Source organism: Pelecanus crispus, chromosome W (genome assembly GCF_030463565.1).
Source record: "Pelecanus crispus isolate bPelCri1 chromosome W, bPelCri1.pri, whole genome shotgun sequence".
Classification (NCBI taxonomy): domain Eukaryota; kingdom Metazoa; phylum Chordata; class Aves; order Pelecaniformes; family Pelecanidae; genus Pelecanus; species Pelecanus crispus.
In genome coordinates this window covers 10,231,080-10,303,168 of record NC_134675.1, presented here as the reverse complement: position 1 = coordinate 10,303,168, position 72,089 = coordinate 10,231,080, and the positions used below count along the sequence as shown (strand labels likewise).

General features: G+C 42.8%; 1 protein-coding gene across 1 annotated transcript; it reads right to left on the bottom strand.

Annotated features, from left to right (window-relative positions):
- Positions 1 to 13,075: 13,075 nt before the first annotated feature.
- Positions 13,076 to 33,691, bottom strand: LOC142596465 (prolactin receptor-like). Its single transcript, XM_075725584.1, is given in 15 exon segments — positions 13,076 to 13,447; positions 13,450 to 13,562; positions 13,565 to 13,917; positions 13,919 to 14,100; positions 14,728 to 14,797; positions 16,785 to 16,884; positions 20,139 to 20,283; positions 21,283 to 21,452; positions 22,699 to 22,868; positions 24,441 to 24,573; positions 26,667 to 26,808; positions 28,399 to 28,565; positions 29,381 to 29,550; positions 32,512 to 32,644; positions 33,622 to 33,691. Coding segments are annotated over 15 exon segments (2,490 nt in total).
- Between the last annotated feature and the right edge of the window lie 38,398 nt (positions 33,692 to 72,089).

Sequence of the window (72,089 nt, the reverse complement as noted above, 5' to 3'; positions counted from 1 at the left end):
CAACCTTAATATAAGTGATACATGACAATTCAGTGAATTATATTCTGATTTTAGGCTCACAGTGCCACAGATTAACAAAGAACAAAACCAACATTAGCATCTCTTCCTGTATTTTATAGTATAAATCAAATAGTAACAAACTTACTGGTGACAGTGACCAACACTGACAGTGACAATCCCAGCAAAGAGGTCAAGGAATCTTCATCCTTCATAATCAAACCACCACTGCGTATGTCCTTGATGCAGTAACAATGGCTTCTTGTAATACATTCGCAGTGAAGGAGAAATATTTTGTTCGCGAGTCTTCTGCATACATTCATACTGATAGGACTGAGAGAAATAAAAAAAGTCAGTATCCATTTATGCTTTATAAAGATCCAGACTAATAGAGCTGTAGTGGATTTCATAGATTACACAGCTGTCTACAGAAGTTGTTCACAGAATTAAGATTTTAACAAATTCTGGCACATAGAGGGCTCTACAAACCTCTGAAACTCAGCTTTTGAAATAAGACCGCTGTTCTGCACTTATCTCTTCCTTGAAGTTTTTCAAATCAACAATTTAGCCATATGTAATAGAAATGTCACACAGGTACATCTATAGGTTATATCCTGGTTGTAACATAGTTGTCTTTTTCCCAAACAAGCAAATTTTATAATCATATTTAATGCACAGATTATTTATAGCAGATGAGCCTTTCACTCCGATCTAGTAGTCCAGTCTTAGTTAAATTCAGTGTAGTATGTATGATTTACTCAGTATTTTTCAGGTACAAATTCACAAGGATGCATTTTTGCTTGTATGGAGACAGAGCTTTTCCATTTCTGCTGCCTAAAGGCAACTACAAAATAGTAAGAAAATTATCAAACACATATCAAAGCACACATCTGAAAGAGTTTCCCCAATAAGCTTGTTCACAGAACACACAAGCTATGGTAAAGGCAAGTTGGGGGTTTTTGGGGTTTGGTTTTTCTGGGGTGTTTTGGTTTTTTTTTTTTTTTTGTCCGAGAGATTTCCTTTGGGGAAAAAAAATAATTAAGTACCATATCTTTGTAAAGGCAAAACATATGTCAATTAAAAAAAAAAAAGTGCTTCTCTCTTATTCACTAAAACTCAGTTTTCAGTTTCACATGGACTTTTATTTTGTCAGAAAAAAGGACTTTTTAAAAAAAAAAAAAATCCGTTTCTGATACAAATTTTTATCAGAGAGCAACAAGCACAGGAATCCTCTACAAGGACATGAGCCAGGAGCCCAGGGTGACCGCAACACAGGCAGTGCTCTCAGGGACCAACAGACCTGAACAAGGCAGGCAAAGCAGGGTCCACTGACAGTGCCACATAAGTGGAGGAGATTAATCAGGTCCAGGGTCCACCCAGGGAGCACAGTCAGGAGCAGCAGCAGATGGGGCCAGAGACAGGGCTGGAGACAAGGCTACAACATAGGTCCAAGGTCCATCCAGGAGATGGGGCCAGAGACAGGACTAGTGGCAAGGCTATACCCGTGGCACAGCTGAGGCAGGAACTGAAGGCTCAGGGCTGAGCTGAAACAGGGCTCCTGGGCCCCAGGTAGTCAAGGTACGCTCAGGGCCCTGACAACTCTCACTGCCATCTTCCATCCTCTTTCCAAAATCCTGAAAACATCAAATTGTCCTACCTTTCATTTATGGAACTATAATTAAGCAGGTATCAGAAAAAGTTATCATTTAAATACATTCTCTTTTTGCATGCCTAACATTATCCAATGAGAACTCCATATTTATTTTTAAATGTCTAAGGTTTAAACAATTTCTAAAACACGTTAAAAAGTAAATTAATGAATAAAGTTTCCTGAAATAAATTAGATACTATCGTGGTTTAGCCCCAGCCAGCAACTAAGCACCACGCAGCCGCTCGCTCACTCCCCCTACCCTGATGGGATGGGGGAGAGAATCGGAGGAGTAAGAGTGAGAAACACTCCTGGGTTGAGATAAGAACAGTTTAATAATTGAAGGAAAAAAGTAATGATAATAACAATATAATAATGATAATAATAATAATAATATACAAAGCAAGTGATGCACAATGCAATTGCTCACCACCCGCCGACCGATACCCAGACAGTTCCCGAGCAGCGATCGCTGTCCCCCGGCCAACCCCCCCCAGTTTATATACTGAGCATGACATCATATGGTATGGAATAGCCCTTTGGTCAGTTTGGATCAACTATTCTGGCTGTGCCCCCTCCCAGCTTCTTGTGCACCTGGCAGAGCATGGGAAGCTGAAAAGTCCTTGACTAGCATAAGCAGTACTGAGCAACAACTAAAACATCAGTGTGTTATCAGCATTCTTCTCCTACTAAATCCAAAACACAGCACTGTGCCTGCTACTAGGAAGAAAATTAACTCTATCCCAGCCGAAACCAGGACAGATACACTATCACTTCACTTACAACCACTTACAGCACTAATTAACTTATCATCCACAAGAGTCCAGACCCAAAAATATTAATTAAAACCCATAAGTTAGAGAAGTTCTACCTTTGGACCTCTTTCAAAGGAATCTACAGCTACACTGGAAGTGCTTCCCCCCCCCCCCCCCCCCCCCATGTACAAGCATCATGCTGCAATCAAAAATCCCCATAACAGCAGGCTTTCAGGGAGAAACGCTGACCCCTCCAGGCCTCCCCGGTCCCCAGTCAGCCCAGGCTTTGGGACTTTGGGCTCCGCGCACAGCAGCTGCTCCAGCAGACCCAGGCGGGGCGAGCCCCCACCGCGGGAAGAGCCGCCTCAGCCCCTCACAGCCCTGGGGACCGGGCAGGATCCGTCCCCCGCGCCTGCCCGAGCTACCGCCACTGCCCTGTCCGCCGGAGGCGCTTCCCTTTATCGCGCCAATCCCTTATCGCTGCCGAGCTGACAACTACACCCCCACAGCAACGGCCCAAGCCCCCTCGCCATGTCGGCCAGGTCTAGGGCAGCGCCGGGCGGGCCCCACCCCTCGCACCGCCCCTCGCACCGCCCCCACGGCCGGCGGGAGAGGCCGTTACTGCAGCCTCGCGGGCAGCGGCCGTTGGCTCCAACAGCGCCGAATACTAATTGTTATTTTCCTAGGGCTCGCAGCTTAATTTTGGTGTCATCCAATTCTATCCCATCTTTAGTCGCTTTCTGGTAAAATTCGAATGTGCGTTAATTAAAAAAGTGGTTGTGAGGAGTGTGTTTTATCCTTATAAAACAGTGATAATTTTTGTGAGTATTGGCCATCCTCACACAGCAGCTCTCGTGCTCGGCAGAGAGAGCACTTCTAAGGTTGAGCGTGGCAGACTGTGCTTGGCATAGGCAACAACGAGTATGAGGGCAGATCAGCAAAATGAAGTCACATCAGGGAAAAAAACAGAAGGAGATGTTATCTTTAAATATAGCCAGGTGATAAGGAGAAACTGAAAGATGATGTTATAAGGAGAGGGATAACTGATGACCAATTTCTTCCTTTTTGTTTTCTTCCTCAGTAAAGAATACCAGCACAACCTCCTACAAGGATGGGAAAAGCAGGAAGCTCTCTGTTGCCTTCCTCCATTACCTTCCAGTTCCTCATAATACTAAAATAAATAGATTTGTGATGGTGTTCTCTAGAATAGTAATTAGCATACACTGTAACTAGACCTACCCTGAAGGGCAGCCTCAGATTTGCAGGAAAACTGCCTGATCTTGCTGCAATGGGTCAGAGATTTGTACTTTCAACTAACCTGGGCAGTGCTTATATACCTTAGGACTCCCAGATTCTCAACCTTTCTCAATCAAACTTCAGTTTTGATAACTCGAAATGCCTGAATTTCAGTGATAAAGATAATTTTTCCCAAAACAAAGAGACATAAAGAAGCATGAGTATAAAAGTTGTAGCCTAGTGCATGAGCTATCTGCATTAACTAGCTCAATTGCTCGGTGCATACACATAGAAGTCCTAGAGCAATGAAGAGGGACTTCAGGGCACTGGGGCGATTGGTCACAGGATCGGGAGCGCAGGTAGTGTTTTCCTCAATCCCGTCAGTGGCAGCTAAGAGTGCTGAAAGGAATGGGAAAACTCACATGATTAACAGGTGGCTCAGAGGCTGGTGCCATCGGTGGAATTTTGGGTTTTTTGATCACGGGGAGGTTTACACGGCACCGGGCCTGCTGGCAGCAGATGGAGATCAGCTGTCTCCAAAGGGGAAAAGGATTCTGGCCCATGAGTTGGTGGGACTCATTGAGAGGGCTTTAAACTAGGCTTGAAGGGGGAAGGGGAAGGGGAAGGGGATATAAACGGGCCCGTTAGTGAGGAGCCCAGGGGCAGCATGGCAACGTTGGGGGTGAAATCGATAGCCCGGCTCAAGTGCATGTACACCAATGCACGTAGCATGGGCAACAAACAGGAGGAGCTGGAAGCCCTTGTGCAGCAGGATGACTATGACATAGTCGCCATCACAGAAACGTGGTGGGATGACTCATGACTGGAGTGCTGCACTGGCTGGCTATAAGCTCTTCAGAAGGGATAGGCAGGGAAGGAGAGGCGGTGGGGTGGCTCTGTATGTTAGGGAGTGTTTTGACTGTATAGAGCTCAACAGTGGTGATGACAAGGTCGAGTGCTTATGGGTAAGGATGAGGGGGAAGGCCAGCAAGGCAGACGTCCTGCTGGGAGTCTGCTATAGACCACCCAAGCAGGATGTAGAGGTAGATGAGGCGTTCTATAAGCGTCTGGCAGAAGTCTCGCAATCGCTACCCCTTGTTCTCGTGGGCGACTTCAACTTGCCAGACATCTGCTGGAAATACCTTACAGCAGAGAGGCAGCAGTCTCAAAAGTTCCTAGAGCATGTGGGGGATAACTTCCTGACACAGCTGGTAAGTGAGCCTACCAGGGGAGGTGCCTCGCTTGACCTGCTGTTTACTAACAGAGAAGGGCTTGTGGGAAATGTCATGGTCGGAGGCCGTCTTGGGCTTAGCGACCACGATATGATAAAGTTCTCGATTCTGGGTGATGCCAATCGGAGGGGCAGCAAAACTGTTACTATGGACTTCCGGAGGGCAGACTTTGGCCTGTTCAGGACCCTGGTTGGGAAAGTCCCTTGGGAGGCAGTCCTGAAAGGCAAAGGGGTCCAGGAAGGCTGGGCCTTCTTCAAGAAGGAAGTCTTAAGGGCACAGGAGTGGGCTGTCCCCGTGTGCCGTAAGACCAACCGGCGGGGAAGATGACCGGCCTGGCTGAATAGAGAGCTTTTGTGGGGACTCGGGGAAAAAAGGATAGTCTACCACTTTTGGAAGAAGGGGCGGACAACTCAGGAAGAATACAGGGATCTGTTAGGTCCTGCAGGGAGGAAATTAGAAAGGCAAAAGCCCAGCTAGAACTCAATCTGGCCAGTGCTGTAAAAAATAATAAAAAATGCTTTTACAAGTACATTAGCAATAAAAGGAGAGCCAAGGAGGATCTCCATCCTTTGCTGGATGTGGGGGGGAACATTGTCACTAAGGATGAGGAAAAGGCTGAGGTACTTAACGCCTTCTTTGCCTCTTTCTTTAATAGCCAGACCGGTCATCCCCAGGGTACTCAGGCCCCTGAGCTAGAGGATAGGGATGGGGACCGGAATGGAGGCCTCATAGTCCAGGAGGAAGCAGTTAATGACCTGCTATGCCACCTGGACGCTCACAAGTCTATGGGGCAGGATGGGATCCACCTGAGAGTACTGAGGGAGCTGGCAGAAGAGCTTACCAAGCCACTTTCCATCATCTATCAGCAGTCCTGGTTAACAGGGGAGGTCCCTGATGACTGGAGGCTTGCCAATGTGACGCCCATCTACAAGAAGGGCCGGAAGGAGGACCCGGGAAACTACAGGCCTGTCAGCCTGACCTCAGTGCCAGGAAAGATTATGGAGAGGTTCATCTTGAGTGAACTCAACAGGCAAGTGCAGGTCAACCAGGGGATCAGGCCCAGCCAGCATGGGTTCATGAAAGGCAGGTCCCACTTGACCAACCTGATCTCCTTTTATGACCTGGTGACCCGCCTGGTAGATGATGGAAAGGCTGTGGATGTCATTTACCTGGACTTTAGCAAAGCTTTTGACACCGTCTCCCACAATATTCTCCTTGGGAAGCTGGCAGCTCATGGCTTGGATGGGCGTACTCTTCGCTGGGTAAAAAACTGGTTGGGTGGCTGACCCCAGAGAGTAGTGGTGAATGGAGTTAAGTCCAGTTGGCAGCCGGTCACGAGCGGTGTTCCCCAGGGCTCTCTTTTGGGGCCAGCCTTGTTTAATATCTTTATCGATGATCTGGATGAGGGGATCGAGTGCACCCTCAGTAAGTCTGCAGATGACACCAAATTGGGTGGGAGTGTTGATCTGCTCAAGGGTAGGATGGCCCTGCAGAGGGACCTGGACAGGCTGGACCGATGGGCCGAGGCCAACTGTATGAGGTTCAACAAGGCCAAGTGCCGGGTCCTGCACTTGGGTCACAACAACCCCATGCAACGCTACAGGCTTGGGGAAGAGTGGCTGGAAAGCTGCCTGGACAAAAAGGACCTGGGGGTGCTGGTTGACAGCCGGCTGAACATGAGCCAGCAGTGTGCCCAGGTGGCCAAGAAGGCCAACAGCATCCTGGCTTGTATCAGGAATAGTGTGGCCAGCAGGAGCAGGGAGGTGATTGTTCCCCTGTACTTGGCGCTGGTGAGGCCGCACCTGGAATACTGTGTCCAGTTTTGGGCCCCTCAATACAAGAAGGACATTGAGGTGCTGGAGCGTGTTCAGAGAAGGGCAACAAGGCTGGTGAAGGGTCTGGAGCACAGGCCTTATGAGGAGCGGCTGAGGGAACTGGGACTGATTAGCTTAGAGAAGAGGAGGCTGAGGGGAGACCTTATTGCTCTCTACAACTACCTGAAAGGAGGTTGTAGTGAGGTGGGTGTTGGTCTCTTCTCCCAAGTAGCTAGCGATAGGACGAGAGGAAATGGGCTTAAGCTGCACCAGGGGAGGTTTAGGTTGGAAATTAGGAAAAATTTCTTTACGGAAAGGGTGGTCAAGAATTGGAACAGGCTGCCCAGAGAGGTGGTGGAGTCACCATCCCTGGAAGTGTTCAAAAAACGGGTAGATGTGGCACTTGGGACATGGTTTAGTCTAGTCTACCCTTGATTGGTTTAGTGTGGACTTGGCAGTGTAGGTTAATGGTTGGACTGGATGATCTTAAAGGCCTTTTCCAACCTAAACAATTCTATGATTCTGTGATTCTATACAAAGTAGATTAAACGCATCTATTGCTGATCCTTCCACACGCAGAACAGTGGGAACCTGTCATACAAACTGTGATGGATGTCTGGCTTTTTGTTTTTCTTGTTATATATTATATACGGGAATTGCTAAATTTCATGAAGAAAGCTAGAAGATTTTGTGAATTTTATTCAAGAACTTTTACTAAATTGAAATGCGAACGCCATTGCAAAGAGATTTTACAATGACAAAAGATTGAAAAGTCCGTCAGAAAGCTACAGACTTCAGTAACAACATTGATCTTACGAATGAAATTGCTAACAGATTTTCTTAAAGCGAGTATTTTCAATATTAAGATTTTAAAAAATACATTTTAAAGCATTTTCCTTCAAATACACTTAAAAACAATGAAGAATTTCCAAGCAACTATATTTATACCAGTATTCTCCAACCAATATACATGCTGCATATGAAATCTACTTTCTATAATTGCTTAAATTTTAGAAATTTACAAGACATTTGGATCTGGTTCATAGAATAATTGTGCTTCAAGTCATTCTTTTGCTACAGTAATGACACTACGATAACTTGGATGTTCCAGATTGCGTACAAATTCTGAAATTGTAATGGAAAAAATGCCTAGCTTGTATTGCAAGGCTAGCAATGACATGGTTTATGCAAATGGAAATAAATTTGCTTTAAATATTAGACCGTCTCTTTCTCTGTTGGAAAGTGTATAGTTTATTGTGCATGTTTGTCGTGGTTTAGCCCCAGCCAGCAACTAAGCACCACGCAGCTGCTCGCTCAATCCCCCTACCCCAATGGGATGGGGGAGAGAACTGGAGGAGTAAGGGTGAGAAACACTCCTGGGTTGAGATAAGAACAGTTTAATAATTGAAGGAAAAAAGTAATGATCATAACAATATAATAATGATAATAATAATAATAATATACAAAGCAAGTGATGCACAATGCAATTGCTCACCACCCGCTGACCAATACCCAGACAGTTCCCGAGCAGCGATCACTGCTCCCTGGCCAACCCCCCCCCCCAGTTTATATACTGAGCATGATGTCATATGGTATGGAATAGCCCTTTGGTCAGTTTGGATCAACTATTCTGGCTGTGCCCCCTCCCAGTTTCTTGTGCGCCTGGCAGAGCATGGGAAGCTGAAAAGTCCTTGACTAGCATAAGCAGTACTTAGCAACAACTAAAACACCAGTGTGTTATCAACATTCTTCTCCTACTAAATCCAAAACACAGCACTATGCCAGCTACTAGGAAGAAAATTAACTCTATTCCAGCTGAAACCAGGACAATATTATTCAGAACATTCAATTTAATTTATAAATATGTTTCTTTGAGAGACCTGCTGGCACAATTAAAGGCACAGAAGTTCCAGAGAAGTGATGATTACATGACAAGCAAAAATAATTTGAACATTACAGATAAGGTTTTTTAAATCTTGATAGAATGATTCACAATTTGACACACAAAGTAAAATGCCTTTTTAAAGGGATAGAAAAAAAAAAAATCTGAGGTAGCAATTGTTTGAGAATATGGTGCCTGATCTCAGGACACTTTTTCGTTTCATTTGTTTTTCTGGCTTTGCAGAAGATGTCTAATATCCATTAACTGGCTTAGATGACTGTGGTTTCTTGGCACAACACTTTCAAATTGTTTGCAGTTAATGAAAAATTATGAAATATATTTAGAGGTTTAATGATGTGAACTCCACATATACAATGCTTCAGAGAGCACAAAAAAAATCTGCTTATTCATTTTGAACACCTGCTGTTACTACACTTTAAATACTTAAATGACATTTAAAGCAACTGTATATTTTCCAGCCATCTAAACATAGACACATAAACAGATATACCACAAATTCACTGCTTTAACATAAATCAGTTATCATTACATATTTGTTTTTCAGTTTGTTCCATAAAAAATATATACTCTTACTAATATTATATAAGGTCAATTTACTGTATTTTTATTAAATAATCCTTTGTAGTTACATAGTATCAAGACCATTCTTCAAGCCTGCATTTTATGTGACAGTGAATTTTGGGAGCACATGTCCCACTTCAATAAATCATATTTCTTTAAAAGTCAGGAATATTACACTGAAATACTGAAATTGTATATCAAATATGTCTTTGCTAAAGAAAAAAATTTTAAGTTAACTAGTCATATTTGTCTATACTGAACAAAAACTGTTAATAAAATTATTCCGGATCCAAAGGAAAGGTAATTAATTTAAAAAAATATTCTGTTTTATGCCTTTTATAAAATTAATTACTTCTGAAGAGCCTTTATGCTTCCTTTTAGGGCTTTTATGCTACTAAAAGGTAATTTGCGCTTTAAGTGACAGATGCATAGATTTGACATTGAAAATATAATTCAAACTTTTCAAATAATTATTCCAAGTGAGAAATTTAACTAATGGTGCAAGAGCTAGAGGGCTAATCCCTGATCCTGGGCTAAATTCTGTTACATACTTCATCCCTCTGTGTATCAAATGAGGTGTCAAGAGCCTGCTATTCCCCACTGGTGTGTCATAACTTTACAAAAATCCACTGTATACAACTGCTACAAAATCTCATCTATTTCCTAATAAAAAGCTATTCCTTAAAGAGCTGTAAGCAAAAATATTGTTGCAAAGAGAAAGAATGAAATATTTGAATATCCAAAGGCCCGCACGCTTAGCTGAAGGTTATTCTGATTTTACAGAACACTAGTTTATTCTCTTCTTAATGTACTTTCAGATGTTAAAGGCCACTTTCAGAAGGTGTTACTCCCACCTTGGGAGTAACAAGGTGTTTTGGAAAATAAAAGCACATCCAAAGGAAAAATAATCAACCTGCACATTTTTTTAGCTTAAAGAATGAAATATGTTTATGAAAAATGTGTTCAAATTATATTTCGCTAGCAGATCCCTCAAAAAGCTTAGCTACTTCAGAGGAACCAGAAAATGCACCTTTTCCACTCTGGCTGAATTTCCCTTTTCACAGAAAGCCATGATGATTTGGCATCATGAGACATTCATTGGCAAAGGTGGGAGAGAATCTATGCCTCACAATGTAGTTTAGGCTACAGCTATTTTGCAGCTTCATTACCAGTTTATGGCAAAGCATAGAATCTCTCCCACTCAGTTCTCTCTCTCTGTGGATTACTGGAAGTACACATATATTTACAGTTAGGCATGATGAAACATACACTTAAAATCTGCTAAAAGTTGTGTCTGTTTGCCTCTGGTCCAAAGTAACTGGTATGACAGCAACAGCCTGCTGCTGACACCTTATCCTGTGCTTTCTTTGGTTTATAACATCTGTGTAGCTACCTGTGTATTTCCCTAAGAAATCCACTACATAAGGAAAATCTTTAGGCTGTGGCTTGATAAGTTTCTATAGCCTCTATGCATCAACAGATGCATCATGAAAGGCCTGCAGCAGCATGTCCTTATGCATGGCGTTAGGAGTAGAAAACAACTGCTTGGCTCAGATATGGCTATCTGTGTAAAGAAAGAGACTGTGTCTGATCCAGATCAGCTGCAGTCAGAAAACTGAAGTGTAAATGAAGCACTGTCAGAAAGAGCATGTTATCATCTTACATACATGCACACAAATCTTACAAATCTGTAAGATATACTACAAATGCTACAGTAAAATTGTCCTGTTACCTGTAACTAAACAAGATTTTATGCTTGGCTGCTCTCTGGAGTACCCACTTCACATCTTCAAGTGTTAAATTAAGTGGCTGAATTAAGAATCTAAGATACCTCCCCACACATTCAGCAGAGCATCCAGACTGCTCTGATCAACCTCTAGAAGTGGGCAGTACATTGCCTGTATAGAGGCCACAAGCTCTAAATTTGATGACTAAAGTAAATGGTACAGTATACACTAACACATATGTTTATAGATACACAGATAATTAGTTAAATTCTAAAGTCCTGCCAGCAGAAGGGCTAGATAGTTCAACTGATGTGTACTTGAGCAGTTCCATGACATGAAGATAAAAGGTGAGAATCTGATTTGCCAAATTATATGTGGCCTTCTGGGACCTTCAAAATCTGAAAGTCTCTTTTGGCTGGCTCTGCAGCAGGTTACCTGATACTGCAGGAAGGCTGGCTCAGTGCATAAAATCACGAAAAGCTGGAGAAATGTAAAGCTGTTCAGGAAGGACAAGAACAGAAGAGAGCTCACCTATAGTAAATATATTTTCCCTCATGTGTACAGTACAATTTTCCTTACCTTATGTTTCTAATTTCCCCTGAAGCTAGTGGTATTGGCTAAATACTTGACCCAGTTTTAATCAGTCATCACTTGGTCATACTTTCCTGGAGTAAATTAAACTTTTGTTTCAAGAAGGAAGGGCCACAGTAAGTTCACAGCCATTCCAGTATCATTTGATTCTGCCTTCGGTTACATAGGATTATGAAGAATCCTCACTGTTCCCACTGCTATTCTGGGGGCAGCTGTCCAGCCCAAGTACATGGACTCCTTTCCTCATTCCCATCACTATTTCAGCAGAGCGCTGACTCAGACTTTATGCCTCGTATCTTTGACTTTGGAGGCTGGATTCCAAAATTAATTTTGATCTGACTTCAAACTTTCCTTGCAGGCTCAGAGAAAAGTGAAGACGATGTCTAAGGATGCAGGAGAACACCATTCCATTCATGATTGGCATCAGAGTACAAATTCAGTGGGCAAGAAGCTTTGCTCTCAAAATCTAGATTCTATTCTAATTTTATAATAACAGCTGGTAAAAAATATGTGAAATAAATAATTTACAATTCAAATAGTAATACATCTACAATATATTAGAAATATAGTTTAAAAATTACTTTACTTCGTATTTTTAATTAGTATAAAGTTTAATTTTATGCTTTGTAAATAAATGGTAGCTTTACTTGTTACCTCTGTCTCAGCAGAAAGAAACAAAAGTTCCTAAGTAGCTAAATAACATTGGGAAATTAAAATATATTTTATTTTGCTTTTTTTTGGTAATAGAAAAATAGCCTTTAAAAATACATTGTTAAACATATGGGCTTGTACTAAAGTAGAATTGTATTTTATATACAGTAAGGCAGTATATCAAATAGTGTCCTGCTATTTTCTTCATGCTTGGTTTGATTGTACTAGGATATGAATGGGATGCAAAGTTTTCTGTCACACTGAAAGAAAGCAAAAATATATTTAGAAGAATTTGTTATTTTACTGTAATTAGTTGAATATATTCTCTTTTATATATGATTTTTCATATATAAGAGCTCCTTTTTCTTAAGGATTGAGAAAAAATATAAAGAAAACTTTATCTAGTGTCAGAATGCATTCAGAAAAAAATACATTGTAGATCGGAATGTTAATGTGTAATGATTTATCGGATTTAGGAACTGCTCAGATCACTGTGGTATACTGACTGACCCATAACAATTTTCATATTTGTTGAATCTGCAATATTCCGTCAGGTTTAATCAACTAATATATCTGCAAAGCTGAATAATTAGTTTACAATGTATTTTTCATGGCATATAACATCCATTTCCTCATTTCCCTGTGTCAGAAACATGTGTTAATAATCCAAGGTTTACTTCCATGATTATTACCTCAATCCACAGTTTATTTTATTCTCTGTATAATACACATAGGAGGCTAGGCGTTTTTAAGGAACTATTTGCTATCTGGTTTTGTTTTACTGTACATAACTACTAACAAATTCAGTATGTAAATCACAGAGTTGTCAGCTAGAAAAAGGTGTAAGCTACAACTCTGATGCAGCAGCATAATCGTAAACCACAAATCTTAGCATTATTATACTGATTGTATTTGACTCATTCTGTAGCATTACCAGATGAAGAGTGATCAAACTTTTAGTTATTTAAAGGAGGGCATAAAGGAAGATGGGTCCATGTACTCTGATCCACTGGTCTCTCTTTTGCACTCGCTTGGAGCTGTCAGACAGTAGCTCATATTTTTCTCAGCTTGAACTTGCTGAAAGTTCTGAGACATTTCCTTTGCAGGTTCTTGAGACACAGATGTGTGCTGGATGCATGAATCTGGCATTAATACTAGAATATTATGGTCCACGACTGTTGAGACCTTGGTATATTCTTTGCTGGTTCCTGGAACAGTGTATTTTTCAGTCTTTCCACCATTTTCTTTATGTTTCAGTAATACTGCTGGCTCTTCATCTTGTCTGACTTTGTGAACTTCTTCTACATAATCCATTAGTTTAGGATTCAAAAAAAAGGTAACTTGTCATTAGGTATGTTTTGTTTGACCTGCACCGTGGTTTGGTCAGTTTTGGAATGCAAATTCTCCATCGCTCTTTGCTTTTCCATGTTGTTATGGACAGTTTCAGTGAATATTGTGACTGATGCTTTTCTTCATTTCCCACCAAAACTGGTGCAATGTTCACATTTGTGGTACTCCATGTTATCTTATGTGCATCTACAGTACTGTGGTAGGCAAACATAGGAGGCTGATTATTAGGTAACTGAGCTGCAGGCCATGTGGACAATTTTGTACTCTCACTGTTAAAAAGGAGTGTTTTCCATTCTGAGGCTATACACCGAGTTTCCCAGCTCCTTTTTCCTCCTTTATTTTCTTGAACATCTCTTACATCTTGTGTTTGAAGTGTTGATGGAAGGGCACGGGACTCCCTGCACTTCTCAGAAAGCAGAGAAGGGCTATCACAGCTCCCTCGTCCTGAGTCACTCTTTTTCCTTGGGCATCATTTTTGCATTTTTACTGGAATGACCATTGTCATGGCTTGGCATGAATTACTGATCCTCACTGTCCTCTACCTCCAGATATTCTATCAGTAGTTCCTCACAGTCTGATGTTGGAGGGAAACCATGGCAACCAAGAGCACTCAATAATTCTTCAGATTTTCCTGTCTAAGGGTATAATAAATAAGATATATTTTTTCACTGTTAACCTTAGGGTTTATCTGATTGGAACAATCTACATATTTAATATGCAAATACTTTAACAGTTATATCACTAGACCTAAACTGAATTTCTACTGCTGCAGAAAATAGTGGAAGAACAGCAGAACATTTCTTGAGTTCCCTAGTGGGGAGACACAATCCCAGAATTCATGTTTCTAAAATGGGAGGACTAGGGAGCTTCTGGCAGGTAAGGGTCTCATGAGTTTAGCAAGAAGGAAATGGAGGACAATGATAGACCAGCCATGTCCTGTCTCCTCAGCATGGCAAGAGACTGTGGAGAGCAACTTCTGTAAGAAGTACTAGGAAGATCACACAGGAATTGGCTCTTGTGGTGTCCCAGGGAACAGCTTTGATTACGAACCCTGTTCTCAAATGCCCTCCTACTACTAGTACAAGGCAAGACTGTCTCACACATACCTTCCACATGATCAACCTGAAAGTGTTGCTTATTTTTAGCATTGATTAAATTAATTGAAGCTGGTTTATACTTTATTATGGTAATTGTTTTTGCTAGTATATAATTTGGAAAAGTAAGTAATGATGAATTCTTTTGTTGTTATCAGTGGTATTCACCTCTAACAGATGTGTATCTATGCCTTTTATCTTCGGTCCCAGAACGGGTGGTAGGATAAAGGCTATCATTCTGAAAAAAACAGAACAAACACAGAAGGTATAAGTACAGGCCCTATCTCTCTATTTGTTCTCCCATTTTCTCGGAATGTGACTGACATTTTAAACACTTCTCCCATATCAGATACCTCCCTGTTGGACCTCTGTTTCCTGTCTACCTCTCAAGCCAGGTAATTTATAAATCCAGTTATAGTTCATAAGTTATCCTTAGATGTACTTATAAGAAAGAGAACAGTACAAAAGCTATTCAACTGGAAAAGTAACAATGATAATGTCCTTTTACTGTCCTTTGTCCCTTAACCTCCAGTTCTCTGATATCACTGTAACTTCATCACTGGCCAAGAAACAGCTATGTGGGGCACAGTTCAGGAGGACTAGTGGGCCTGTATGTACATACTTGACTTTCAGCTGACTACTACTAAACAGGATTTATGATGAATGACTTCTGACGACTTTTCCAACAACATCCATTTAGTGAGCCTGCAGACTCTCATTTTGTTAGACCAATGCAGGATGTGATGGGTCTCCCCTGTGTACAGACTTCTGGGTACCGGGCAGCAGAACAGTTCAGCATGGATTTTCCACGATCGGGCTTGGGCTTGCACTCCCTGTCAAGGGCAATGATGGGGTCAGTAAGAGGTGGAGCTAGCAGCTTTCCTGGCTACCACCGCATAGCCCCCAAAATGCCTGTGGTGACCTCTGTCAGGAGCTCCCAGCTGCAAGATAACTCATCCGGCTCCCAGCTGATCATAAATGGGACCACTTCTTTTGAAAATGGGCATCCGTCACAACCTGGTCCACCACAGCTGACGAGGGCATCTGCAGATGTCCTTTCAAAGTGCAAGAAGGCCTTATCTGAGCACAATATCTTGGTTGTAGAAGGTGCCCGCAAGTATGCATGCAAGATCTGCTGCAAGACGTTTTTGACCTTGACAGACTGCAAGAAACACATCCATGTGCACACAGGAGAAAAGCCTTACGCCTGCCTGAAGTGTGGCAAGCGGTTCAGCCAGTCCAGCCACCTGTATAAACACTCCAAAACAACCTGCCTGAGATGGCAGAGCAGCAATCTGCCTAGCACTTTGCTTTAAGCTTCTCCACCCTGGGCCTGAAGGAGAATGCCAGTGCAGACATCTAGCTCCCTGTAGCACTGCAGGAACATGAACACTATTTTCTTCAAGGCTGCAGGCTCAGAGGCTGCTCTTGTTGGTCAGTGAACATTTATGTGTGATTGTGCCACACACACAAAAGTCTTGGTTCTGTCAATTGGGGATATTACTTTACCTACCTCACAGGGGTGTTGTGAGGCTTAAACAGCTGTAAGCAAAGAACTGGGAGATCCTCAGAAGTCGCACTGTATATGTGTGAAGTGTTACTATGATGTACGTTCAGGCCTTGGTCTGATGGGGATACAATCCCTAAAGCTAAGCAGTTCCTTTGCAGGGCAGAGGGGTGAGAGCGTAGTTATCTCATGAAGTAGCACGTTTCAAGAATGAGAAACAGTTTCTATCTTTCCTCTAATCAGCCAGTATTTTTTGCAAGACTTGTACAAAAGTGATAATCTTTGTGACACCTTTCTCTTTCAGATTTGACTGAAATTAGCCAGTGAATTAATACATTTGGGGAACTGACATACAGGTGGGCAGAAAGACAACCTCATAATATAACCTTGTTTCCTTTAGGAAATTAGGCTAAAACTAAAAGGCATGTCTTCTACAGAAGCAGGGATACTCCAAATGATGTTTGCTGAATACTTACATGGCTAACCAGGATGGTCAGATCTAACAGAGACATGTCTTTACCAACTGACAATTTAGCCTGGTTTCCCTAAAGAACAGAAATACCCCTTTATCAGTTGTGAATTTAAAGTCAAATACCTGTAACTTATAGTTTATAAGAGAACACAAAACCTATAGGAAATTAAATCAAATGTTAGAAGCCTATTTTGAAAAGTTTGCTGAGATTTTCAACTCCATACAATTGCAAAATTGGTGACTTACCTGTACCCTTTCAAAACCATTGTCCAGCTCATGATTAAACATATAAGAGATGACAAGACACCCACGATGATCCACACAATCATATCTTTTAGTCTAAAGTCTAGGAAACAAACAGAATTATTTAAGGACACACATTTGGCATATGCATAGTCAGCATGCAAAAAAAGTCTCAAATTACTTTTATTTTAAAAATTGGTCTAAACTGCTGTCACGACCCAAACTGGGCTACCCAGAGAGGATCGTGGAGGTTCTATGACTCCCTTGGGCTAAATTGAGGTGAAACGACACCAAACGACCGATTAAACACTTTATTGATAGCAAACACCAACCTGAACTTGGAAAGCATAACAGTAGGCAACCCAAACCAGGAAAGCACAACGACAGGCAACGTGGGTTCTAATTCAAATACTTATAAGAGGAAAGGAAAAGAAGAATAAAAGAAAACAAGAGAGAGAGAGAACACCACCCTTGGATCCTGCGATGTCGATGGTAAACGTGGCAGTCCTCTGGTGGTGGGCACGCTGCTCTTGGAGTGCAGGGCCTCTGGCTGCGCCAGCAGCACCAGCACCGGGCGGGACAGGCAGGTTCGGAGCAGCAGGCGCAGCAGCAGCAGCAGCAGCAGCAGCAGCAGCAGCAGCAGCAGCAGCAGCAGCAGCAGCAGCAGCAGCAGCAGCAGCAGCAGCAGCAGCAGCAGCAGCAGCAGCAGCAGCAGCAGCAGCAGCAGCAGCAGCACAGAGTCCTCCGGTGGTGGGGGCACGCACATGGCTCCTCGAAGTTGTGTCTTTTATAGGATAGTCCCCACCTCTAGTCTCACCCCCCTTGAGGCTTGTTCCAGAATGTTCTTCATCTTCTGCACAGGCGCCGCTGGGGGGGGGGGGGTTGTGAGGGGTCTTTTCGGGTGGTCGTGAGCCCCTTCCTCAAATGAACTCTGCATGACCTTCAGCCATCAGAAGGCAGAACTGCACATCCTCTGACAGGCCTCCCATCACACCCAGCTCCCTGCCAGTGGCTTCTCACCTGTGGTGCTATGAAGACCCCAATTTATCACTATGGAGACCTTAACTTGTCTCTTTGCAGACCTTAACTTGCCTCACCACAATGTTTGAGACATTAACTCTTTCAGTCTCTCACAACTGCCAAATTTGGTATTGAATCTAGAGGCCTTTACTAGCATAGATTTATCTCAATAATCATTGTAATATCTGATAATAAATATACTTTTTATTAATGGCACTGTGCAGGAAATAAACTCTCTTGGAAAAATGATATAAAAATGTATGAAGAGGTAAATTTTGTCACAGCCAGTTATAGAAATCGGGTTCAAATCCACTTATGCCAATACTGTAGTCATTTCATTATCAAATACATATCATATAATTAATTAAATGGTGGGTTAAATGATCTAGGACTAGATATTTTTAAGGATTTCTGTTGTAACATGACACTTTTTACATTGAGGTGTAAAAATGGGCTTAAGCTGCGCCAGGGGAGGTTTACATTGGATATTAGGAAAAATTTATTCACGGAAAGGGTAGTCAAGCATTGGAACAGGCTGCCCAGAGAGGTGGTGGAGTCCCCATCCCTGGAAGTGTTCAAAAAACGGGTAGATGTGGCACTTCGGGACATGGTTTAGTCTAGTCTACCCTTGATTGGTTTAGAGTGGACTTGGTAGTGTAGGTTAATGGTTGGACTGGATGATCTTAAAGGTCTTTTCCAACCTAAACGATTCTACGATTCTATGATTTCAAATTCGTTCCAGATAAAGAGTAATGAAGAGCTGTTACTGTCTGAAGGCAGTCACTCTTTGTTGTCTATGTAGCAGTTTTAATGCAGTTACCAGTATTCTTTTTATTAAAACCTACCATCATAAGAACAAATGAGGAAATAAACAGAAAGGACATGGTTTAAATAAGTAAGGAAATTGATTCACCTTCTTAACTCTGAAAAGTAATGAAGGGGAAAGCTAACTGAGTATGGTGTAGGGAGGCTGAGAATTCAGTTACCTTAGCAATGATGTTCTTACCTGTCCTAGGGAAACTATGGGATGTAAATCTGCATGGGTGCCACAAACAACTAACAAAAGTATTACATGAACTTCCATGTAATAACAATTACTGAAGGTGATACAAAAATTTGCGGATACTATTCTTCAAAGTCCGAACCTCTCCGTAAGAGGAAACTGAGTATTCAGAAAGTTCCCGAAATAAAACTCAATAGCAACAAAGTTACTATTAAGCAGGCATTCTTTATTGCAGCGCTGGGTAGCACTGGGGACCGTTCCACCATGAGTGCTCCAACGATTTGGCAAACTTCCAGAGATTTTATACTATAAAGTTATACATATTCATAGGATTTATAAGAATTCATCTACATAAACATGAGATCATTATTATATGCAAATGTGTCCTGGTTTCGGCTGGGATAGAGTTAATTTTCTTCCTAGTAGCAGGCATAGTGCTGTGTTTTGGATTTAGTAGGAGAAGAATGTTGATAACACACTGATGTTTTTAGTTGCTGCTCAGTACTGCTTATGCTAGTCAAGGACTTTTCAGCTTCCCATGCTCTGCCAGGTGCACAAGAAGCTGGGAGGGGGCACAGCCAGAATAGTTGATCCAAACTGACCAAAGGGCTATTCCATACCATATGACGTCATGCTCAGTATAGAAACTGGTTGGGGTTGGCTGGGGGGAGCAGCAATCGCTGCTCGGGAGCTGTCTGGGTATCGGTCGGTGGGTGGTGAGCAATTGCATTGTGCATCACTTGCTTTGTATTATTATTACTATTATTATTATATTGTTATTATTATCATTACTATTTTACTTTATTTCAGTTATTAAACTGTTCTTATCTCAACCCAGGAGTGTTTCTCACTCTTACTCCTCCGATTCTCTCCCCCATCCCATCGGGGTAGGGGGAGTGAGTGAGCGGCTGCGTGGTGCTTAGTTGCTGGCTGGGGCTAAACCACAGCAAAATGTCCAATCCGCATGCATAGTCGCCCTCTTTGGAGGTCTTCGGGGGTCCTCTGGTGGTCTCCAATAGTCTTCTTCACTTGTCTGCTAGTTGAACTTTTGGGCTTCCTTTGTCCATTTATGGTCATTGAATTAGCTCATCAGTCCTTTGGCCTTGGAATGCTATGAAACCAGTTCCTTGAGTGCTTATCTGGGCATGGGGGTCCTGAGTCTATGTTATCAGTGTTTTACACAGGAAGCCTAACGAGCTTGCTCAGGGTCTGTTTTCAGTCATGCTAGACAAGGAGTCACATTCTTCGAAATATGTGTCTCAGCAGATAACTAAAACTATGAGTCAGGTATTGTCAGAGGTTTAGCCCTTTCAAAGGGATGCCTGGCCACTCACCATTAGGGATCTGAATATACTTTTCTGAGCTCCATTCACTCCATGATCCATGGTGGTCTGGTTTGCAGTGAATCTGTACGACATACTTCTTTCCTGGATTTAAACCAAACATTTTATATTGTGTTTGCTGTCCAACAAAAATAGCCTGGAAATTAAATAAAAATCATAAAATGCATATAAAATTAAGACATTTTTCTATGAAAATCACAGCTAGGTTTAAGTCTTGATAACCAAGTTGGGAATATAGAACGAATCTGGATAGATTCCTAATAATTGTTATGCAGACATGGAATAACAGTACATTTATTTTATTTCTATAGTTCAGCTTTCTAACATAATGCAATGGGAATGAGATCTGGCCCTGGTATACTGTGCAAATTAAACTAAAAAAACCACATCATGAGCATATGGCAAATAGGGAGGAACTGTGGTAATGGTGGGAACTGCAATGGTGAGAGGAGGAGAAGGAGGCAAGAAACAGAGATGGAGAAAGAAAATGCAGAGAGAAAAGAAGGAATGTGGAGTTGGTGGAACTGCACAGGGTAGTAAAAAGTGGATCTTGCAATGGCCAGGGGGCTGAGAAAAGCAGTGGCAGGGGGAAGGAAGGAGGAGATACAGAGATGGCTGGGAAGTATTGCAGCAGACAAGAAGGGGATGCAGCCAAATACCAATAGCTGGAGTCTTTAATTTGTCACCCAGTTGTTTGAGTTGCAGATCTGGGGTACAGAAAATTATTATTATTATGTGGCCATGACAACTATCACCTAATGGCTATTTGTACAAATTTAAATGATTTTATATAATGTCACTGAGCTTTCTGTTACCTAAGAAGTGCTTGTGGTTAAGAACAAATTATCACAAAAGAAACCTGACTAAATGAGAACTAACAATTTAAACTGTAATGCCAATATAATTAATATATAATGGCCACAATTAAAAATAAGTACTTTATCACCTGCTAACACACAACAGCATCTGAGATACCAGTCTTTTCAGTAGGAAACCATAGATCACACAAGCACTGCTCTTGAAAAAGGATGAACTATGCAGCATGCCTGCTTCATTACATTCAGGCATGGGACCTAGCTGACAAAATCTAACTGATCATAAAACATCATCTAGCAAAAACTTGTAACATCCTTACCTCCCATTCCTCTCCTTCTTCAGGCTTTAGTCTCAACTCATATTCAAGGGTAAGCCATCCAGATCTGACATCAGCCAGCGGGGGTGGAGACCATGTCAAGACCAGATATGGTTTTCTATTTATTGGTTTTTTTAATTCTAGGGCTACATTCACAGGAGGATCTGGCTGCACTGTTAAAATAAGGGAACTGACAATAAGAGTCTAAATGATTTTTCCTTGCATCTTAGGAGGAAATATAAAAAGGTGTGAGTGATGAGTTGCCACCTCCATTGTGTCTAGTAACTTAGAACTGGTGCTGGAATACAGAGATCAAGAATTTCCTGATGAAGTAAGCCTGGATTTATGAATTTGAAGAAAATGAAGAACACTAAATATGTTGAGTTCATATTGAGATTTGCCTTAATCATTTGTCACCAGAAATAATTTTTTCTTACATTACTGTTTATTGTTGCTCTTCTCTACAGCTATGTTTCAAAGTTAACATCTTTAATGCTGTGTTATGAAAGTTGTGTTTTACCATCATTTTATCAAAGTTGGCATATACATTTAGGAATGCTGAAAACACAGATTTAGCTGATAAAACTCCCCCCCCATCTTTTACACTCAGAAAACACAACAGCATAATCCCTGCATGCATGTGTAGGGATATTTAAAAATTAAAAAAAAACCAACATTAATATTAAAGCCCTGTCTATACTTAAAAAATAAACCAAAATGAAATGCAGGCTTCCACCACAGTCAGGCGTGCAGCTACCTCACGTCAGAAGTAGAGCTTCTGCATATCATGCATGTATTCTACCACTGTCTGATGCAAAGCTTCATCAAGTAAGTAGTCAGGGCATGGAGGCAAAATGTAAAGCCTTTTCTCTGGGAGCCTTTTTCCAGTTGCCAGGCTCCTGGCAGCCACATCCTTGATAACAAAATGGTTATTGGTGATAATGTGCCATTCCCTTAGAAAAACCTAAACACTTGTCCACAGTCACTCTGTGGAAAAAGTCTGAGAAAAGAGATTATCAGTACACTGTTATAAAAAGCACTGATTCAGCTTCTCTTGGGTCTGGAAACTACTTTTAGGTAACCAAATTTAAGTATTAGTTAAAAGATCAATTTGATTTCAGTTGCTGATAGAGTGGAAAAGGATTTTAGCTGGATGGTGTTTCTTAGGGCTTGACTGAAAGAAATATGGAAACCCAATAAATGGTTATCTGAATGCAGTTTTAAAGCTTTTAGCATTTTTAGGCTTCCTTTGAAAATAAAATGCTGAAGGGATGAATATTGATAAGATCTTATTTGTTCTTACATGTTTTTAACTTGGATATAATACTATATATGAGAAGAGCTGGAATTAAACTTCTTGTGTCAAAACCCATAATTTTGAATTATTTGGTTCCACAGAAAATACTTTTTATTTCTTACCTATGTAAGTCACATCCACATAATGAGGATCAGAGATGTTACTTCCCATTTCATTAGTTGCCCTCACAGTAATATTGTATATGGTCCAGAAAGAGGTGTGTTTTTTATCGAAGTAGCATGAGTTGGGGCCCGCAGTTCTGTAATCTGGACATTCATAAACTTGTTCTTCTCTGAAATGAAAGAATCACAGTGATTAGGTTAGGCTGGATCATTTTTCATGCCTGGCAATGTGAAGAAAATCAGAAAACTGCTTTCAGGCTAAAGAGTCATTGGACAATTCCAGAGACTGTAGTAAGCATTTTCCCCCCAAAATAAAGACTACAAAGCCTGAAGAGTTCAGGCTGCTCTAGATGCAGCAGTGGGCTAGCAGAGTGCAGCTCTTACTTTTCTGAATGCCATTGTCCACTGCATAGCCCTTACAGGTTCCAGAGAGCCAGTGGAAGTGATTGCTCAAGTCTTCTAACCCATCTATTAAAAACTGAGTATTTTGAATGTTCATTTCACATTAATTCTGCGTATTATATTAATATGCTTTCAGAATCTATTTTGGTCTTACATCACCTGTTCCTCAAAAAAACCCTAATTTGTACCTGTCCTCCAAATCCATTCCCATGCTTCCCAAAGTGAGCATGGATAGGAGAGAAAGTTGATGGTGAGTACGTAGTACTTGTTTCCAGGTTCCTCTGAGATGCAGAATAACAAGAGAAAGGTGTGGATGTGGGACTCACACTCTGCCCTGGCTGGCTGGACCAGTATCTGTCTTTTTCCACTAAGACCTGGCTCTCAGCTGACAAGTACAGAGTTCAGCATTCAGTTAGGTCAGTGCAAGGCTGAGAAGTGCTGGGTGAACCAAAAATAGTTCACAGGACCCAAACAAAGTATTGACTACTCCTCTAAAATGAATGTTTGGCACTAAACCTCCACTTGGGAGGTTTGGACTGGATATTAGGAAAAATTTCTTCACGGAAAGGGTGGTCAAGCATTGGAACAGGCTGCCCAGAGAGGTGGTGGAGTCACCATCCCTGGAGGTGGTCAAAAAACGGGTAGACGTGGCACTTTGGGACATGGTTTAGTGGGCATGGTGGTGTTGGGTTGATGGTTGGACTGATGATCTTAGAGGTCTTTTCCAATCTTAATGATTCCTAGTTTTTACTTTCATTAAAAATAATCCAGCCACCAAGCCAGGAAACATGAAATTATGACTCTACCCTTAATTGGTTTAGTGGTGGACTTGGTAATGTTAGGTTAATGGTTGGACTGGATGATCTTAAAGGTCTTTTCCAACCTAAATGATTCTATGATTCTATGATCTACCTTCCAGGACTGAGATTACTGCAGAAGCCATGAGGCATTCATGGCCTATAAACACCTGTGCAAAATAAGCATTATCAGAAGATGAAAATTTTAATATCTGGTCATCTTGGAAAGCTTTATTTCTGGGGCTGTGTGGCCAAGGAGCTGTGCATTTGTTTTGCAAGCACTATTATGCAGTTGCTGTGCCATGGCAACTTTCAAGGCAGTCTACCCATGCTACAAGAATTCACAGAAATTTGAAAAACCTGACATTATAAAGAGATCCTCTTTCAACCTTAAATATGTTGCTGCTAGTGCTATTCCAGAATATGTCACTTGCACAAAAGCATGTGCTATGGAAAATGACATCTCCTAAATGCAAAACCAATCAGGCTTGATTTTCCAGGTCCTTCTGATAAAACACTGAATAATTATACACAGCTTATTACCCTTCTTTGCTGTAAAGCAAAGTGTAGTTAGTAGGATGCCCTCCATCTGAACCAGGTTTCCACCAACAAGTAAATGTTTCCTTTTCTGGAGAACGGCATTTTATTATTGTAGGCTTTTCAGGAGGTGACTCTCCTGCAAGAGATAAAGAAATGAACTAATGCATTAGGTCAACCCTGAATTTATAAAACAATGTCAAGCAGAGCACAGGAAAATACTTTTTTTCTACAAGGAAAGAAAGTTTTGCTTCATATTAGCATAGGAAAGGAAGGATGGTTCAGTGATTAGGGCAGCAGCCTGTTACTTTGACCTGGATTCAAAATCCTTTTCCACTGCACCTATGCTGAGGAATTATGTTTTAGTTCCCCTGTCTGTGGCTCTTCTCTGCCCCCAAATGTGATAAGGGGTGCTCAAATACTGTCATAGCAGGTTCTGTAAAATGATTTAAAATACACTCTGCTATTCAATCTAATTTCTACATAAACCAGTTTCTTCAAAAATGTGTTTTAAGATTGTGCTGGTTTTGGCTGGAATAGAGTTAATTTTCTTCATAGTAGCTAGTATGGGGCTATGTTTTGGATTTGTGCTGGAAACAGTGCTGATAATACAGGGATGTTTTCGTTACTGCTGAGCAGTGCTTACACAGAGTCAAGGCCTTTTCTGCTTCTCACCCCACCCCACCAGCAAGTAGGCTGAGGGTGCACAAGAAGTTGGGAGGGGACGCAGTTGGGACAGCTGACCCCAACTGACCAAAGGGATATTCCATACCATATGACATCATGCTCAGCATATAAAGCTGGGGGAAGAAGGAAGGGGGGACGTTGGGAGTTATGGTGTTTGCCTTCCCAAGTACCCATTATGTGTGATGGAGCCCTGCTTTCCTGGAGATGGCTGAACACCTGCCTGCCAATGGGAAGTAGTGAATGAATTCCTTGTTTTGCTTTGCTTGCGCACACAGCTTTTGCTTTACTTATTAAACTGTCTTTATCTCAACCCATGAGTTTTCTCACTTTTACTCTTCTGATTCTCTCCTGCATCCCACCGTGGGGGAGTGAGCAAGCAGCTGTGTTGCCGACTGGGGTTAAACCATGACAAAGATGCTTCTGAGTATTTAAAAAATATGCTGTCATTTGTTTTGGCTTTCACAGGAAAAAAATTAAGAACGTAAGTGTTTGCCCATTTGTTTATGCCATTGCCAGCAATTCTTTTCTGAAGTATCTATGCTGAGCTGACTCCTAAGATACAAAGAAGCAGCTCTCATATTTCCTTCTACAGTGACATTATGCTCAGTACTCAGGCTACTTCCCTGATTTTTGCCAAGCAATTTATAATTATTTGGATTCTTGATGATGTTGTTATAGACTCAGGCAAAGCACTTAGAATAGGGCAGAGGAAAATGCTTAAATTTTGAATAGGATGATGCTAGTCAAAACACGATTTGATTGAAACTTTTGCAGTTATGTATTTGTGGCAAAATATGGTCTTACCACATTAATAATATATATATTTTCTACTATTTAGAGTAGCAACATTGATTTTCCAAATTTCTAATTGCCTAAGGCAGATCTGAAAATGGGACATTTAAAAATATTTTTCTATTAACAGTACTTCAGCAATTTCCATGTCACATAATGAATAATACAAATAGTGACACCATGTCACATAATGAATAATACAAATAGTGACAGAAGAAGAATTGAGACAACCTGTCTAAAGTGTCTGACAACAAGATATGAAGTCATGCATATTTAATGTGTCCACTCAAACCCAACAGAACACAGTTTATTTCCATGTGATAGTAGCTGCAGTGTTATGCTCTGTTAGATATGGCAATGCTTTCAGTCCAGTTACTAATGAACAAATGAATGACTCTTACACAAGTACCACTACCTGGTATCTTTAGTTACAGACGAAATCAACGTGATTTTTAAAAAGAGGGACAGAAGCAAAAAATTATGTAGGCACACCTGTATCAGAAGTGACTTTCTAGTAAATCCCAGCCTGTTTGTCATAGCCAGTTTCAGCAGAGGCCAAGGCCAAGGTGGATCAAAAAGACTAAATACACAATTACACACAAAATAAGGTAAGATGAACTAAGCTGTTCCTCCAGCACTATGAAATATCTGTGTGAGGAACTGGGTTTTCAGGGCTGCCATTTAGGCACCTTTCACAACACTGAACTGGCTATAATTTAAACACAATTAACAGAACAGCAATCATCCACTCACCAATGGGGATCTGAATGCATCTTTCGGAGCTCCATTCACTCCATTCTCCAAGGTCTAACATGCAACGGACCTGAACCACATACTTTACCCCAGCATGTAACCTAATCACTTTGTATTGTGTCTGCACTCCAACAGATATTGTCTGGAAAAGAAAATGGAATGGAAAAATAATAAAGAATTGGGCCATTTTAAAAAGTAAACTATAAAGGAGTATGCTTGTGTCACTGACTTTTGAAAGGCAAGGGTTTCAGTCAGGTATTTTATAAGATGTTAATTACAAAGAAGCAAAGGTAGTGACTGACAACACAAAAACTCACTTCATTGACACTGAGATTCTGGTACTTGAGAATATATAGTTAATTGTAGACTTCTTATAAGTTAGTACTCCATCAGATCCGCAATGCAAGGAACACTATAGGTAGTCCAACTCACAGATAAACCCTCTGTGTAACGCTTCTTAGTGGCTAGTTTTAGTGATCATTATTAAGTGCCTTACTCAGGCCCTTTGAATGTCTCTTCAGAAGTCTTTCAAGACACATAGCTTTCTCCATTGACAAGGCAACAATAATTTAGGTAGCCTTGAGGCCATCTGACTATGACTTTAAGAATGACATTTTATCCTGGTATCTCAGCTGTGGGAGTACTGTGGCTCACTCGTAGCAATATGGCAACAGCTGGGAATGTCAATGTAAATAGTGTGCGTGAGTAGGACACCCCAAACTTTCTGAGAGACGGGTTGCCCCCAACTGATCATGTTGAAGAGGACGATGATTCCAGTCTAATTAAATAGTAATTAGGGAATGACTGAGAGACTTCTGAAACAAAAAAGGTCAGCTTGAAAAGCAGTATTAAAGCGTGAAAATTTGTAATAGTAGGTGTATATACACACACACACTGGAAACAGCAGTAGCTGAAGTTTAGTTTGATGCTATCAGAAGCTGCTCTGCTAGCATCATGACCTCTGCCTGGGCCAGACAGAGCAGCCTCCCTCTCTGATGCTGTGAGTAGCTGCGCTCCAGACAGTGTGGGCTGCAGCAGGCAGGGACTTACACCTGGGTGTATGCATGTGACTGTGGGTGCTTTTGCATTGGTCTGTGGCTTAGTAGACTGTAGGAAGGGGCATGGGTTCACATTAAGTTAAAGCATCCATGTCCCCTGCAGAAGGGGCTATAAACAGGGGATTTTGTACTCCTTGGAGAGTGGGGTGTGTTTGTAACTTACCCTTCCTGGGAGAGGGGAGTTTATGTATATAGCATGTTTCTGGGACTAGTTATAGGAATGTGTTTATAAATTTGTAGGTGTCTATTAACATTTTAAAGTGCCTAGTATTGTGATTTATCTGTTATATTGTTGATACTGACCTTGACTGCATAGTTAACTGATTGCTTATCAATTGCATCTTAATGAATTGATAAACTGCTTTGATCCTGATTTGGTTTAAGCTATGTGAACTGAACAGTCTCTTACTGTGATGCTTGGGAACAGAAACATTGATGAAAATTATAACTTTTTTTTTTTTTTTTTTTAGTATATGACATGAGGACAATTATACAAATACCTCAAATTTCACTGTCTCTACAAACCAATACAGTATTTCTCTTTCTTTAATCAGATTTGGTTACATTAATTTTGCTATCCTTATAGAAGCTAAAAAGTTTATAATATCAGTTAAATTCAGACAAGAGAACTCACTGAAAAGAGCATTTATACAATAAATATATTTTTCCATTACCTCCCACTCTTCCTTTTTCTCATATTTTAGTTGTAGCTCATAGTGATATACATGGGAATTAGAGCTGACATCAGCTAATGGAGGTGGAGACCATTTTGCCCAAAGATACATTATACTAGCAGATGTTTTTGTTTCTAGAAAGAGGTTCACAGGAGAATCTGGCTGAACTGTATAAATGAAAAATTTGCCATTAATGATTTAATTTTCTCTCAGAAAAGGTACCTCCGTTATGGTTTTGTATTTAATCACATTAATTTCAGATCATTCAGCACTTCTGTAAGGGAATAGTACAATAGCCTTTTTTCCTTTCTCCCTAATAATGTTTAACTGGCTACTGATTTACCACATTATCATCAAATCTTAGACTTTACTCTGAATTTGTCAGGCTAAGGAAATACAAATCATAATTTCATTAGGCCACTCTTGCAAAATGAAAATGCCAGATATTCGATAGCTAAAAAGACTAAGTACGTTCATCATTACAATATGTAGAGTATGTGTATGCAGAAAGCAGAATGGAGTTAGGAATATGAAATACTACAAAAAAACCCCACAGAGTGCTTAGGCAGTTATTTTTACCCCCCCAAGACTGCAATGCCAGTAGCCAGAAATATGTTTACTTTTGCAAATTTAGTCAGGTACATTTCAGGTAGCTTGACCTAATTTGAAAGTTTTATAATCTGCAGTGCTAGGAACCTATAAGCTGTCATTGAGTATAATTGAAATACTGGAGATAACTAGAAACTGGAGCCAATTTTTCAGCCAAAATTAAAATGGTAATAAAATATGTAGTTAATTTATAAGTAAAATGCAGTTTTCACATAAATTACAGATGCATATCTTAGATATCATCTCTAGATAAACATTCCTCCACAGCAAGTTTCACATCATGAGGAAAAAAATCTTTCACCACTACTTGTTCTGGGTGTAAAAATCACATATGTCTCCTAGCTTTTTTTCCATTTCATTCTTCCCTTTTTACCTATGGAGGTCACATCCACATACTGAGGATCTGAGCTGTTACTTCCAATCTCATTCATTGCCATTACAGTGATATTATATGTTGTCCAGGGATTAGTGTGTTTTTTATCAAAGTAGCAGGAACTGGGACCAGATGTTTGGTAGTCTGGACATTCATAGATTTTTTCTTCACTGAAATAAAATAATTTTAAAAGTTAAAAGTTTAGGAAATGAAGCAAAGCAGATAATTTTCTAGTAATGGCCTAAGTTCAGCAAATAAATTTAAAATGTTTAACTTTAAACCTATATATAAACCCACCTCTGGGAAACATTTCAGTGACTGTCAAATGCTATTACCATAAATGCTTCATTGCTATTTTTACTGCAGTTGTTCAGGATGAATGCTTTAATCCCCTTTTTTTATACATAGGAATATGTTGACAAAAGAATGGAAAGAGAAATTTCCAGAGACAGCACAAGGGAATTTTAAAAAAATGTTTAAAAGCAAGTTAAAAGGCAAATAAACACATTCACTTTGACTAAAGAAGAAAAGTTGCTAAATGTCTTCTTTACATATTTTCACTGGAAAGTAACCTGATGGGCCCTATTGCTCACCACCCGCCGACCGATACCCAGACAGTTCCCGAGCAGCGATCACTGCTCCCCGGCCAACCCCCCCCCAGTTTATATACTGAGCATGACGTCATATGGTATGGAATAGCCCTTTGGTCAGTTTAGATCAACTATTCTGGCTGTGCCCCCTCCCAGTTTCTTGTGCACCTGGCAGAGCATTGGAAGCTGAAAAGTCCTTGACTAGCATAAGCAGTACTTAGCAACAACTAAAAACATCAGTGTGTTATCAACATTCTTCTCCTACTAAATCCAAAACACAGCACTATGCCTGCTACTAGGAAGAAAATTAACTCTATTCCAGCCGAAACCAGGACAGTATAATCACCACCGCTCAAACACAAAACCCATGGGATCACGCATTATTAAGATATACTGGAAGTATAGGAACATCGAGGGAAAGGGCAGGTTTAAATCTTTCTAGTTTGGTTGTGCACGGAAATGAGATATACTTAAGAAATGGAGGTGGGACAGGAAAAATTTTGTTTCCCTACTCTGAGGCACTCCAGGTGAAGAAATTAAATAGGATGCCAAGTAATCAATGAATCTACCCATTGGAAACCGACAGAAATGACTGTTTATAATGCTGACTCCACTTGGACTAGGAAAGATGAAATTTTGCAATTATGGCAACCTAGATTGCTGGTATAACTTCACCTTTGTGCAACCTGTTTTTGTGATTTGCGGATGGGTCCACCATAGAGTGGGACTGATGATTAAATTTAAGATTGACATGCGCAAAATATGGAATTTGTGTATGACGGGGTGGCCGTAGGTTAATACTTATACAGGTTCTAATGAACTTGCACCTGACACTTACCCCGCTAAATCTCTAAATTTATCTGTAGTAGTACTACATAATAACATTACCTTTCATAGACAAGAGTGGATTGTAATAAATGAAGATGAGGATCAACAGATTCCATCTTTAAAGGGAACAATAGGAGACATCATTTCAGTAGGATGATGAATTGAAAACCACACTGAGTGCAAGACAGTTTCACGCATTATTGTGGACTATGCTGGAGAAAAACATGGACACGGTCCTGATAACACACATATCTGCCCTTTTGGACACAAATGTTGGTATAATTTTACTGTATCCCAATTCAACAATCATAATGTGCCTTTGGGCAAACTCCAAATTTCATTCCAGTTAGTTCTTCTCCTACTAAATCCAAAACACAGCACTATGCCTGCTACTAGGAAGAAAATTAACTCTATCCCAGCTGAAACCAGGACACACCCCTAAGCAGGACTGTTCTGGGCTGTGATAGGTATGACTTAAAATGCTCATAAAAAGTTTTATGCTGAGATTGAAACATCTGGATTTTCATAAAATAGATGCTCTACAGATCTGCTCACTACAGATAAGGGAAGCATCATCTCTCTCAGATAATTTCTGAGTGTGGTAACTTCATTAAAAGCTGCATCTTTCCTGATCAATTAATAACAAATAATTTAGAGTTTATTTAATTTAAGCAGGGAAGTCTGAGGCTTTACCTTATCTCTTGTGAACCTCACTGGATTTATTCAAAGAAATTTAATCTCTGAGCCTCCCTGCTTACTTGGTTCTGTTCTGAGGCCTCTTTTTTTCAGGAAGAAAGGGCAGTTATACGAAGCAGCACAGGTTAAGCAAAGTTGCTAAACATATACACATTTTATTCTTAAACAGGATGAAGGAGTCACAGACTTTACCAAAACAGTAACTTTTGAGATGCAATACCCACACCTGATTTTACTCCATTTTGTGAACCATGAGGTTGACTACAAATCCAAAAAGGGAAGGAAGAAAAGACTGTCTATAGATTTTTCTCCACATGGGGGTTTGCTGTACACCGTAATGGAAAAGCTCCTCAGCAAGGCCCTGAGGGCACCACCAGCCCTCACTGCCCCTGCCCAGACTCCCCAGGGCCTCCCCCCACCCTGCCTGTGGCCCACGTCCCCATTTCAGCCCGCCACAGCAAGGCTGGTCTCCAGCTCCCTGCAGCCCTGCCCTGCTTGGCCATGGGCCTCGGCCTTGGCCTGTCCCCATCCCCAAGGAGGTGCCCAATGCCTGGGGCTGGGGTGCTCCCAGCCTGCCCTGCTCCCTGGCTGGGGCAGTGGGACGGGCCCTGGGTGGAGGCCCTGCCCTGCCACCCTGGGGGAGCCCCCACAGCCCCTGGGGAGTCCCTGGCCCTCATGGTACCCTGATGCTCCTCTCCTCAGAGAAGCACGCCATTCAGATAAAAGCTGTGTGCCTCCTGGTAAGATGGACAAACTACATCTTTCCCAGTATGCATTTAGATCAGGGGGATTTTAGCTCAGATGAGTTTCAGTAGGAACAGGCTGAAGGTTTGGGACTGGTAGTATTAATGTTTTCTTCCAACAAGGGAAAGCCATTCATCTCATGTAGCCCTTGGTGGCTATCTGAGGTTTAACATGGATTCATAAAAAAGGCTTTATAAATGATTGTTATCATTCTCTCATTCTGTCATAATCATCACCTGATCACTTACAGAATACTTATGCACAGCTTGTTACCTGTCCTTGCTGTAGAACAGGGTGTAATTGGTAGGAAGTCCTCCATCTGAACCAGGCTTCCACCAACAAGAAAAGGTTTCCTTTTCTAGAGAACGACATCTTATTATCTTAGGTTTTCCAGGGTATGATTGACCTAGAGAAGTGCAGAAATCCAGCTAGTTATATTAGAGTTGTACAATGTTTTTTGTTGTTGTTGAATGATAAATTCACCAAGGAATGTTTTTTTGAGGAAAATAAAATTATTTGAAACTATGGACTGAATTTGGCAAATAAATCTGCCTGGAAAAAGGGTCAAAACTTTCAGAAAAGTAAATATATTTTACCTCAAACTTCTAAAATAGCTACTAATATTTTTTTACTTTCATTTTTACCTCAACTTAAAAAATGTACAGCTATCTCCAAATTAAATTAAAAAACTTGGAAGTAAATGTATGACTTTTTGTTTTTTTCCTAAAATATCCAAATTTTTTATCTTCAGATCATCTTAAAATTAAATTTCACCTTCAGCTTTGCAACAGAACCAAAATTCCACTATTTGCACATATTTGGGGTAAATTATAGGTAAGACAATTTATAAAAAGAAGGAATCAATGGGCTGAATGGAGTATTTTGTGTATTGGCAACCTGAACGTATCATTAATTATTTGAATATTACCTAATAATCCCATTTAAGAATATTTCCTATTAAGACTACTTGTCATTAACTTCTAACAAGAACATAGACCATAAATTTACATACATTTTGACATGAAAAGCATGTGGCTTTTCAACCTAAGCTGAGCTTTATTTCATTAAAGTTCCATACCATATCTCTAATAGTGTTACTATTCATATGATGCTAATTCCCAAGAAAGTGACAAGGATGGAGTGAGTGCAGGGATGGAGTGAGTGCCTTTCATCATCACCACCACATAACCATTAAATTAATACTATAAAAAGAAAAGAGGACTCAAGCCATTTTCAAAATCTCCATACAAAACTTTAAAAGAAAGTAATTTAAATATGTACAGGCTCCAGTGATGGTCAGGATAGATCAGGTAAAGCCTCAGACTTTTCTAAAGAAAGTGTTTTCTAAAGAAAAACAAGTGTTTCAGGAAGTGTTGTACTTACTAGTCAGACCCACTGCAGTCAGAGCAAGTAACAAAATAATTTGAACTGATGATATCAATTTCTGCTTCATGATGTCTGCTTCTCCTCAGAGGGTATATCAGATCAAGGGCTCACTGAAAAATACGCCATCATGCAACAGTCAATAAAAATGCTTAACATGTAATACATATCACTTGGCTTGATCAAAGTCCTTTTTGAATTGCAGCTATTTGATTCTTATTTCTCAAAAAGGTGCAGCAATAGCTACATTTCCACTTCAGAAGTAGAAAACCTGAATCAGAAAGTAGTAAGTAGGTCTTTCTGAAGGTCTTTGAACGGTTAGCAGTGTTAGGATTACAATTCCATAGCATTAACAAATCTTACATATTTATTTGCCATCTTGGGATACTGGGAGCTTTTCTTAAAGGTCTAACTTTTAAACTCATTAAATTACCTGAGAAATCAGCCTTTTAGTAACAAAACCCACACTTTTATCCCTGTTGATACAAAGAAGAGCTCAACATATTTGATCTCTGAAGGTCCTGAAAACAGAAGGCAAATAGAAAATATCCAAAATTTATTTATATGTTGTCCTGGTTTTGGCTGGGATAGAGTGAACTTTCTTCCTAGTAGCTGGCATAGTGCTGTGTTTTGGATTTAGTAGGAGAAGAATGTTGATAACACACTGATGTTTTAGTTGTTGCTAAGTACTGCTTATGTTAGTCAAGGACTGCCAGGTGCACAAGAAACTGGGAGGGAGCATAGCCAGAACAGCTGACCCAAACTGACCAAAGGGCTATTCCATACCATATGATGTCATGCTCAGTATATAAACTGGGGGGAGTTGGCTGGGGGGCAGCGATCGCTGCTCGGGAACTGTCTGGGTGTCGGTCGGTGGGTGGTGAGCGGTTGCATCACTTGGTTTTTTTCCTGGGTTTTGTTTTTCTCTCTCTCTCGTTGTTCTCCTTTTCATTACAATTATTATTATTATTATTACCATTTTATTTCAATTATTAAACTGTTCTTATCTCAACCCACGAGTTTTCTTACTTTTGCCCTTCCGATTCTCTCCCCATCCCACCGGGGGGGGAGGGTGAGCGAGCGGCTGCATGGTGCTTGGTTGCTGACAGGGGCTAAACCACAACATATGTTTATGATTTTTGAGCCAATCTCATGACTTCTGAATATTTGTGACTGGCAATGTTGAATTCAGGATCACCTGAGCTGAAGAACGCTACTTTTTCTGTGTGTTCAACTCATTTTTACTGCATTTAATTTTGCAGTAAAGTGGAAATGCCAAGATCAGAGAAAAGAAACCAAGGAAAAAGTAGCATAACTTCACAGTTAATTTATCAGGTGAAAATGCAAGATGGGATGCAATTATATTTTTTAATCTGTAAAGGCCAGAGGCAGTGTTGCAGAACTCAGCTGAAATACAGTGGTGCAAGTGGGAAGCCACCAGCTGTGAAGACCCAGTTCCTGCAGTGGGCTGACACCACTAGATGTCCTCAGAATTCAGGTTACAGCTCAGGGTGATCAGGAGTCCCTGTTCCTGCTAAATCTGCTTGGCCTGAAGAAAAGACAGAATGACTTAAAGCAAACCTCCTGCTTCTCCCACCAATGTGCTTCCTGCTTGGAGATGGTGACTGGAGTCAGCTATTAGATTCTCGTTAGCCAACCTCACTCTTTGAAACTAAAGAACAACAATTTATTATCTAAAAATGACACTCCTTACCTCAGCTTTCCACTCCTACCAAGCACATCTAACAGGTATTTGTATACTTGAAACCCATTCAGTGTAGCACAGCGTGGGAACAAGCTGTCTCTTTGCTGAGGAAAAGTTCTTTGTGGTTTATGATCAGATGACTCAATTTTCATTATGCAATTCATTTTCTGTATCAAGAAACTATAACCCGTCAGCACATAAAGGTTTTTCAAGCACAAAGGCAAATGAAGTATCAGTTAATTTAAATGAGTCTAAAATATGTTTACTGTGGACAATGTGGTGAAGAACAACAGTTGGCTACATTTCCATATACCACTTCTGAATATCCAGGCACATTTCACACATCCAACTGAGCTACATGCTGCAAAAATGCATCTGTGTTAGTTTTAAACTCACTTACAGCAAGCTGTGCATATACAGTCAGTGGAGAGCAGACCATTAAAATATAAATTACAGTTTTGTGTAAGCACATGCAAATTTTATGACTGTAAACAAATGGCAGGAACAAATGTTAGTGTTTAACTTCAGAAATGAGCTGAAAACTTGGTGTTATATAATGCGGAACACACTCCATTGAGCTCATGCAAGAAAGAGGCATATTTTTCTCAAGTGAAGGTGAAATAATGAACTATAAACAGTAACCATTTCATGTACATATGATTCCAGTTACAATATTTTATTATTTCCAAAAATAGTTGGAACATCTGCAAAATACAGCACTTTCAAACTGAGACTCATACTGTGCTTTCCTATAGGGAACTGGTACCATGGTTTTTTTTTTCTTGTTTTACAGACATATCTTTTCTGTGTAACGAAATGACAGATAAGAGAAAATGATTACAGTGAGTAAAAGAATGAAATTTGTCAATGCGACAAAATAGAGAGGCATCATCAAGAAAGAGCTGTATTAGATCACTCTGCAAGAAAAACAGAATAATTTTGGAAACTGAAGACCTAAAGAACCAAATTAATAGAAATAGGATGAAATTAATGCATTTAAAACCAAGTATTTTTCCTTGGGCGCATTTGTTTCTTAAAAATTAGATGATCATGAACCACTTCTGTAATGTGGCTGTGAAAAAGAACAGGAGAGATAAAGGGGAGGCATATGGACGTATTAGTGCCACAGACTAAACTCTATGTACGATTCTGGTCACCTATACTCGGGGAAAAAAACCCAACAGTTTAACCTGTTTAGAACGGATTTAGAATACAGCTACAAAGATAAGCAGGGGACATAGAGGCTGTCTCATTATGGCAATTTAAAGAATTGGCTTTTTACTCCATGCAAAGATGATTGTCTTCTATAAACATAGCAGGGGATTAGCATCAAAAGAGGGAAAATAAGACTGTGTAAACTCTAGCAAATACTGGAACAAGAATAGATGGCCATAATTAGCTCCAAAAATGAGCGAAAAATGTCATCATCACAGCAGTGAGTTTCTGGAATAGTCTTCCAAAAGCAAAAATCCCATGTAGTTTTCCCAGGTAGTCTGATCTATTATGAAATATATATGACATGGTTGTTTTTGATAGCTGAGGACTTGACTTCATGGTCCAATATATGCTTTCCAGACCAATGTTTCAATTCAAGTTAAATACCTTGAATTATTAACAGTTAGAAAACTGTGCAGAAGTATGAGATGGCCGGATGTCCTATTTTACATTCAGGATTTAATGCTTTCAAAATATTTTGTATTACAGAATTATCAGAACCTCTGTTTATTTGAAGATCATGCTTAAAAACATCTTAGAAAAGCTTCATTCTGATATTTGTATTGCTTTCTGAAGGAATGTAAGCAGCAGCAGAGCAGTGGCCAGGAGACTCCAGGCATATCCAGACCTTATCGCTCTCTACAACTACCTGAAAGGAGGTTGTAGTGAGGTGGGTGTTGGTCTCTTCTCCCAAGTAGCTAGCGATAGGACAAGAGGAAATGGGCTTAAGCTGCGCCAGGGGAGGTTTAGACTGGAAATTAGGAAAAATTTCTTTACGGAAAGGGTGGTCAGGCATTGGAACAGGCTGCCCAGAGGGGTGGTGGAGTCACCATCCCTGGAGGCGTTTAAAAAATGGGTAGATGTGGCACTTCGGGATATGGTTTAGTCTGGTCTACCCTTGATTAGTCTAGAGTGGGCTTGGTAGTGTAGGTTAATGGTTGGACTGGATGATCTTAAAGGTCTTTTCCAACCTAGATGATTCTATGATTCTATGATTCTATGATATTAACCATATTCCATTTGTTCCAGTGCCTGTGTTTCCATGGTTGCCTGGTATTTGGTATTTGTGGGTCATATGTCTTGTTTTTTACAAATACTTGCTTTAACAGAAAAAATAATGCCCGCTGTCATAGAATCATAGAATCATAGAATGCTTTGGGTTGGAAGGGACCTTTAGAAGTCATCTAGCCCAACCCCCCTGCAGTGAGCAGGAACAGCTTTAACTAGATCAGGTTGCTCAGAGCCCTGTCCAACCTGACCTTGAATGTTGCCAGGGATGGGGCCTCTACCACCTCTCTGGGCAACCTGTTCCAGTGCTTGACCACCCTCATTGTAAAAAACTTCTTTCTAATGTCTAGTCTAAATCTATTCTTCTTTAGTTTAAATCCGTTATTCCTTGTCCTGTCACAACAGGCCTTGTTAAAAAGATTCTCCCCATCTTTCCTGTAGGCCCCCTTTAAGTATTGGAAGGTCGCAATAAGGTCTCCTCGCAGCCTTCTCTTCTCTAGGCTGAACAATCCCAACTCTTTCAGCCTGGCCTCATAGGAGAGGTGTTCCAGCCCTTGGATCATTTTGGTGGCCCTCTTCTGGACCTGCTCCAACAGGTCCATGTCCTTCTTGTGCTGAGGGCCCCAGAGCTGGACGCAGTACTCCAGATGAGGTCTCACCAGAGCAGAGTAGAGGGGCAGAATCCCCTCCCTCGACCTGCTGGCCACGCTTCTTTTGATGCAGCCCAGGATAACTGTATCAAACTGTATCAAAACTGTATCAAACTGTATCATAACTGTATCAAAAGTCCTGCACAGATGGAAAAAATTTCTATCATCTGCAATGTTTTCAGGCTTGCAGGAAGAGTAACAACTGTATAGCATCCACTGGCAATGACATTTTGTCCATCACATGCTTTGCTTGTGCTGCCAAAGAAATCCAAAGCTCAAAGTACTTTACCAATCTGTACTGAACAAGATTCGCATTCGCACTAGTTATGATGATAAGCAACGTTTGTCTTTCAGGCCTGGGGGAAGGCAATTTAAGGAGTCTCAAAACACCACAGTTCATTACCATTTGAAAGGCTGAACTACAGCTGTATGAAACCAAGTACAAATAAAGAACAAAATAAAGCAAGAATGTGAGAGTCTGCTATACCATCCAGAATCCTACTGGCCATGCATTCAACTACACTGTGGGCGTTGCATGAATCTGCCTTCCCACACTGAGTTCTCAAATGCCAACACTGATATATGTCCCTAATCAAGACTTTGGCATCGCTATCACTAGATGTGTTTTTGAATGATAGTGATAGTTGGGATTATACTGAAAATTAAAGCTGTGGATGTGCAGTGTGTCCAGAGCTCTGCTTTCCCTCTCTGAATGAGACCTAATTGGAAGTCTCCAAATTCTGAATCTCTCAGGCACTCAGTACAGCCTTCATGGAGGTGTATAAGCTCCAGAGAAGACAGGGAGTTCAGACATGCCTCTGTTCTGAATTTCTTGTGACTGATTCCAGGTGGCTATTTTTAGCATGTAGGTTTTGTGGAGTGCTTTGTGGGGATGCTTAGTTCCTTCTGTTGGCTATGTAAGGGAACTTAGACACCCAATTAATTTCTTGGGACCAAGCAATTCATATTTCTGTGTTGCATAAACTGGAAGCACCTACAAGTTATTTTAGATTTCACCTGAAAAGCCTATATCACGGTTTCTAATACATTTTTTCCTAGATTACTCTCTTAAAAAAACCTTCTCCTAATGACCCTTTGTAGTCCTTCCTTTGATTAGCAGTCAATATGTGATGATGAATGGAACAATTTCTCTCACCCATGGAGATGCACTCCTCAGTCTGAAAGACTTAAGTCATTTTTGAAAAAGAAAAATCACGAAACTCCAGATTCTTGAAAATATTTTAGACACTTAATTCTCCATCAAAGTATTTATGCACCTAACTCATATTGATTTTAAAGAACTGAGCCTGAAACTCTTTTTAAAACTCTCAACATCTAAACTGACAAGAAAGGCCAAGACAACAGGAAGAAATAATAGAATCATAGAATTGTTTAGGTTGGAAAAGACCTTTAAGATCATCAAGTCCAACCATTAGCCTAACACTACCAAGTCCACCACTAAACCAATTAAGGGTAGAGTAACAATTAATTTCATGCTTCCTGGCTTGGTGGCTGGATTATTTTTTAATGAAAGTAAAACTGGAATAGAATCATTAAGGCTGGAAAGGACCTCTAAGATCATCAGTCCAAGGTTGGAAAGGACCTCTAAGATCATCAGTCCAACCATCAACCCAACACCACCATGCCTACTAAACCATGTCCAGAGTGCCACATCTACCCATTTTTTGAACACTTCCAGGGATGGGGACTCCACCACCTCTCTGGGCAGCCTGTTCCAATGCTTGACCACCCTTTCCGTGAAGAAATTTTTCCTAATATCCAATGTAAACCTCCCCTGGTGCAGCTTGAGCCCATTTCCTCTCGTCCTATCGCTAACTACTTGGGAGAAGAGACCAACACCCACCTCACTACTACCTCCTTTCAGGTAGTTGTAGAGAGCAATAAGGTCACCCCTCAGCCTCCTCTTCTCCAGGCTAAACAATCCCAGTGCCCTCAGCCACTCCTCATAAGATCTGTTCTCCAGACCCTTCACCAGCTTCGTTGCCCTTCTCTGAACATGCTCCAGCACCTCAATGTCCTTCTTGTATTGAGGGGCCCAAAACTGGACACAGTATTCCAGGTGTGGCCTCACCAGCGCCAAGTACAGGGGCACAATCACCTCCCTGCTCCTGCTGGCCTCACTATTCCTGATACAAGCCAGGATGCTGTTGGCCTTCTTGGCCACCTGGGCACAGTGCTGGCTCATGTTCAGCCGGCTGTCGACCAACACCCTTAGGTCCTTTTCCGCACCATTATGAAATGAAAGCACCATTATCCTGACTTTACAGATGGGGAACCAAGACAGAGAATGATGAAGTACTTTGCTCAGACTCATACTAGAAATGAAACAAAAGGTAAAAACTGATCCTTTCCTACTAGGTGTTTTTTTTTTTTTCTGAATACCACCTCTACTGCCTTTGTTTTCCAAATAAAACATGATTTAGCTAACAGTGACAATCTTCCTCTACCAGTCTCACAGCTCCTGAAGATTCTATTTTCTTCCCTGGTGTTCTGTACGTTTAGCTACAATTTCAGGATTATTCTTACAGCAGTCTTTTACAGACAAGTAAAGCATAAGTTGTAAAGAGTAAAATTTTAGAGTTTGAAAGTTAGAATTTAAATTAGAACTTGAAAATTGCCCTTGAAATATGGTGGAAGTTCATCTCTACCAACTACGAAGCCCAACTCCACAGTCATTATCTTACTATAATATAATAATATTTAAATATTATTTATATATAGCATAGTCATGAAATATAAAGTCCAGTTTCCTACCTAAAGGCTTCATGTGTGCGAGGAAGATTTTTGTTCCTCTCTTTCATGAATGTCAGATCACTTGCTAATTTGCAAGAGAAAAAAAGAGTAATTCCAGGATTAGTATTACTGGAAGTACCACTACTTTATTCCTAAAACATAAAGAGAAAAAAAAAAAATCACTCTTTCTATTAGCTGATTCAGATACTGACACTCTAAGTCAATATATTTAAACATTGAGAGCAATAGTGACTATGGAAAATACCATGTTACTGTACAATCTTGCCATTCTACATTTCAATAAAAGCACAAAATTTTGTAGCAATTTAGGATGCGGTTTAGAAATAGACTGTGGTAGGCTATGTGATTAAAGGCTAATCACCATCTACACAAAGGCCGGGACAGGATCAGATAAAAAATGATGGGGTTGCAGGAGGAATCCTAGCAACCTAATCAGTAAAAATGGGGAGCAGGGAATCGGCTATGCCTAAGACTACCAAAGAACAATCAGACCATTGTCCCTTTGTTCCCTGTGGAACCCACCAGGAGAAGCCAACCAACCAAACTCCCTTCCCCATATGCCTTGCAGATTGAAGAAGGTATAGCACTCATTAAGGGATGCAGGGGGAAAAGAATTTGGGGAGGAAAGGAAGGGATCAAAGTGGACTGGGGAGGAACAAGCATGGGAAAATAAGGAGAAAAGGGGAATAAAGGGGTCAGTCAAGTGTAAACTGGTGGCTTGTCTTACTGTCGTGGTTTAGTCCCAGCCAGCAACTCAGTACCACGCAGCCGCTCGCTCACTCCCCCTACCCCGATGGGATGGGGGAGAGAATCGGAGGAGTAAGAGTGAGAAACACTCCTGGGTTGAGATAAGAATAGTTTAATAATTAAAATAAAATAAAGTAAAATAATAATAACAACAATATAATAATAATAACAGTAATAATAATATACAAAGCAAGTGATGCACAATGCAATTGCTCACCACCCGACAACCGATACCCAGACAGTTCCCGAGCAGCGGTCGCTGCTCCCCGGCCAACCCCCCCCAGTTTATATACTGAGCATGACGTCATATGGTATGGAATAGCCCTTTGGTCAGTTTGGATCAACTATTCTGGCTGTGCCCCCTCCCAGTTTCTTGTGCGCCTGGCAGAGCATGGGAAGCTGAAAAAGTCCTTGACTAGCATAAGCAGTACTCAGCAACAACTACAAACATCAGCGTGTTATCAACATTCTTCTCCTACTAAATCCAAAACACAGCACTATGCCTGCTGCTAGGAAGAAAATTAACTCTATCCCAGCCGAAACCAGGACAGTATCCACCCCTTATTCTATACCATCTAAGTCATGCACAGGCCCTCCCCTTTCCAATGTGTTCCCATTAATCACCACCGCTTTCCCTATCTTGATATACACACAGATATAATTCCCTTCGTCTATGGCCCATCCCTCTAAAATGTCCATTGAGTTCATTTAGTCCATGACTTTGGGTTCCATCTGTCATCACAGTCTTTCAGAGCAGGAGAGGTGGTGTGCAGTGTTGGACTGTTGCATGCTGAAGTCAGTTCTCATTCCAAAATGGTTTCATCAAAGTTCATTTTCATTAAGCTGGGCAATTCTTACTGCAATACCATTGATGTGGCATATAACAATCATAATATACAGTATTATATACTTAATATTAACCTACTATATTATTATATTAACATGCAGTTAAGAGATAACATATAGTTAAGAGATAACATACAGTATTATAAAGCAATTAATATCATACAATTCAGTTCATTAGCTATTTTCACCCAAAATCAAATTCCCTTGAGGTACACATTGGGCTTCCCCATCCTTTCGCATCACCCACCAAGTGCACCCAGGTCCTTGAGCAAAAGCAATCCCACGAATGGGTTTGCCTTTGCCAGAGGGGGACGTAATCCAGACTGTCTTCCCCAGCATATTTTTCATGTGCACTACAGGAACTTTATCTCCTTCTATGGTACGTAAAAGTTTTGATTGGGCAGGGCCAGCTCGATTGGCAGATCCCCTGGTGTTGACTAACCAGGTGGCTTTTGCTAAATGCGTATCCCAATGTTTAAACGTCCCACCACCCATTGCTCTCAGGGTAGTCTTTAACAATCCATTGTATCGCTCAATCTTCCCGGAGGCTGGTGCATGGTAAGGGATGTGATACACCCACTCAATGCCGTGCTCTTTGGCCCAGGTGTCTATGAGGTTGTTTCGGAAATGAGTCCCGTTGTCTGACTCAATTCTTTCTGGGGTGCCATGTCGCCACAGGACTTGCTTTTCAAGGCCCAGGATGGTGTTCCGGGCGGTGGCATGGGGCACGGGATATGTTTCCAACCATCTGGTGGTTGCTTCCACCATGGTGAGCACATAGCGCTTGCCCTGGCGGGTCTGTGGGAGTGTGATAGAATCAATCTGCCAGGCCTCCCCATATTTATATTTCAGCCATCGTTCACTATACCCAAGGGGCTTGAACTGCTTGGCTTGCTTGATTGCAGCGCATGTTTCACACTCATGAATAACCTGTGCAATACTGTCCATAGTTAAGTCCACCCCTCGATCACGAGCCCATTTATATGTTGCATCCCTTCCTTGATGGCCTGAGGCGTCATGGGCCCACCGAGCTATAAATAATTCACCCTTATGTTGCCAGTCCAAATCCACCTGAGCCACTTCAATCTTAGCAGCCTGATCTACTTGCTGGTTGTTTTGATGTTCTTCAGTGGCCCGACTCTTAGGTACATGAGCATCTACATGACGAACTTTTACAACCAGGTTCTCTACCCGGGCAGCAATATCTTGCCACAATGCGGCAGCCCAGATTGGTTTGCCTCTGCGCTGCCAGTTGCTCTGCTTCCATTGCTGCAGCCACCCCCACAGGGCATTTGCCACCACCCATGAGTCAGTATAGAGATAAAGGACTGGCCACTTTTCTCTTTCAGCAATATCTAAAGCCAGCTGGATGGCTTTCACCTCTGCAAACTGACTCGACTCCCCTTCTCCTTCAGCAGTTTCTGCGACTTGTCGTATAGGACACCATACAGCAGCTTTCCACCTCCGATGCTTTCCCACAAGACGACAGGACCCATCAGTGAACAGGGCATATTGCTTTTCATTTTCTGGCAATTTATTATACAGTGGGGCCTCTTCAGCACGTGTCACCTCCTCCTCTGGTGATATTCTAAGGTTTTTTCCTTCTGGCCAGTCCATGATCACTTCCAAGATTCCTGGGCGACTGGGGTTTCCTATTCGAGCCCGTTGTGTGATCAATGCAACCCACTTACTCCATGTAGCATCAGTTGCATGATGTGTAGAGGGGACCCTCCCTTTGAACATCCAGCCCAACACCGGCAGTCGGGGTGCCAGCAGGAGCTGTGCTTCAGTACCAACCACTTCTGAAGCAGCTCGAACCCCTTCATATGCTGCCAGTATCTCTTTCTCAGTTGGAGTATAGCGGGCTTCGGATCCTCTGTATCCCCGACTCCAAAACCCTAGGGGTCGACCTCGAGTCTCCCCTGGTGCTTTCTGCCAGAGGCTCCAGGTAGGGCCATTCTCCCCGGCTGCAGTGTAGAGCACATTTTTAATATCCTGCCCTGCCCGGACTGGCCCAAGGGCTACTGCATGAACTCTCTCCCGTTTAATTTGTTCAAAGGCTTGTTGTTGCCCAGGGCCCCATTTGAAATCGTTCTTCTTCTGGGTCGCTTGACAGAGAGGGCTTACGATCTGGCTGTAATTTGGAATATGCATTCTCCAAAACCCCACAACGCCTAAGAAAGCTTGTGTTTCCTTTTTGCTAGTTGGTGGGGACATAGCTGTTATTTTGTTGATCACATCCATTGGGATCTGACGACGTCCATCTTGCCATTTTATTCCTAAAAACTGGATCTCCTGTGCAGGCCCCTTGACCTTACTCTGTTTTATGGCAAAACCAGCCTTCAGAAGGATTTGGACTATTTTCTTTCCCTTCTCAAAAACTTCTTCTGCTGTGTTGCCCCACACAATGATGTCATCAATGTACTGCAGATGTTCTGGAGCTTCACCCTGTTCCAGTGCTGTCTGGATCAGTCCATGGCAAATGGTGGGGCTGTGCTTCCACCCCTGGGGCAGTCGGTTCCAGGTGTACTGAACACCCCTCCAGGTAAAAGCAAACTGGGGTCTGCACTCTGCTGCCAAAGGGATGGAGAAAAATGCATTAGCAATATCAATTGTGGCATACCACTTAGCTGCCTTTGACTCCAGTTCATATTGAAGTTCTAGCATGTCTGGCACGGCAGCACTCAGCGGCGGTGTAACTTCGTTCAGGCCACGATAGTCCACTGTTAGTCTCCACTCCCCATTAGACTTTCGCACTGGCCATATGGGACTGTTAAAGGGTGAGCGAGTCTTGCTGATCACTCCCTGTCTCTCCAGTCGACGAATCAGCTTATGGATGGGAATCAGGGAGTCTCGGTTGGTGCGATATTGCCGCCTGTGCACAGTTGTGGTAGCAATTGGCACCTGTTGTTCCTCAACCTTCAGCAACCCTACAATCGAAGGGTCCTCTGAGAGACCGGGCAACGTGGACAACTGTTTAATTTCCTCTGTCTCCAAAGCAGCTATACCAAAAGCCCACCGGTACCCTTTTGGGTCCTTGAAATACCCTCTCCTGAGGTAGTCTATGCCAAGGATGCACGGAGCATCTGGGCCAGTCACAATGGGGTGCTTTTGCCACTCATTCCCAGTTAGGCTCACTTCAGCTTCCAGTACAGTTAGCTGTTGGGATCCCCCTGTCACTCCAGAAATACAAATGGGTTCTGCCCCTCTATAGTTTGATGGCATTAGCGTGCACTGTGCACCAGTGTCCACTAGAGCCTTATACTCCTGTGGGTCTGACGTTCCAGGCCATCGAATCCACACAGTCCAGTAAACCCGGTTGTCCCTTTCCTCCACCTGGCTGGAGGCAGGGCCCCTCTAACACTGGTCACAGTATTCGCTGTTCACTTCCTGTAAATGTGAATCAAAAGTCCCCTGATCAAGGTCGGAAGTAAAATTAGCCCTCTTACTCTGTCTAGGGAACTGCTCACTGGAAACTGGAGCTGCAATCTTCCTGGGAGAACCGCCTTTCCTAATAGTTTTTCCTTGCAACTCACGCACCCGTGCCTCTAAGGTTGAGGTGGGTTTTCCATCCCACTTTCTCATGTCCTCTCCATAATCACGCAGGTAAAACCACAGGGTGCCCCGTGGTGTGTATCCTCTATATCCTCTCTCTTGAGCATAGGGACGTTGACTCCTAATGGCTGAGACACTGGTCCGTGCAGGTGGGGAGTAGGACAGATCCTCTCTGAGTTGTTGGAACTCTTGGCATATTTTTTCAGACAGTTTTTCCACAGCCGAGACACAGGCCCGTAGGGAGGAAGAGAGCTTTTCTTCGTAGTCCCGGAGTTGTCTAGCCACTTCATCCACCGTTGGTGCCTCGTCATCTTTCCAGGCTAGTATTGCCAACGAGTTGGAATACGATGCTGGTGCGCTCCGTACCACCTTCCGCCACATGGATTGTGTGCACCTGACTTCATCTGGGTCTTTGGTTAACTGTTCATCATTCAGGTCACTGTAAATCACCTCCAGCACGCCTAATTCCCTCAGGTACTGGATACCCTTCTCTACGGTGGTCCATTTGCTTGGGCGGTATAAAACATCCTCCTTGAAGGGATACCTTTCCTTCACGCTTGACAGAAGTCGCCTCCAGAGGCTGAGCGGTTTTGCCCCTTTTCCAATTGCTTTGTCAATGCCCCCTTCCCTGGAAAGGGATCCCAGCTGCTTGGCTTCCCTACCCTCTAAATCCAGGCTACTGGCCCCGTTATCCCAGCATCGGAGCAGCCAGGTGATGATGTGCTCGCCTGGATGACGACCAAAATCTTTTCGCATATCTCGCAGCTCACTCAGGGATAGGGATCGGGTGGTCACCATCTCATTTATGGGTTCTTCCTCCTCTGGTTCTCGTGATGGCCCTGGTTCATCTTCATCCCTTACTAAACGAACTGATTTCCTTGTGTATTTTTTTCTTCTGTATAGGGGCAACTGATACCGGCGCAGGTTGGTTCTCTGGTTTAGCTGCAGTGCCTGCCACTGGGGTTGGAGTGGCTGCAGTACCTGTGGTGGGTGTTGGAGTAGCCGCAGTGCCTGTGGTGGGTGTTGGAGTAGCCGCAGTGCTTGTGGCTGTGGTTGGAGTAGCCACAGTGCCTGTTGTTTTGTCATCAGATCCAGAGACCCTCTCTTTCCCTTGAGGGTACTGAATAGTGTTGAACAGGGCTCTATAAGCATGGGCCAGTCCCCAGCATGTTGCAATGAGTTGTGTCTCTTTGGAGTTGCCAGGGTGAGAACATACTTCTTCCAAATACTTTACTAGTTCTTCAGGATTCTGCACTTGTTCAGGGGTGAAGTTCCAAAACACTGGAGGTCCCCACTGCCCTAGGTACTTGCGCATACGTTCCCACACACCCTGCCACTCATAACTCTCCAGCCTTGGGGCAGATCTCTGGATGATATTCTTAAATTGCTTACTAACCTTTGTCAAAACCAAAACAATATTCCCAAGAAGTATCAATAGAAGTATCTTAACTGCCCAGGGATGTTCAAAATACTGAAAACTTTCTGTAATGAGGGAGGAAGCATTATAGAATAAGGTAATGAAGGTGCCATTCTGTAGTTCCTCCACAACAGACGTCTCCGAGGGAAAGGTATAATTGCTAACTCTCTCCATGAGGTGGTACCCGAAGTACAGTAATGACTTGTGTATAAAACCCAGATACAAAACCATGCTCAAGGTCAGGATTTTGATAAGGAACCTCCCAATCAAAACATCCTTAATCACTACAGAGCATAGCGCAATGCACAGACCAACACCAAGCTTTAACATGCACAGCCAAGAAAAGAACATGGTACAGATCAGATGAACTAATATCATGACCGGCAACTGTTAACAGACTCCTTAATACACTCTAGTTAATCTGTTCTTATCTCAAACCCTTCGAGTCCCTGTTCGGGCGCCAAAAAGGACTGTCGTGGTTTAGTCCCAGCCAGCAACTCAGTACCACGCAGCCGCTCGCTCACTCCCCCTACCCCGATGGGATGGGGGAGAAAATCGGAGGAGTAAGAGTGAGAAACACTCCTGGGTTGAGATAAGAATAGTTTAATAATTAAAATAAAATAAAGTAAAATAATAATAACAACAATATAATAATAATAACAGTAATAATAATATACAAAGCAAGTGATGCACAATGCAATTGCTCACCACCCGACAACCGATACCCAGACAGTTCCCGAGCAGCGGTCGCTGCTCCCCGGCCAACCCCCCCCAGTTTATATACTGAGCATGACGTCATATGGTATGGAATAGCCCTTTGGTCAGTTTGGATCAACTATTCTGGCTGTGCCCCCTCCCAGTTTCTTGTGCGCCTGGCAGAGCATGGGAAGCTGAAAAAATCCTTGACTAGCATAAGCAGTACTCAGCAACAACTACAAACATCAGCGTGTTATCAACATTCTTCTCCTACTAAATCCAAAACACAGCACTATGCCTGCTGCTAGGAAGAAAATTAACTCTATCCCAGCCGAAACCAGGACAGTATCCACCCCTTATTCTATACCATCTAAGTCATGCACAGGCCCTCCCCTTTCCAATGTGTTCCCATTAATCACCACCGCTTTCCCTATCTTGATATACACACAGATATAATTCCCTTCGTCTATGGCCCATCCCTCTAAAATGTCCATTGAGTTCATTTAGTCCATGACTTTGGGTTCCATCTGTCATCACAGTCTTTCAGAGCAGGAGAGGTGGTGTGCAGTGTTGGACTGTTGCATGCTGAAGTCAGTTCTCATTCCAAAATGGTTTCATCAAAGTTCATTTTCATTAAGCTGGGCAATTCTTACTGCAATACCATTGATGTGGCATATAACAATCATAATATACAGTATTATATACTTAATATTAACCTACTATATTATTATATTAACATGCAGTTAAGAGATAACATATAGTTAAGAGATAACATACAGTATTATAAAGCAATTAATATCATACAATTCAGTTCATTAGCTATTTTCACCCAAAATCAAATTCCCTTGAGGTACACATTGGGCTTCCCCATCCTTTCGCATCACCCACCAAGTGCACCCAGGTCCTTGAGCAAAAGCAATCCCACGAATGGGTTTGCCTTTGCCAGAGGGGGACGTAATCCAGACTGTCTTCCCCAGCATATTTTTCATGTGCACTACAGGAACTTTATCTCCTTCTATGGTACGTAAAAGTTTTGATTGGGCAGGGCCAGCTCGATTGGCAGATCCCCTGGTGTTGACTAACCAGGTGGCTTTTGCTAAATGCGTATCCCAATGTTTAAACGTCCCACCACCCATTGCTCTCAGGGTAGTCTTTAACAATCCATTGTATCGCTCAATCTTCCCGGAGGCTGGTGCATGGTAAGGGATGTGATACACCCACTCAATGCCGTGCTCTTTGGCCCAGGTGTCTATGAGGTTGTTTCGGAAATGAGTCCCGTTGTCTGACTCAATTCTTTCTGGGGTGCCATGTCGCCACAGGACTTGCTTTTCAAGGCCCAGGATGGTGTTCCGGGCGGTGGCATGGGGCACGGGATATGTTTCCAACCATCTGGTGGTTGCTTCCACCATGGTGAGCACATAGCGCTTGCCCTGGCGGGTCTGTGGGAGTGTGATAGAATCAATCTGCCAGGCCTCCCCATATTTATATTTCAGCCATCGTTCACTATACCCAAGGGGCTTGAACTGCTTGGCTTGCTTGATTGCAGCGCATGTTTCACACTCATGAATAACCTGTGCAATACTGTCCATAGTTAAGTCCACCCCTCGATCACGAGCCCATTTATATGTTGCATCCCTTCCTTGATGGCCTGAGGCGTCATGGGCCCACCGAGCTATAAATAATTCACCCTTATGTTGCCAGTCCAAATCCACCTGAGCCACTTCAATCTTAGCAGCCTGATCTACTTGCTGGTTGTTTTGATGTTCTTCAGTGGCCCGACTCTTAGGTACATGAGCATCTACATGACGAACTTTTACAACCAGGTTCTCTACCCGGGCAGCAATATCTTGCCACAATGCGGCAGCCCAGATTGGTTTGCCTCTGCGCTGCCAGTTGCTCTGCTTCCATTGCTGCAGCCACCCCCACAGGGCATTTGCCACCACCCATGAGTCAGTATAGAGATAAAGGACTGGCCACTTTTCTCTTTCAGCAATATCTAAAGCCAGCTGGATGGCTTTCACCTCTGCAAACTGACTCGACTCCCCTTCTCCTTCAGCAGTTTCTGCGACTTGTCGTATAGGACACCATACAGCAGCTTTCCACCTCCGATGCTTTCCCACAAGACGACAGGACCCATCAGTGAACAGGGCATATTGCTTTTCATTTTCTGGCAATTTATTATACAGTGGGGCCTCTTCAGCACGTGTCACCTCCTCCTCTGGTGATATTCTAAGGTTTTTTCCTTCTGGCCAGTCCATGATCACTTCCAAGATTCCTGGGCGACTGGGGTTTCCTATTCGAGCCCGTTGTGTGATCAATGCAACCCACTTACTCCATGTAGCATCAGTTGCATGATGTGTAGAGGGGACCCTCCCTTTGAACATCCAGCCCAACACCAGCAGTCGGGGTGCCAGCAGGAGCTGTGCTTCAGTACCAACCACTTCTGAAGCAGCTCGAACCCCTTCATATGCTGCCAGTATCTCTTTCTCAGTTGGAGTATAGCGGGCTTCGGATCCTCTGTATCCCCGACTCCAAAACCCTAGGGGTCGACCTCGAGTCTCCCCTGGTGCTTTCTGCCAGAGGCTCCAGGTAGGGCCATTCTCCCCGGCTGCAGTGTAGAGCACATTTTTAATATCCTGCCCTGCCCGGACTGGCCCAAGGGCTACTGCATGAACTCTCTCCCGTTTAATTTGTTCAAAGGCTTGTTGTTGCCCAGGGCCCCATTTGAAATCGTTCTTCTTCTGGGTCGCTTGACAGAGAGGGCTTACGATCTGGCTGTAATTTGGAATATGCATTCTCCAAAACCCCACAACGCCTAAGAAAGCTTGTGTTTCCTTTTTGCTAGTTGGTGGGGACATAGCTGTTATTTTGTTGATCACATCCATTGGGATCTGACGACGTCCATCTTGCCATTTTATTCCTAAAAACTGGATCTCCTGTGCAGGCCCCTTGACCTTACTCTGTTTTATGGCAAAACCAGCCTTCAGAAGGATTTGGACTATTTTCTTTCCCTTCTCAAAAACTTCTTCTGCTGTGTTGCCCCACACAATGATGTCATCAATGTACTGCAGATGTTCTGGAGCTTCACCCTGTTCCAGTGCTGTCTGGATCAGTCCATGGCAAATGGTGGGGCTGTGCTTCCACCCCTGGGGCAGTCGGTTCCAGGTGTACTGAACACCCCTCCAGGTAAAAGCAAACTGGGGTCTGCACTCTGCTGCCAAAGGGATGGAGAAAAATGCATTAGCAATATCAATTGTGGCATACCACTTAGCTGCCTTTGACTCCAGTTCATATTGAAGTTCTAGCATGTCTGGCACGGCAGCACTCAGCGGCGGTGTAACTTCGTTCAGGCCACGATAGTCCACTGTTAGTCTCCACTCCCCATTAGACTTTCGCACTGGCCATATGGGACTGTTAAAGGGTGAGCGAGTCTTGCTGATCACTCCCTGTCTCTCCAGTCGACGAATCAGCTTATGGATGGGAATCAGGGAGTCTCGGTTGGTGCGATATTGCCGCCTGTGCACAGTTGTGGTAGCAATTGGCACCTGTTGTTCCTCAACCTTCAGCAACCCTACAATCGAAGGGTCCTCTGAGAGACCGGGCAACGTGGACAACTGTTTAATTTCCTCTGTCTCCAAAGCAGCTATACCAAAAGCCCACCGGTACCCTTTTGGGTCCTTGAAATACCTTCTCCTGAGGTAGTCTATGCCAAGGATGCACGGAGCATCTGGGCCAGTCACAATGGGGTGCTTTTGCCACTCATTCCCAGTTAGGCTCACTTCAGCTTCCAGTACAGTTAGCTGTTGGGATCCCCCTGTCACTCCAGAAATACAAATGGGTTCTGCCCCTCTATAGTTTGATGGCATTAGCGTGCACTGTGCACCAGTGTCCACTAGAGCCTTATACTCCTGTGGGTCTGACGTTCCAGGCCATCGAATCCACACAGTCCAGTAAACCCGGTTGTCCCTTTCCTCCACCTGGCTGGAGGCAGGGCCCCTCTAACACTGGTCACAGTATTCGCTGTTTACTTCCTGTAAATGTGAATCAAAAGTCCCCTGATCAAGGTCGGAAGTAAAATTAGCCCTCTTACTCTGTCTAGGGAACTGCTCACTGGAAACTGGAGCTGCAATCTTCCTGGGAGAACCGCCTTTCCTAATAGTTTTTCCTTGCAACTCACGCACCCGTGCCTCTAAGGTTGAGGTGGGTTTTCCATCCCACTTTCTCATGTCCTCTCCATAATCACGCAGGTAAAACCACAGGGTGCCCCGTGGTGTGTATCCTCTATATCCTCTCTCTTGAGCATAGGGACGTTGACTCCTAATGGCTGAGACACTGGTCCGTGCAGGTGGGGAGTAGGACAGATCCTCTCTGAGTTGTTGGAACTCTTGGCATATTTTTTCAGACAGTTTTTCCACAGCCGAGACACAGGCCCGTAGGGAGGAAGAGAGCTTTTCTTCGTAGTCCCGGAGTTGTCTAGCCACTTCATCCACCGTTGGTGCCTCGTCATCTTTCCAGGCTAGTATTGCCAACGAGTTGGAATACGATGCTGGTGCGCTCCGTACCACCTTCCGCCACATGGATTGTGTGCACCTGACTTCATCTGGGTCTTTGGTTAACTGTTCATCATTCAGGTCACTGTAAATCACCTCCAGCACGCCTAATTCCCTCAGGTACTGGATACCCTTCTCTACGGTGGTCCATTTGCTTGGGCGGTATAAAACATCCTCCTTGAAGGGATACCTTTCCTTCACGCTTGACAGAAGTCGCCTCCAGAGGCTGAGCGGTTTTGCCCCTTTTCCAATTGCTTTGTCAATGCCCCCTTCCCTGGAAAGGGATCCCAGCTGCTTGGCTTCCCTACCCTCTAAATCCAGGCTACTGGCCCCGTTATCCCAGCATCGGAGCAGCCAGGTGATGATGTGCTCGCCTGGATGACGACCAAAATCTTTTCGCATATCTCGCAGCTCACTCAGGGATAGGGATCGGGTGGTCACCATCTCATTTATGGGTTCTTCCTCCTCTGGTTCTCGTGATGGCCCTGGTTCATCTTCATCCCTTACTAAACGAACTGATTTCCTTGTGTATTTTTTTCTTCTGTATAGGGGCAACTGATACCGGCGCAGGTTGGTTCTCTGGTTTAGCTGCAGTGCCTGCCACTGGGGTTGGAGTGGCTGCAGTACCTGTGGTGGGTGTTGGAGTAGCCGCAGTGCCTGTGGTGGGTGTTGGAGTAGCCGCAGTGCTTGTGGCTGTGGTTGGAGTAGCCACAGTGCCTGTTGTTTTGTCATCAGATCCAGAGACCCTCTCTTTCCCTTGAGGGTACTGAATAGTGTTGAACAGGGCTCTATAAGCATGGGCCAGTCCCCAGCATGTTGCAATGAGTTGTGTCTCTTTGGAGTTGCCAGGGTGAGAACATACTTCTTCCAAATACTTTACTAGTTCTTCAGGATTCTGCACTTGTTCAGGGGTGAAGTTCCAAAACACTGGAGGTCCCCACTGCCCTAGGTACTTGCGCATACGTTCCCACACACCCTGCCACTCATAACTCTCCAGCCTTGGGGCAGATCTCTGGATGATATTCTTAAATTGCTTACTAACCTTTGTCAAAACCAAAACAATATTCCCAAGAAGTATCAATAGAAGTATCTTAACTGCCCAGGGATGTTCAAAATACTGAAAACTTTCTGTAATGAGGGAGGAAGCATTATAGAATAAGGTAATGAAGGTGCCATTCTGTAGTTCCTCCACAACAGACGTCTCCGAGGGAAAGGTATAATTGCTAACTCTCTCCATGAGGTGGTACCCGAAGTACAGTAATGACTTGTGTATAAAACCCAGATACAAAACCATGCTCAAGGTCAGGATTTTGATAAGGAACCTCCCAATCAAAACATCCTTAATCACTACAGAGCATAGCGCAATGCACAGACCAACACCAAGCTTTAACATGCACAGCCAAGAAAAGAACATGGTACAGATCAGATGAACTAATATCATGACCGGCAACTGTTAACAGACTCCTTAATACACTCTAGTTAATCTGTTCTTATCTCAAACCCTTCGAGTCCCTGTTCGGGCGCCAAAAAGGACTGTCGTGGTTTAGTCCCAGCCAGCAACTCAGTACCACGCAGCCGCTCGCTCACTCCCCCTACCCCGATGGGATGGGGGAGAGAATCGGAGGAGTAAGAGTGAGAAACACTCCTGGGTTGAGATAAGAATAGTTTAATAATTAAAATAAAATAAAGTAAAATAATAATAACAACAATATAATAATAATAACAGTAATAATAATATACAAAGCAAGTGATGCACAATGCAATTGCTCACCACCCGACAACCGATACCCAGACAGTTCCCGAGCAGCGGTCGCTGCTCCCCGGCCAACCCCCCCCAGTTTATATACTGAGCATGACGTCATATGGTATGGAATAGCCCTTTGGTCAGTTTGGATCAACTATTCTGGCTGTGCCCCCTCCCAGTTTCTTGTGCGCCTGGCAGAGCATGGGAAGCTGAAAAAGTCCTTGACTAGCATAAGCAGTACTCAGCAACAACTAAAAACATCAGCGTGTTATCAACATTCTTCTCCTACTAAATCCAAAACACAGCACTATGCCTGCTGCTAGGAAGAAAATTAACTCTATCCCAGCCGAAACCAGGACAGATGTGTGCCTGATCACTGTAGTCTACCCTATATTTTCATTAAGTCCTGTTTCTACCTATCATCTGTCTGGGTGTTCTCTGTTCTGGGTGGGTACATTTGGATGCTAGTGAACTTTCAGCTGGATTAGCCATTGAGGAGTGGGATTGCAAACCTCTGGGCTCATATGCAACTCCCCAGCAACTGGGGAGACCAGAGGATCTGAGGCCAGCTACTGGGTCAACTGAGTATCTAAGACCAGCTACTGGAGTGATCAATTTTTTTTTGTGCAAATACCCATCTATGATTCTATATACAGATATATGCATATACTAGCAGACATGTCTGTGTTGATGTGTGTGCCCTATGTATGTGTGTGTATTGTGTCTGCTCCCATCGGGAGCAGCTGCTCAGCTTCGCTACTGGCAGAATCTGAGGATATGGACCTGCAGCAGCTTCACATCTAAGGGGCTACCTGATTCAGTTACCTCTAACAGACTGAAATTACATGTTTTACCAAAAAAAGCCACTATGTTTAACTGACTGTTCTTTGTCATCCCATCTGACTACACTATGCTGTGAAGAAATAATTTAGATGAGCTTCAATGGGCAATTTATCTACCAGAGCAAGAAAAACTATACATAAAATTAACAACTTTGAAATTTCTAACTTCATCATCCTATTTCTTATGAAATCTTCTCTCTTTAAGAAATTTGAAACAAAGTAGAATATTTTTACAACTAACATCAAGAATGGTCTGGATTGCCTGGAGACCAGGTGGGAAGCCATATTACTCAGTTACCAGGGTATTCTTTTGTTTGGCTCCATTTCAATAAAGCTAATGAGAACAATAAAAATACTGTGAAATTATTTAGCACCTAGACATTATGCCATTACAGAGGATCAGATTTAATTGAGGGCAATAAACGTTTTCTTTTTTATGTGCATATATAAAATGGCATAGATAACATACAACTGAATATGGCAAAAATATGTTTGCAGTGAAGTTACTCAACCATGACACAAGGTGAAAAGTAGCTTAAAGATGGAGCTCAATAAATGCTCCCTGTTTTAGAGAGGACAGGTTATCTGGTTTCCATGCTGGGAACAGAGAGTTTGACTCAAGATTGGCTAAATAGAAGAATTCTCCCAAAATTCAAGCTGCCTTGTAGATCTAGATCACTTCACAGAGACATTTTAAAAATTATGCAGTTGTTCCACATTTAAAAGGAAGTCTAGTTCTAAAAGAAAATATATGGTTATGATCGCTAAATAAAAATAAACTTTCTTCTACTTTTTCTGATTTCTGTTACTTAGTACTACATCAAAAACATACAGTTCTATCCTACCAGCAAATTTTATTCTGCTCTTGTGACTGCTTTCATCAGGAAGTGATATCATGAACTGGTGATGCATCCCTACATAATATGACTGACATAAAATGTGTTTTTTACCAAAGCTACAATAGTGCCATAAGCACTGGATTGTTCATATCAGTGATCAGAAAGGATCATGATAGAATTGATCTTACCTCCTGCATTAACCAGAACAATGACTTTCACCCAAGTATTTCTACATCAAATAATAAGTATTCAAATCATATTTATTATGATAGTCCTGAGAAGAAAGATAGAGTCCCACCATCTTAGGTACTGTACAAAGAAGAGTTTCTGCTCTTAAGAACTGAAAATGTAAATTACCAAGTAATAATACAGAGTGGAAGAAAGGGATATAATAAGCAGGTCAAATCTTGAATATTTTTGTTTTGAAACTAAAAATTATTTTCATCGCAAAATATTTTCAAAATATTTTTAAAATATACCATAAACCAAAAACTGCATATGAAGAATCAGTTTTAGAAAATTCGCTTCAGAATGTCATTTTAGAATGTCACAAATTCTTTTTCAACCAAAGGCAATGCATGCAAATTTTCAAAATTCCAAAATGAACAAATATCACCAAATTTCAACATAAAGCATTTTGTTTTGAAATTTTCCAGTAGAAAATTTTCTGAAATCTAAGAAAATATACAAATAATTTCAGTTTGTAACTGTTTTTTTCTAATGAAAACATGTTGTGATGAAAAATTTCTGATAATCTTTAATTATACACAGAATTTCAATGAGCAATGCAATGGCACGAAGTGTCTTACTATTTTGACATTTTTTGGGGAAGATGCTGGTGTAGAGGTGAGGAAGTTTATGGTGGAGAGACTAAAATGACTAAAACTTTACAGGAAGCAAAGGAACATGACTTTGAAAGAAGTAAAGGGAATACAGTAACAGAAAAGTGTGAAAGGTTTGTGGAGTGAGTCTGAGGGAAAGAGTCAATGAAGAAGGACACAGTAGGGGGAAAGAACAAATATTCTTTTGGCACTGGGCAGTAAAGGGTTGGATAAAGTTGTAGTTTTGAATGTATTCCAGTATCCCCTTTGGATTTCAAAGCTCCATCCATTGGATGCCATCCCCAAATAGCCTTTGCTTGGTGAACACAGGCAATGGGGTCAGGTGGAGGAGAAGCATCTTCTGGATCCAAGTGCCTGCAAGCATCAGTAGGGTAATGCTAAAGAAATCTGTGACCTTAGCTCTAGCACAGTTTCTTTATTCCCTCTCACTGAGACAGCCCATTTTGGCTGAGTCTGTGTCTGGAGTCTCTCTTCAAAGCTTTATGACTGTGGTAAGACTGTAACAGAAAGAACCTGGCTGCAGGGGGATAAATGTTCAGTCACAAATATGCTCAATAATTAACAATAGCAGTGGGAGAAGAGAAAACTATTGGACAAATAATTGCTTTCTGTTTCAATGTTCTCTGTTTCAGGAGGTCCTCAGTATGAGGTTGTAAAAGTAGCTGTTTCTTTGGTTTTTTCTGAGTACATTGTACATTTACACTTGTATTGCTTAAGTGACTATAGAGTTACTCTGTAAAAGAACACAATTACCAAAAATTACTACTCCAAACAAATTGATATTAACACTCAATGTCCTATTATTTGTGAACATGAACATTTCTCAGACATATTCCCCAAGCTTCAAACTTGTTGATAAAAGAGCTTTGTGGTTGCATGCTAAAGGCTACTACTGCCATATACAGATGAAGTGTAAATCTAAAACTGAGGGAAAAATCTTTTCTTACAATTATTTGAGAGAATTTGCTGACAATAATGTGAATAAAACAATATTTAACCTTCAACCTTCATTTTCCTGAGCTTAAAATAATTAATCTTTTGGCACTTCTAACCTAAAGCATTATACTCCCTTTAATACAGAAATATGTGGATATATCTTTATCACACCTAGCTCTAATCTTGATGGCATTTTGTAGATCTCCTCCAGTACCTAATTCCTGAGTAGACTAGTGTTTAACACATTTTATAAACAGATTATTTTCTACAGGTGTTTAAATAGGTGGTGTTAATCCCTAATGTCAGTAAAAAACACACAAAAAGTCAAATGTTAAAACTACTCTGAACTTTCTACATGCTAAACCAGTAACAGTATCAATACTGCTGTATCATAACCCTGTTAAGTTCCACATAGATGCTCATCTTCAAGCAAAAAATCTTTATTTAATTAGTTTTGCAGGAAAAAAATACTGAAGCTCCTAAAAGATGCAATATGCATCTCTGAAGGAACCAAATTCACCCTTTGATCAGGAGTATGGATTTCCCTTCTAATTTATTCATGATGAATATATGAACTGAATGAAGTATAGCACTAACCTGATCTACCCCCCCATCTTCATCCCAAGCTGCTATTCCTTGGAGATTCTCAGGCATGGTGAATTGTGTTTTGGATTTTCATTTGTTTTGAAGTATAAGGAAATGACCCTGATGTTGTAGACTGTGAGACTTTTATGTACTTGTTTACAGAATAAAGACTTACACTGCAGTCTCTGGAGGTTAAAAGTAAATTTATTAATGTATTAATTCATTAACCCATTAATTCATTAACTCACTTGTTCTGTTCCTTGGAAACTGCAAGGACAGTATTGTATCTCTGTGGTGGTACATCTTCCCCCTGCCCCTGTTTTTTTTTCTGTCCTGTTTTTGCCCTTTACTTCGTCTGCTTTACAATCTCAGGAATTCCAGGCCGCAGCTTTTGTGTAGCGAGTTGGTCAGTTAAGCGCCCCTTAATTGTACCAGAAACTCCTACATGGCTGGAGCAGAGAGCGGCTCTGTCCTTATCAAGATTCATATTATGGCTAACGAGGGGAACGAGAACAAACAGCTACCCCGGACAGCCTTGAAACAGGGTGGTATCATCGCTGCTGGAATTCTAACAACAAGCCGACCCGAACTGTGGCTCGGATGGAAATTTACTGGTGATTAAAGTCAATCATCTCACAATCCTATAAAACGGCAGTCCTAAGTGAGGCCCTTTGAGCTCTCCTGGACCGCCGCGGGCCACACCAGCATCTCCCTCTGATCGAAACGTCTCTCAGAGTCAGCGAAAACTAGCAGATTCCGAAAGTCTGCTGCTACCAGAACTCCATTGCCGGAGATCGACAATGGAGCCTGGGCTGCTGATATTCTTCACTCCTCGAGACTAATTTGGTAATACCAAATATGTCCAATTAGATTTAATATGAATGCTTCAGTTCGCCTGACTCCTCTGTGGAGTTTGCACATTTTTTCGTTAAATAATGAAGAAATAGCTACTAAACAGAATTTGGAGAAGAAAAGCTTTCAAGGAATAAAAAAAAATATATTCTGTACTAGAGCAAAATCTATTTTAACACTTTTCTTCAGTAAGTTCCTGTTATTTGGTGAAAAAAGACTCAGAATGAAATGAAGGACTTCTGGTTATAGCATGTATCGACACATCAGGATACATCTGTTTTTTCAGTAAATGTTCTTGATTCACTGTTTACTGTATAGCTTCAGTGGCTGTGAAATTTTTCCTTTTTTGCATGCAGTCTCAGATTGGACCTATGGTGGTGGTGTGGTTTAACCTGGTAAGCAGCTAAACACCACACAGCCATTTGCTCACTCTCCCCCTCCCCAGTGGGATGGGGGAGAGAATCGGGGAAAAAAAAAAGTAAAATTTGTGGGTTCAGATAAAGACAGTTTAATAGGACAGAAAAGGATGGGGGAATAATAATAGTAATAATAAATAAAAAAACCCCAATAAGTGCTGCACAATGCAATTGCTCACCACCTGCCGACCAATACCCAGACAGCTCCCGAGCAGCGATCACTGCTCCCCGGCCAACCCCCCCCAGTTTATATACTGAGCATGACGTCATATGGTATGGAATAGCCCTTTGGTCAGTTTGGATCAACTATTCTGGCTGTGCCCCCTCCCAGTTTCTTGTGCCCCTGGCAGAGCATGGGAAGCTGACAAGTCCTTGACTAGTGCAAGCACTACTTAGCAACAACTAAAACACAGCACTATGCCTGCTACTAGGAAGAAAATTAACTCTATCCCAGCCAAAACCAGGACAGGTGTGTTAGTATCAAGTTTTATAAGCTTTATTATACTGGGTAATGACTTCACCTTGGAACACTGGATTCAACATTGGAGTTCTCTGCCTTTGAAATGGTACGCTTCTTCAAGATTATAAAACCTCCATCCAATTTAGGGGACAAAGGGGAAGTTATGAAGGTGGGGTGTTGGAGTGGTCACTTCAGAACTGCTTGCAAGCAAAATGATCTGATTTTCACCTAAAAGAAAACTCTGACCGAAATTCAAAAGTTTTGATAACTGCAGGTAGACAAAGATGACTTTTTATGCCCAAGCATCTGAAATGTCAGATCTGAAAGCTTTAATTGGACAAAGGCTATCTCACAAAAATGTCAGAAAAAACCCTGAAAATGTGAAGGTCATAAATCTGAAATATCAATGACATTTCTTTTAGAAGTATTTGATATTTACAAGGAATCAAAGAAAAGGCATAAGCATCAGGAACCTTCATGCTTGCCCTTTGTATGGTGGACTTCATGGTAAGTTGAAGAAAACTAGTAAATTTTACTAACAGCTGAAATAATTTTAAGCATGGTAATTTAGATCACTAGAAATCGACTGTCAGCTTCTGTAACATCAGTCCATTTTGTTTTATATCCTATTACAATCAACTTTAGTCATTTTTTGGAGGTGCCCAGTTACCCAATCATATTTCAAATGGTAAAAACATTAATTTTGTGTTTAATCCCCAATATATCTTCCACAATCCCTGAAATAAAAACCTTATGCTAACATTTATGAAATGGCAGGAGGAAAAAATGTCGTAACTGTGGGTTTTACTTTAGATAATAACAACACGAGCTTTTAAATACTTGCTTACATAAAACCTGACTTTTTCACTTGATATAAAATTCATTTTTATTGAAACTTGGATCCACACCTTCAGTCATTATTGTTATCTGCATCTTTTCATGTTGCCTTTTCAGTGATGCCTTTTATGGTCATATGCCTGCATCTTCTTGGCTGCATGCCCCAGGTAGCAGCATATTTTATATAATTTAAATGGAAAAATCGTTGAAGAATAATACAACTACGTTTTAAATTACTCTTTTAATTTAATCCTTGAGTTGCTCCACTGACAGTATGTTGAATATATGATCTGACACTGTTTAATAGATACTGGCACCAGACTTTCAAAACAAATTCAGATTGTTTGTTTAACTGGGCATGGTAGAAACCTTGAGCCAGAACAATCACATCTCTGTCTCCCTTAAGGTCTTCTTCCACTTGAAATTTGTAGGCCCCTCAGAGTGCATGGGAAAAGGATGCTTATACCTCTGACAAGGCTGCCAATATAACAGTCTTGGGTGGTTATCACCAGCACACAGAACAAAACAGCTGTGAAGCAGCTTAAGCACACAGAAACTATTAAGGCTCTAAGAACCAGCTATGAAAGTGGGTAAAAGAGGCACCTTTCCTCCTTCCTCCCTGGAGTTTTGTCCCAAGTGCAGCTCAGAGAGTGTAGGGGACTCAGCTTGCAAAGTTGCTATCTGGATGAAGAACAGGTTTTGAGGATTGCCTCAAGGTGGTCTTTCAAGACAGTGCAAATAGCAATAGGACATTAAGAGGGCAAATTAGTTGCAGACAATATGCATGGGTAATTGAGGCATTTAGAAATCTTTAGATGTAAACATACATTTTAGAAATAAGTAGACCAAATGAGTCATAGAAGGCCACTGGGTTATATATACTGTTTTTCTGCTTTTTTTTGCTCAGATTTCTTCAAACTGATTTTTACCTCACTTTCAGAGCCCTAGCTTCATTTAAACATTTGACATCCTACTTTTCATTTAGATAGCTACCTTCTATGAAGTATGCTGACTGGTACAAAAATTACTAGCTGTTCAATAATACAGATCAGTTCTTCTTCATAGTTAAATGCTGCTGAATAATATACACTAAAGACACATTCAGTTCAACAGCCACCTCTTCAATGTTCCTAAACTGCTTCAGATGCCTACTGCCAATGAAATAATATGCTGATGCAGACCTCATTTCTCCATTCTGGGCTACATTGTCAGATATTCAAGATAGGTATCAAGAATCACAGATTAAGAGTCACAGGTGTACAGATCTGAACACAAAATCATTAACCTCATGTATGGATATGTTACTGCCCTTCAACAGAAGCTATAAGTACAGTCAGGATGCTGTATTATCCTATACAGACAAGAGATAAGCAATGCCTGAGATGTTGGAAGCTTAAAAAAACACAGTAACATTTAGACACTTCTCAAAGCACGCTTTTATCTTTGATATGAAAACCAAATCAAGAGGACAGTTTTTTTAATAGCGATTTCTGGTACATTCCTCCTCCAGTGATGTGAAAGAACACTGGTTCTGCAAGTTGTTGATGGGCACTGCATTTCAAAATCTATTCCATTATTTCAGTTTCCAACTCTAATTTCATTGCTCAATTCTTTAATTGCTTAAACAAAATTCATTCTTTGAAAGAAGAAACTGTGTCCTGGTTTCGGCTGCAATAAAATTAACTTTCTTCCTAGTAGCTGGCTGTCCTGGTTTTGGCTGGGATAGAGTTAATTTTCTTCCTAGCAGCAGGCATAGTGCTGTGTTTTGGATTTAGTAGGAGAAGAATGTTGATAACATGCTGATGTTTTTAGCTGTTGCTGAGTACTGCTTATGCTAGTCAAGGACTTTTTCAGCTTCCCATGCTCTGCCAGGCGCACAAGAAACTGGGAGGGGGCACAGCCAGAATAGTTGATCCAAACTGACCAAAGGGCTATTCCATACCATATGACGTCATGCTCAGTATAGAAACTGGGGGGGGGTGGCCGGGGAGCAGCGATCGCTGCTCGGGAACTGTCTGGGTATCGGTCGGCGGGTGGTGAGCAATTGCATTGTGCATCACTTGCTTCGTGTATCATTATTATTATTATCATTATTATACTGTTACTATTAGCATTACTATTTTACTTTATTTCAATTATTAAACTGTTCTTATCTCAACCCAGGAGTGTTTCTCACTCTTACTCCTCCGATTCTCTCCCCCATCCCATCGGGGTAGGGGGAGCGAGCGAGCGGCTGCGTGGTGCTTAGTTGCTGGCTGGGGCTAAACCACGACAGTCCTTTTTGGCGCCCAACGTGGGGCACGAAGGGTTTGAGATAACAACAGATTAACCAGAGTGTATTAAGGAGTCTGTTAACAGTTGCCGGTCACGATATTAGTTCTTCTGATCTGCACCATGTTCTTTTTTTTTGCAGCACGCGTTAAAGCTTGCTGTCAGTTTGTGTAGTGTGCTATGCTCTGCAGTGATTCATGACCTTTTGCTTGGGAGGCTCCTTATCAAAACCCTGACCTTCAGCATTCTTTGGTATTTGGGTTTCATACAGAAGTCACTACTGTACTTCGGGTACTACCTCATAGAGAGAGTTAGCAATTATACTTCTTACTCTGAGAGGTTTGTTGTGGAGGAAATACAGAATGGCACCTTTGCTGCTTTCTTCTATGATGTTTCCTCCTTCATTACAACAACTTTCCTGTATCTTGAACACCCCTGGGCAGTTAAGATACTTCTATTGATAATTCTTGGGAATGTTGTTTCCGTTTTGATAAAGGTCAGTAAGCAGTTTAAAAATACCATCCAGAGATCTACCCCAAGGCTGGATAATTATGAGTGGCAGGGTGTGTGGGAACGTATGCGCAAGTACCTAGGGCAGTGGGCACCTCCAGTGTTTTGGAACTTCACCCCTGAACAAGTGCAGAATCCTGAAGAATTAGTAAAGTATTTGGAAGAAGTATGTTGTCACCCTGGTAGCTCCAGAGAGACACAAATCATTGCAACATGCTGGGGACTGGCCCATGCCTATCGAGCCGTGGTCAACACTAATCAATACCCTCAAAAGAAAGAGAAGGTCTCTGGATCTGATGACAAAACAACAAGCACTGTGGCTACTCAAACCCCCACTACAGGCCCTGCGGCTACTCCAACCCCCACTACAGGCCTTGCAGCTACTCAAACCCCTGCCCCAGGCACTGTGGCTACTCCAGCCACAGCCATGAGCACTGCGGCTACTCAAACCACAGCCATGGGAGCTGCAGCTACTCAAACCCCAGTGGCAGGCACTGCGGCTAAACCAGAGAACCAACCTGCGCCGGTATCAGTTGCCCCTATACAGAAGAAAAAATACACGAGGAAATCAGTTCGTTTAGTAAGGGATGAAGATGAACCAGGGCCATCACGAGAACCAGAGGAGGAAGAACCCATAAATGAGATGGTGACCACCCGATCCCTATCCCTGAGTGAGCTGCGAGATATGCGAAAAGATTTCGGTCGTCATCCAGGCGAGCACATCATCACCTGGCTGCTCCGATGCTGGGATAACGGGGCCAGTAGCCTGGATTTAGAGGGTAGGGAAGCCAAGCAGCTGGGATCCCTTTCCAGGGAAGGGGGCATTGACAAAGCAATTGGAAAAGGGGCAAAACCGCTCAGCCTCTGGAGGCGACTTCTGTCAAGCGTGAAGGAAAGGTATCCCTTCAAGGAGGATGTTTTATACTGCCCAAGCAAATGGACCACCGTAGAGAAAGGTATCCAGTACCTGAGGGAATTAGGCATGCTGGAGGTGATTTACAGTGACCTGAATGATGAACAGTTAACCAAAGACCCAGATGAAGTCAGGTGTACACAATCCATGTGGCGGAAGGTGGTACGGAGCGCACCAGCATCGTATTCCAACTCGTTGGCAATACTAGCCTGGAAAGACGACGAGGCACCAACGGTGGATGAAGTGGCTAGACAACTCCGGGACTACGAAGAAAAGCTCTCTTCCTCCCTACGGGCCTGTGTCTCGGCTGTGGAAAAACTGTCTGAAAAAATGTGCCGAGAGTTCCAACAACTCAGAGAGGATCTGTCCTACTCCCCACCTGCACGGACCAGTGTCTCAGCCATTAGGAGTCAACGTCCCTATGCTCAAGAGAGAGGATATAGAGGATACACACCACGGGGCACCCTGTGGTTTTACCTGCGTGATTATGGAGAGGACATGAGAAAGTGGGATGGAAAATCCACCTCGACCCTAGAGGCACGGGTGCGTGAGTTGCAAGGAAAAACTATTAGAAAAGGCGGTTCTCCCAGGAAAATTGCAGCTCCAGTTTCCAGTGAGCAGTTCCCCAGACAGAGTAAGAGGGCTAATTTTACTTCCGACCTTGATCAGGGGACTTTTGATTCACATTTACAGGAAGTGAACAGCGAATACTGTGACCAGTGTTAGAGGGGCCCTGCCTCCAGCCAGGTGGAGGAAAGGGACAACCGGGTTTACTGGACTGTGTGGATTCGATGGCCTGGAACGTCAGACCCACAGGAGTATAAGGCTCTAGTGGACACTGGTGCACAGTGCACGCTAATGCCATCAAACTATAGAGGGGCAGAACCCATTTGTATTTCTGGAGTGACAGGGGGATCCCAACAGCTAACTGTACTGGAAGCTGAAGTGAGCCTAACTGGGAATGAGTGGCAAAAGCACCCCATTGTGACTGGCCCAGATGCTCCGTGCATCCTTGGCATAGACTACCTCAGGAGAGGGTATTTCAAGGACCCAAAAGGGTACCGGTGGGCTTTTGGTATAGCTGCTTTGGAGACAGAGGAAATTAAACAGTTGTCCACGTTGCCCGGTCTCTCAGAGGACCCTTCGATTGTAGGGTTGCTGAAGGTTGAGGAACAACAGGTGCCGATTGCTACCACAACTGTGCACAGGCGGCAATATCGCACCAACCGAGACTCCCTGATTCCCATCCATAACCTGATTCGTCGACTGGAGAGCCAGGGAGTGATCAGCCCCAGCCAGCAACTAAGCACCACGCAGCCGCTCACTCACTCCCCGATGGGATGGGGAGAGAATCGGAGGAGTAAGAGTGAGAAACAGTCCTGGGTTGAGATAAGAACAGTTTAATAAATGAAATAAAGTAAAATAGGAATGGTAATAATAACAATATAATAATGATGATTATAATAATAATATACAAAGCAAGTGATGCACAATGCAATTGCTCACCACCCGCCGACCGATACCCAGACAGTTCCCGAGCAGCGATTGCTGCTCCCCAGCCAACCCCCCCCAGTTTATATACTGAGCATGACGTCATATGGTATGGAATAGCTCTTTGGTCAGTTTGGATCAACTATCCTGGCTGTGCCCCCTCCTAGTTTCTTGTGCACCTGGCAGAGCATGGGAAGCTGAAAAGTCCTTGACTAGCATAAGCAGTACTTAGCAACAACGAAACCATCAGTGTGTTATCAGCATTCTTCTCCTACTAAATCCAAAACACAGCACTATGCCTGCTACTAGGAAGAATCATAGAATCATAGAATCGTCTAGGTTGGAAAAGACCTTTAAGATCATCCAGTCCAACCATTAACCTACACTACCAAGCCCACCTAAACCAATCAAAGGCAGACTAGACTAAACCATGCCCCAGTTCCACATCTACCCGTTTTTTGAACACTTCCAGGGATGGGGACTCCACCACCTCTCTGGGCAGCCTGTTCCAATGCTTGACCACCCTTTCCGTGAAGAAATTTTTCCTAATTTCCAGCCTAAACGTCCCCTGGCGCAGCTTGAGCCCATTTCCTCTCGTCCTATCGCTAACTACTTGGGAGAAGAGTCCAACACCCACCTCACTACTACCTCCTTTCAGGTAGTTGTAGAGAGCGATAAGGTCTCCCCTCAGCCTCCTCTTCTCCACACTAAACAACCCCAGTTCCCTCAGCTGCTCCTCATAAGACTTGTTCTCCAGACCCTTCACCAGCCTTGTTGCCCTTCTCTGAACACGCTCCAGCACCTCAATGTCTTTCTTGTATTGAGGGGCCCAAAACTGGACACAGTATTCCAGGTGCGGCCTCACCAGCGCTGAGTACAGGGGCACAATCACCTCCCTGCTCCTGCTGGCCACAGCATTCCTGATACAAGCCAGGATGCTGTTGGCCTTCTTGGCCATCTGGGCACACTGCTGGCTCATGTTCAGCCGGCTATCTACCAACACCCCCAGATCCTTTTCGTCCAGGCAGCTTTCCAGCCACTCTTCCCCAAGCCTGTAGCGTTGCATGGGGTTGTTGTGACCCAAGTGCAGGACCCGGCACTTGGCCTTGTTAAACCTCATACAGTTGGCCACGGCCCATCGGTCCAGCCTGTCCAGGTCCACTCTGCAGGGCCATCCTACCCTCCAGCAGATCGACACTCCCACCCAGTTTGGTGTCATCTGCAAACTTACTGAGGGCACACTCGATCCCCTCATCCAGATCATTGATAAAGATATTGAACAAGATTGGCCCTAAAACAGAGCCCTGGGGAACACCGCTCGTGACCGGCTGCCAACTGGACTTAACACCATTTACCACAACTCTCTGGGTTGAAAATTACCTCTATTTCTTTCTGGGAAGAAAATTAACTCTATCCCAGCCGAAACAAGGACAGTATCCACCCCTCAGTCTATACCATCTACGTCATTGACAGGTCCTACCCCTTTCCAATGCATTCTAAATAATCACCACCACTTTCCCTGTCTTGATATATACACACAGATATCATTCCCTTCGTCTATGGGCCATCCCTCTAAAATGTCCATTGAGTTCATTTAGTCCATCACTTCAGATTCCATCTGTCATCACAGTCTTTCAGAGCAAGAGAGGTGGTGTGCGGTGTTGGATTTTTCCATGCTGAAGCCTGTTCTCATTCCAACATGGTTTCATCAAAGTTCATTTACATTAAGCTGAGCGATTCTTACTGTAGAATCATAGAATCATAGAATCATAGAATGCTTTGGGTTGGAAGGTACCTTTAGAGGTCATCTAGCCCAACCCCCTTGCAGTGAACAGGGACAGGTTTGACTAGATCAGGTTGCTCAGAGACCCATCCAACCTGACCTGGAATGTTTCCAGGGATGGGGCCTCCACTACCTCTCTGGGCAACCTGTTCCAGTGCTTCACCACCCTCATTGTAAAAAAATTCTTCCTTATGTCTAGTCTAAATCTATTCTTCTTTAGTTTAAATCCATTATTCCTTGTCCTGTCACAACAGGCCTTGCTAAAAAGATTGCCCCCATCCTTCCTGTAGGCCCCCTTTAAGTACTGGATGGCTACAATAAGGTCTCCTCGCAGCCTTCTCTTCTCTAGGCTGAACAACCCCAACTCTCTCAGCCTGGCCTCATAGGAGAGGTGTTCCAGCCCTCGGATCATTTTTGTGTCCCTCCTCTGGACGCGCTCCAGCAGGTCCATGTCCTTCTTGTGCCGCGGGCTCCAGAGCTGGACGCAGTACTCCAGGTGGGGTCTCACCAGTGGAGAGAGGCAGAATCACCTCCCTTGACCTGCTGGCCACAATTCTTTTGATGCAGCCCAGGATTCGGTTGGCTTTCTGGGCTGCAAGTGCACATTGTTGGCTCATATTCAGCTTTTCATCCACCAGTACCCCCAAGTCCTTCTCCACAGGGCTGCTCTCAATCCCTTCATCCCCCAGCCTGTACTGATATCGGGGGTTGCCCCGTCCCAGGTGCAGGACCTTGCATTTGGCCTTGTTGAACCTCATGAGGTTCACACAGGCCCACCTCTCCAGCTTGTCCAGGTCCCTTTGGATGACATTTCATCCTTCTGGTGTGTCAACTGCACCACCCAGCTTGGTGTCATCTGCAAACTTGCTGAGGGTGCACTCGATCCCACTGTCTATGTCATTGATGAAGATTACCATTGTTGTAATTGTAAAATTGATGTAATACTATTGATGTGGCATATAGCAACCATAAAAGAGATAACATACAGTATTATATAGCAATTAACATCATACAATTCAGTTCATTGGCTATTTTCACCCAAAATCAAATCCCCTTGAGGTACACATCGGACTTGCCCATTCTTTCGCATCACCCACCAAGTGCACCCAGGTCCTTGAGCAAAAGCAATCCCACGAATGGGTATGGGTTTGCCTTTGCCAGAGGGGGAGGTCACCCAGACTGTCTTCCCCAGCATATTTTTCATGTGCACTACAGGAACTTTATCTCCTTCTACAGTACGTAAAAGTTTTGATTGGGCAGGGCCAGCTCGATTGGCAGATCCCCTAGTGTTGACTAACCAGGTGGCTTTTGCTAAATGTGTATCTCAATGTTTGAATGTCCCACCACCCATTGCTCTCAGGGTAGCCTTTAACAGTCCATTGTATCGTTCAATTTTCCCCGAGGCTGGTTCATGGTAAGGGATGTGATATACCCATTCGGTGCCATGTTCTTTGGCCCAGGTGTCTATGAGATTGTTTCGGAAATGAGTCCCGTTGTCTGACTCGATTCTTTCTGGGGTGCCATGTCACCACAGGACTTGCTTTTCAAGGCCCAGGATGGTGTTCCGGGTGGTGGCATGGGGCACGGGATACGTTTCCAGCCATCCGGTGGTTGCTTCCACCATGGTGAGCACAGAGCGCTTGCCTTGGCTGGTTTGTGGGAGCGTGATATAATCAATCTGCCAGGCCTCCCCATATTTATGTTTTAGTCATTGTTCACTATACCAGAGGGGCTTGAACTGCTTGGCTTGCTTGATTGCAGCGCATGTTTCACACTCATAAATAACCTGTGCAATACTGTCCATAGTTAAGTCCACCCCTCGATCACGACCCCATCTATAGGTTGCATCCATTCCTTGATGGCCTGAGGTGTCATGGGCCCACCAAGCTATAAATAATTCACCCTGATGTTGCCAGTCCAGATCCACCTGAGCCACTTCAATCTTAGCAGCCTGATCCACCTGCTGGTTGTTTTGATGTTCTTCAGTGGCCCGACTCTCGGTTACATGATCATCTAAGCCATCAAAAGGGACTTCAGGGCAATAGGGCAATTGGTTGCAGGATCGGGAGCACAGGTAGTGTTTTCCTCTATCCCGTCAGTGCCAGGGAAGAATACTGAAAGGAACGGGAAAACTCACCTGGTTCACAAGTGGCTCAGAGGCTGGTGCCGTCAGTGGAATCTTGGTTTTTTTGATGATGGGGAGATTTACACGGCACCAGGCCTGCTGGCAGCAGATGGAGATCAGCTGTCTCCAAAGGGGAAAAGGATTCTCGCCCATGAGTTGGTGGGACTCATTGAGAGGGCTTTAAACTAGGCTCAAAGTGAGAGGATGATATAATCAGGCTCACTAGAGAGGAGCCCAGGGGCAGCCTGGCAACGTTGGGGGTGAAATCGATAGCCCATCTCAAATGCATCTACACAAATGCATGTAGCATGGGCAATAAACAGGAGGAGCTGGAAGCCCTTGTTCAGCAGGATAGCTATGACACAGTTGCCATCACAGAAACATGGTGGGATGACTCTCATGACTGGAGTGCTGCACTGGAGGGCTATAAGCTCTTCAGAAGGGATAGGCAGGGAAGGAGAGGCGGTGGGGTGGCTCTGTATGTTAGGGAGTGTTTTGACTGTATAGAGCTCGACAGTGGTGATGACAAGGTCGAGTGCTTCTGGGTAAGGATGAGAGGGAAGGCCAACAAGGCAGACATCCTGTTGGGAGTCTGCTATAGACCACCCAACCAGGATGTAGAGATAGATGAAGCATTCTATAAGCGGCTGGCAGAAGTCTCGCAATCACTAGCCCTTGTTCTCGTGGGCGACTTCAACTTGCCGGACATCTGCTGGAAATACAACACAGCAGAGAGGCAACAGTCTCAGAAGTTCCTGGAATGTGTGGAGGATAACTTTCTGACGCAGCTGGTAAGCGAGCCTACCAGGGGAGGTGCCTCGCTTGACCTGCTGTTTACAAACAGAGAAGGGCTTGTGGGAGATGTCGTGGTCGGAGGCCGTCTTGGGCTTAGAGACCACGATATGATAGAGTTTTCGATTCTTGGTGACGTAAGGAGGAGGGGCAGCAAAACTGTTACTATGGACTTCCAGAGGGCAGACTTTGGCCTGTTCAGGACACTGGTTGGGAAAGTCCCATGGGAGACAGTCCTGAAGGGCAAAGGGGTCCAGGAAGGCTGGGCCTTCTTCAAGAAGGAAGTCTTAAGGGCGCAGGAGCAGGCTGTCCCCATGTGCCGTAAGACAAACCAGTGGGGAAGACGACCGGCCTGGCTGAATAGGGAGCTTTTGCTGGGACTCAGGGAAAAAAGGATAGTCTAACACTTTTGGAAGAAGGGGCAGGCAACTCAGGAAGAGTACAGGGATCCTGTTAAGTCATGCAGGGAGGAAATTAGAAAGGCAAAAGCCCAGCTAGAACTCAATCTGACCACTGTTGTAAAAGATAATAAAAAATGTTTTTACAAATACATTAACAGCAAAAAGAGAGCCAAGGAGAATCTCCATCCTTTGCTGGATGTGGGGGGGAATATTGCCACCAAGGATGAGGAAAAGGCTGAGGTACTTAATGCCTTCTTTGCATCTGTCTTTAATAGCCAGACCAGTTATCCCCAGGGTATTCAACCTCTGGAGATGGAACACAGGGACGGGGAGCAGAATGGAGCCCCCATAATTGAGGAGGAAGCAGTTAATGACCCGCTATGCCACCTAGACACTCACAAGTCTGTGGGGCCAGATGGGATCAGGCTAAACCACGACACGAACCTGATCTCCTTCTGTGACCTGGTGACCTGCCTGGTGGATGAAGGAAAGGCTGTGGAAGTCATCTACCTGGACTTCCACAAAGCCTTTGACACAGTCTCCCACAGCATTCTCCTAAGGAAGCTGGCGGCTCATGGCTTGGACGGCGTAGTCTTCGCTGGGTAAAAAACTGGCTGGATGGCCGAGCCCAGAGAGTAGTGGTGAATGAAGTTAAATCCAGCTGG